The 72,089-nt window shown below is 32.4% G+C and overlaps 1 protein-coding gene across 4 annotated transcripts; it reads left to right on the top strand.

Moving 5' to 3' along the window:
- The first annotated feature begins 32,649 nt into the window (after window positions 1-32,649).
- LOC140448460 (laminin subunit alpha-2-like) lies at window positions 32,650-70,275 on the top strand. 4 transcript variants are annotated; one of them, XM_072541541.1, is made up of 5 exons: window positions 32,650-32,749; window positions 54,197-54,385; window positions 62,371-62,559; window positions 66,959-67,153; window positions 69,941-70,275. In XM_072541541.1, exons 1-5 carry the CDS (start codon window positions 32,686-32,688, stop codon window positions 70,138-70,140), a joined length of 837 nt encoding a protein of 278 aa, XP_072397642.1. In that variant the 5' UTR covers window positions 32,650-32,685; the 3' UTR covers window positions 70,141-70,275. The 4 variants fall into 4 exon arrangements, with proteins under 4 accessions (XP_072397642.1, XP_072397641.1, XP_072397639.1 ...); XM_072541540.1 differs by having other exon boundaries at window positions 66,956-67,153; XM_072541538.1 differs by having other exon boundaries at window positions 62,371-62,565.
- Window positions 70,276-72,089: the final 1,814 nt, after the last annotated feature.

The following is a 72,089-nucleotide window of genomic DNA, read 5'->3' as shown; positions in this document are numbered from 1 at the left end:
TGACTTTTCCACTTCCAAATGTTTTATTAATTTATTTATATAATATTATGTGCATTGAAATCACCCACAAGAAGATAAGGAGTGGGGAGTTGATGGATTAGATCATACAGTTCCTTTTCTGAAAGTTTGTAATTAGGTGGTACGTAAATGCTACATACTGTAATTTTGCTGGGGCACCAGATGGAGACTGCGATTGCTTCAATGCCAGTAGTGAGTATGTGATGTGTAGAAAACAGATCTCTGGAAACAAAAATTGAGGTGCCGCCACTGGCTCTCAGGAAGTCCTTTCGTAGACAATGGTAACCTTCGTAATTTTTAAGTTGTCCAACTTTGGTATCTTTAAAGTTTCTCTCTTGTAAAAATATAAAATTTGATTCTGTTTCTGCGATCAATTGTTGGATTCTTTCATATCTCGGATAGAATCCGTCACAATTCCATTGAATTAATTTAAAAAGTAACTAAGTAATTAAAAGGTAGATTTTTGGGACTTTTGTGATGTATCTGAGAGATAACAGTAGTCAGAAAGAAGGATATATCTTATACATATCGTCCAAGAGGACCTGTATATCTGTAGTAATTTGCAGAGCTTCGATTATTGGGTTGCCGTTAACTGCATCCTAAGTTAACCTAGGTCCTTTAACAAATTTTGGTTTATCAGTGCTGGAGGAGTGCTCAGGAGGGGGCATTACATCAACATCGGATGTCTGGTCTTCAAGAGAATTTGTGTCATTAGTTGATGAATGCAGTCGTTTGACACCTGGTGCTGGTAATAATGTAGTTGCTTGAAGATTCTCTGAAAGAATGCTGAAGAATTTGTATCAACTATTGTAGTTGTTGACAATGTTGATGATAAATTATTTGATTGCGGCAATGAGGTTGTTTGTGTATTTGTGTTAGGACATTTGTTGGCTGTATGTCCAGGCTGTTTACAAAGGAAACACTCCATACGATCTGTAGACAAGAATATTCTATGTGATATTCTCATGCTGTATTAAAAGTGACGTTTGAAGCTCGTAGTTCTCAGTAGCTGGAATAACGTAGACTTGACGTCTGAAACTCATAATATGCGAGTACTCATCTCCTGGGATACCTGCCTTTAATAATGATATAGGCGACACCGTTTGAAGTCCGAAATCTTTGAGTGCCTGTTCTATGACCTAATTAGGTATGGATGGACAGACATTTGATATTAATATTCTCTTAGCTGGAGAAATTAGTCTTCTTATACTCAGCTCAACGAAATTTACAGTTACACTGGAATGCTCTAATATAATGGTCTACAAGTTCGGTTCTTGATAAGTAGATACACACTCGGTTGTTTGATATTTTCGATGCAAAACAAACATTTTTGGGATTAACGATGTTTCCAACTGCTTTAACGTAGTCCAATAATACAAGATTGGGATGGTCTTGGTTTGGCTGCAGCAATGTATGAAGTTGTAGGTGTATTGTTTTCTCCGTCATTCGTTAACATTATTGATTTACACCAAATTTATCTTAAAGATGCAGTAGCAGTAAACAAACCAACACACGTTATCAACATTATGAATATTACGAGGAGCACTCCCAAATCACGATTTACAATGTATAAACGTACATAATATCCACCTCATAAACTATATAAATAGACATCGTATACGAAACTCAGCATACCATATCATTTAGTAGTCCTTGTACGCGGAAGAATTGCTATAACTTAATTGGACCACTGTTGTTCTAGTGATAATATTTTAGCCAGGGCGTGCGTCAGGGAATTACAGTGCTTGAATTTATTCATTTATATTTATAATAAATGTTATCATTTATATTTTATGATCAGAAGAATAACAAAGATAAAATTAAATTAATAAATGTTAGAATGAGGTTTTCCAACAACATAATATGCGAATTCGTTATTGTAATGCATTGAATTAATAAAATTAAATTAAATATGTAAAAATTGTTTTAAAATTAAATGTAATATCTAATGGCGGTTTCCCACCAAACGGACAAAATAAAAACAAAACAAAACACAAACTCGTATCCAATAAAACAAAATAGCAACTTTTCACAAACTTTACTAAAGACTGGCGTGTTTTGAAACAGTTCGTTTTGTTTTTCGAGTCCCGAGTTTTTGAAACTCGAGTCTGTTTAGTGGAAACGGTCAGTTGTGTTTATTAATGGACTACCTCACCTCTGACGTTACAATGGGCGGGGCTTCGAAAACCTTTCTAAACATTTCTACACTAAATACAAGATAGAGCTGCGGTAAGTATAAATAAACAGTCAACAGTATGATTGTTACGAGGGGCACTCCCACATCATGATTTTAACGATGTATAAACCTATATTTTCCTGTATTATGAAATACATATGAAAATATGAAGTAGACATCGTAGCATAAGTCGTTCACAGGAATAACAGAACTGAAAATAACTGAATAAACATGTTAGAATGAGGTTTTCCAACAACATAATAACGTGAATCCGTTATTGTAATGCACGGAATTAAAATACAATTACATTAAATGTGTAAAAATGTTTTTAACGTAATATTTAAGGTTGAAACGGAGTTGACACTCGTGAACTGAGCTCTTAATGGCACTCCATTCGTTGGTTTAAGGAAAACGAAATTTCAAAGAAAAAACCTATGCAAAGGTCAGAAAAATCTTGTCAAAAATAAAAACATTCAACATATCTGAGAAATAAATAAAACAAAAAACTCAAAGTGTAACTTAGGTAATATTTTACTCAGAATCTACCTCGAGTGCCTGTGAATACCTTCTTTTTTCTTTACCCATTTCATCTACAATATGCTAACAATAGTGTATTTTTTTATGTTTATTCACAATAGTCAAAAGCTCGACTTTTAGAACTGAATTGTCAAAACTTTTGATCGCAGCCACTTTTGAATATCCGCTTTCTTCAACTCGGTTGTCGATATTTATTAAACGGGGAGTATATAACGAATATATTAAGATAGAAAAAAACATGGCGACTACCAAAATGGCACTACACAGGATCTTGATTATATAGAACGTATAGTTATGTACGAGATATCATAAGGCACTATGAATGATAATAAATTTACTATAGACAAATTTTGATTTATTGACTTAAGGAAGGCCTCTGGCTAAGTTCAAAATAAACAACTGATCGAAACCTAACTTGCGACATAGCAAATGAAAAGGGACGATATAACGAATCTATTAAGATATGTAATTGATTTTCTATCTTAATATATTCGTTATATCCTTCCCTTTCATTTTCTATATGGCGTTATAGGATTTGATCAGTTGTTTATTTTGTACTCAGCCAGAAGCCTTCTTAGTCAATAAATCAAAATTTGGCATACGGTTTTGCTTTCGTATTAAATTATTAAATGTATACAGCATGTTCAGCAGAAAGTCGAACAAAAGATGTGGGATCTTGACAATATCATTGAGACTCAAGTTGAACCACTGATAATTAACGTAGTTAATGAGAGCAGCACGTCAGACTCTGATTATGAATAAAATATTAATTTACACTGTGAGTTTTTTGTTTTATTTATTAGTCAGATATGTAGAATGTTTTTATTTTTGACGAATGATTTTCTCGGACATTTGCATAGGTTTTTGTTTGAAACTTCGTTTTCCTTAAAAAACGAATGGGGTGCGATTAAGAGCTCAGTTCATGACTGGCAGCCCCGTTTAAACCGGAAGCTCTTAGATATTAATACTCATAATTTCAACGCAATTTAAGAAGTTTTTACTTCTGGCGACACTTCTCCAAGTGCACCTTATTTTTTTTTAATACAAAATTTTCGTTTATGAAAACATTTTAAGTTAAGGTATATCTGTATTCAAATTTACGAAATTTATATAAAATGAGATTTCAATTTCTGGTAACATTTGTAATCTGGATCACGTGAGTTTTATTGTTTTTCAAATAAAAACTGAAAACATAATAATAAGTTACTTCTTTTGAGGCGAACTAACACACAATTTACTTTAAAAAATAAGTGTATTTGATGTTTCGATTTCGATCGTTTAAGTGTCAAAACAACGTTGCAATTATTGCTTTATTATTTTTGTCAAACCATAAGTTTCTTTTTATTTTACAGTAGTGAAGCTAATTTTGAATTTCCTTGAAAATAATACTAACATTGTATATTTTATCTTCGTTGTTCATAGTAAACAAATCTTTAATTGTACATACTGTTTTATTAATTTGATAGGAAATATGAATGCAAAACCGCACGCCTATGGAGTCTTACGTAGCATAGCCTGGTTTTGTTTACTTTTACTGCACGTCGAATTTGAATGAGGTGTAGTTACGTTTGAAGTAGTTTGTTCAATTTTGTTGCCCTTGTAGTCAAAAGCAACAGGTTTAGGATTATCCATAATAGTTGTAATTATTGGCCAGTATCTAGATAACAACACACCATGTCGTATTACTGGTTGCCTATAAAATTGGCGTAAAGCGAAAGGCGATTTGAAATATATTAGTGTTTCACTAATGAGCAGAAAAAAGTTTAAAGATAAACAAAATAAACAGTTCAATGCAACAATTATAGTCAGATATTAAATAAAACCTTTACGCTTACTCGTAGGCGTAGTTTCCAATACACTACACCTTTATGTTTATATGTCCAAAATTTAGTAAATTTACAATCCAAATATTCACTTTAAAAACTTAAATAACGATTCTCAACTTAGTCGGTATGACGTAGACATTTTATTGTCAAGCGAGGCCGGCTAACTTGGAATGGAGTTTTTTTATTGGCAAAGGGGGAGACTTTAAGAAATGGTGGAAACTACGGCAGGTTTGGAGTGGAAGAAAGAAAAAGTACGGAGATGTCGATTACATGATTTTGAAGAGAAAGGATGTTTTGTGTTCCTTGATAAAATTATTAACTAAAATTAAATATTGATTTTCTGCGGGTTTTTTTGGATAAGTAGTGTAGTAGTGTAACAAGCCGTGGAGTGAGTGATTTTACAGCCAAGCAGTACAAAAGCAGAGAGCTTCCAAACTTTTGTAAGTTTATATTCAATCCTAGTTATCTGAGGTGAGGCTAGGGAGATCTTTTTGAGAGGCTAGCAGATGTTGGAATGATGGGAAGTAGAACCAGATTGCCAGAGTTTTTTTTTTATTTTTGTCCAATAAAAATACTTTCTTTGGGCAAAGTTCTAACCAGGAGGAGAGGTCACTCAACCAGGAGAAACCAGATTCTAGAAGACGATCTAATTTGCAATTTCAACTTGGATCTTACATTTTTTAAAAAGGACAATTATAGGGAAATAAGATTGTTTTTTACTAATAGTTATCGCCGTGATTAGAGACACAACTTTCTATAGTTCCTACAATTTGTCAAACATGCTAGGGATATGTGATTTGTATGTTTGGATTTTCTCATAATTTATATGTCATAATTTTGAAACCGTTAGAAAATTTTATCCATTTTATAGCAGGTATATAAATTTTTGTTGCTGATATATTGAAATTTTGTTGCGACATTTTCTATTGATTTTTTTTTATTTATACAATATATTTTGGATATTTATATGTTTTATTTTTTCTTATGATCCCGTTACTTGAAAATACAATAGCAGAGATACTGATCCACGAAAACAGAACCTGAGTAAGATTGAGTTAAGGTAAGCTATTTGAACCATTGTAGTACAATTCAAAATCTATAAATTTGCGTATCATAATATATATATATATATATATATATATATATATATATATATATATATATATATATATATATATATATATATATATATATATAACGTTTCCACATAAAATTTTGTCGTTTCTTATTTTAAACAATTATAAAAAACGCTGAGACACATTAACTTTTAAATATAAATTTTTTTTTTCCTTGGCTTGGACAATTGTCATTCAGCCAGTCACAATCAGCATGAGCTTTATTTTCGATAAATATTTAAAATAATAAATATTTAAACAATTAGTGAAAAATGATTAATATACTAATAATAATATAATTATTCCGTACTTAGCTAATGTACATACTATGTTAATAAATACTATATTACACCTTTATTATAATTCAGTTATTGACAGACGTGAAATACATAGTGTATACATCTTACAATATCTACCTACTATGTTAATAAATACAACTATACAACTATGGTAATATATATATTTTTTTTAATCACTACGTTAGGACATAAACCCGATTCAACACCTCGGAGGTTTAGATCCTCTTAGTGATTGTTTTACTATATTTTTATTTTTTTTTTTTATTTTTTTCTTTTTTTTTATTTTTTTTATAATCCTTTTTTTTATTTATTTTTTTTTTGATTAATTTTTTTTTAATTTATTTTTTTTAATCTATTTTTTTAAGTATTTTTTTATATTCCTTTTTTTTTAATCTTTTTTTTTTATTTTTTCCAAACATAGGTTACAAATCTAATTACAGGCATACTTTTCAGACAAAAAGTTTATCAAGCAGTCAAACATTTTCTTTTCATTAAGTGATAGTAGAAAGAGAATATTAACAGGAAGTGGGATGTTCTTGTCCATCATTCTTTTAATAAGGTTGTTGGTGTGTTGTTTATACTTTTGACATTCAAAAAATATGTGGTTTAAGTCACTTTTAATCTGACATTCTTGACAAATATCGGAATCTAATATATTTATTTTAAATAAATGTGCAGGATAACATGCATGACCAAATCTAAGTCTACTGATGGTAGTTATATATTTGCGAGGGAGGATGAAATTGTTATACCAAGGTTTTTTTGGAATATTTGGTTGTATCAAACTATATTGTGTTGTTGAAATACTACAGTACTTTTCCCAGTGTGCTTTCCAGTTGTTCATTTGTTCAGTTCTTGAACAAGCAAAAGCATCTATAATGCAAGGATGACAGTTGGTTAGTGTTCCATGAATGATGGAATTTTTAGCTAACTGGTCTACGTGTTCATTATATGTAAGTCCTGAATGTGCTTTGATCCACATCAATTGTATTTTTTTGGTGTATTTATTAATTTCAAATAAGCATTTTTTAATTAAAAAAATGTATGGATTAGAAGTACTACATGGTAGTTGCGGTTTTTGAATAGCTGTAAGTACAGATAATGAATCAGATAAAATTACTGCTGAACTATAGGATGCAAATTTAAAATAAATTAAAGCTTCATATATAGCCGCAGCCTCGGCACTAAAAATAGAGAAATTTGTGGGCAGCTTAAACATTTTTTCTATAAATTTATCTGGAATATAAAAGGCACAACCAGTACCCTTTGAACTTTTAGATGCGTCTGTATAAATACAAACCGATTTTGGCCAATTTGTTAGATAGTTGTTTAAAACAATACGACTTATTAAAGGGTTCTCATGATAAATAGGTTGTATTTTATGTACTTGATCCAGTAACTCAAAGAAATCTTTAAAATGCAACTGTAAGTTCAGTATCTTTATTTGCAGTATTTCGAAATGCTTCGCATAAGGGTGGAGAATTCTTGTGAGTCCAATATTTATTTGTTAAGTCGAAATAGTTTAAACTACTAATATCTTTATATAAACAAGTGTTGTAACCACGAACTTTAAGGAGAAATTTTTGACTGAGATATTCTCTTCTAAATTTACTGGGCGGTTCCATTGTCTCAACATAAACTGGTTCAATAGGGGTAGATCTCATAGCACCCATGCAACACCGCAAAACTGTGTTTATAAAAACATCTATACGGCCTAAAATATTGTTACTAGCGGATCCGTAAAGTACAGAGCCATAATCTATAATGGACCTGATATAAGAACGATAAAATAGAAGACATGTTTCAACATCAGCACCCCACCAAGTTTTTGTAATTGATTTGAGAAAGTTTAGTGCTTTATTACACCTATCAAGCATAAAATCAACATGCAGTTTCCAGGTCAGTTTTGTATCCAAAATCATACCCAAATATTTTATCGACTTACAGAGGGGAAAATAATTATCATTTAATATTATTTGTTCTCTTTGAGGCAAGTTATGTCTAGTGAATATACAAATGTTAGACTTGTTGTTTGCCAACTCAAAACCATTTTTTCTAAACCACCTACAGCAATGTTCATGAACACATTCCAATGTGTTTAAGCCGTCATTGTATTTTTTAGATTCAGTATAGATACAGAAGTCATCTGCATATTGTATTGTATTAAATGAAATTTTTTCGATACTAATATTATGAAAATCGGCTGTGTAAAGATTAAATAGAAGTGGACTTAAAACTGAGCCCTGTGGAAGACCCGAACTATTAAAACGTGGTCCAATGAGTTGATTGTTTTCCATCCTAATATATATTTTCCTGTTTAAGTAGAAATTGACAATATTTTGGGCAAGCAGGAAAGGTATTTGGAATTGTTGAATCATTTTTTCTTTTAGCATATCTAAATTAACACTGTCATATGCACCTTCAATATCCAAACATAATAGTGGAACATACGTATTGCGAGAATATGCATTTTGAATGTGAGTTACTACGGTAGCGAGTGCATCCAAAGTACCACATCCTTGTCTGTAACCGAACTGAGAATTTGGAAGTAGTTTTTTCTCACTTAACCACCATTCAAGCCTTACTTTTAGTATCCTTTCTAATACTTTCAGAACACAAGACATAAGTGAAATTGGTCTGTATGATTTTGCCAGATTCGGATCCTTCATTGGCTTTAAAATTGGGATTACAATAACTTCTTTAAATTCATCCGTACCTGCAGAAATAAATTCGTTATATTTCCAATAAAAGATCTTTAGCGATTGGAGGAAGCAGATCAAGCATAGGATACTTAATGTGGTCATAACCAGGACTTGTGATAGAACGATTATTTAAAACATAGCTTAGTTCTGTCTGTCTAATCGGTTGAAGTAAAAAGTGGTTTTTGTCGGTTACTATTTTCTCAGGTTTATTAGGCATAGATATCACTGTTGGAGGAGCAATTATATCAAAAAACTCTTCTATCCAAATATTTTCAAAAGATTTTTTTTTTGTTGGTGATTTTCTGTATAACTTTCTAGCTTGAGTCCAAAGTACTGATGATGGTATTGATTTATTAAGAGAAGAAACCCAATTGACCCAGCTTTGTTTCGCAATACTTTTTAGTTGTTTTTTTGTACTTGCCATGTTTGATTGGCATTTTATATAGTTCTCAAAATTACGTTCTTTTTTATAATTCATGAGTGAATATTGCCGGTTTTTAATAATAGTGTCACATTCAGAATTCCACCAAGGTGGCGGGTTTCGAGTTTTTGGCTTAAAAGGTTTATATTGTGGTATTGCAATGTGAGCAGCATAATTTATACTATTAATTAAATGTTCATATTTGCTTGATGTGTTATTTGAAATTTCAGTATTTTGGTTAAAAAAGTTTTGTACTAAAGAAGTATATAAAGGCCAATTAGCTTTTTTGATGTTCCATTTATTTTTTGGTAATATTTTTTCTGTTTCGGCTTTAATGCAAATTTCCATCTGTATAACACAATGATTTGATCCTAGCGTGTCTGAAGAGATAGACCATTCAGTCTTACTAACAAGATCCGGACTGCAGAAAGTTACATCAATCATTGAGTAATTCTGGTTAGGTTGAGTTAGTATTGTTGGTTGTCCATTATTTAAAACTGTAAATTCAAGATCATCTGCCATTTTAATCAGCTGTATTCCGATTCCATCATTTGTACTTGAACCCCAAATAGTATGATGGGCATTAAAATCACCTCCTATTATAATTGGTTTTTGTAACTGGGAAAATATATTAATCCAATCATTTATCGTGCATCTTATTTTCGGGGCTCTATATAGTGACATAAAACTAATTTGACTATTTCCATATTTAATTTTTATAGCACATAACTGTATTTCGTTATTGTAATTATTATTTTCAATTTTTAGTTCAGTAAAACAAATTGATTTATTTATCAGTATAGCAACTCCACCATAACCATCCAACCTATCATTACGAACAAGATTATACCCATTAAAATCATATAATACATTTTTTTTAAACCATGTTTCACTAATAAGAGCTATGTCTATTTTGTTAGTTACTAAATAATGCATCATACTATTTTTATTTGAGACAGCAGAACGAGCATTCCACTGCATTATTTTTAACTTAGGTTGACAAGACATTTTTTTATTTAGTATTAATCAGAGTACCCTCCAATACCTGTTCAATATTATTGACTATTAATTGTTTATCTATAGATCGTATATCATCAAAAGTTTGTATACTTTGTAAAAGCTGATATATAAAAGTAGAAAGACTTTCAGTTACATTTCTTTTAATTTCAACGTTTTCATAATTTGGTACAATTCGATTAACAGGTAAAGGTTTATCAGGTCCAAAAACAAAAGGAAACATTGGTTTCTCAGTAGACGACTGTGTAGTTGGTGAATTGACTTTTCTTTTTTTATTTGTTTGAGATTTCGTAATATTTAAATCAGTGTGAGTAAAAACAGAATTTGGCTTGTGTGAAACTTGTTTAGATACCGGAATAATTTTACTAGTTGTAGGCAAACTAGGAAAATCCCTTTCATATTCTGCTAAACATTCAAAGGAATTGTTACTTACAAAATTTGAAAAGGACTTTTCACAGTAATTACGTGCTTCTACAAAAGATATGTTATGTTCAGCCATTATATTTTTTATTTTTTTCTGTTTTTCATATTGTGGACATTTATTAGATATCGACAGATGGTTCCTACTTTTACAATGAATACAAAATACAACTTCTCTATTACAATTATGATCTTTTTCTTTAATTTCACTACATTGAATACACCGTACTTGTGTACTTTTACACTGTTTGGATACATGTCCAAATCTAAGACATTTATAACACTGAACGACTTTTCCAATATACTATTCAACAGGACAAAATACCTTATTAAAAGAAACATAATTTGGCAGAACGTTGCCTTCAAATGTGATAATTTTTGTCTTTTTATCTAGGAATTCAACTTTATTATCATTAACAACTTTACGTTTAGTTCTATATATATTAATAACTTTAGAAGATGACTCTATAGTATTTATTAAATAATCTACGTCATACTGAGTATCTACGTCCCGTACTAAACCCTTGATTTCCAACAAATGATTAGGTATGTACGCCTTAAGATTTTCCAATTTTAATGCTTGATTATTTACTAAATTATTTGCTTCCAGTAAAGACTTTAACAAAATCTTGATGCGATTTCTACCTATGCTTTTAATTTCTAAAATATTTGTAAGCTTTAATTTTTTGAATAATATGTGACCAACAGTCATCGGATGTAATCTACCTAAATTTTCAACATTTACTTTTTCAATATAAACCCAAATATTTTTAATATTATACTTATCTGAGCGTAAATTAAAGGTTTTCTTTTCCGGTTCCATGACAGCACCTACACTGTTGACATTTTTTATGGTCATGCTTTGATTATTAGTTATTTTTAAATGGTCCTCACTATTATCTACTAACATTTGCGTCAACGAGGACGTCCCTGCACTAGTGTCCCCCATTGGGGGAACAAAATATAAGTTTACAACCGTAAAACACTTGTCGTTTAACTATATGGTCAAAATTAAAATCCTAATTATACATAAAAAGTAAATCACAATACTAATTAGAAAACCGGCTCGTTTATTATGGTTTTTGCACTTAAATTTTAAATCAATACTGTTTAAAATTATTAAAAACTATAATTTTTATCGGAGAACTTTTAAATTCAAATTTTCACTTTGACAGTTATTTGACGTATGATGAAATATAAATATGGATCTTTAAAAATTTATTTTAAACACATATATTTGAATGTAAAAGGTGATTAACGCAAGTATAGTCCATAATCTTTATTTTTATTGAAAAACTCTGGTCTATTATGAACCCTAGTCTATTAATACAGGGTGAAATTTTAAAAGTATGTATAATGTCCGTCAAGACATTATATACATAAAATTTTATGTATATACATTATAAACATAAAATTTTAAAATTAATACCATATCACGCTTTAAATAATGGTATTTTTTAAATAGATTCAGATATGAATTTTTTAAACTAAGTATCAATATATTGTGATTTGTATTTATTTTTTTAACGAAAATTATTCATAATTTTAAAATTTCACCTTATTATTCATAATAGACCCTACATAATATAGGGGACTGAGATCAGGTTGTTAAGGAGCTTTTAAAAACATAAAAATGCTTGGACTATGCTAAACCTTCGTGAACCACCCTGAACATTTAAATGTATGGTTAAAAAGCGGATAGGATACAAACAATTTATTTTATTCCATAAATGGTTTTCACCCTGTATTATTAATAGTAGATCCTACATGATACTGTAGAGTTGAGAGTAAAGATACGTTAAGATCATGTTGTTAAGGAGCTTTTAAAAAGATAAAAATATACAATGTTTCATTAAAAATAAAGAATATGGAATATAGAATATAGAAGCTAGACTTGTGTGAATCATCCCTTGAAATCACTTTGGTGAAATTCATCTAAAAAATAATCCAAGTGGGCACATTATCATACAAAAACTCAATGGAAACTGGTAATGATAAAACTCAATTTTATATTGAAGAGGGAACAACCCCAAAAAACAAATCACACTAATTTTAGCAATCCGGATAGTCAACAGCTAAGAACTTAACAAGCAAATTGGTATCGAAGAACAAAAATATGTATTACTTTTTTTCTATAAAAAAATGGGAACCAAAAAATATCTAATAAAAAAGACAATGATTATCTCTTTCATTAGGATTTATGCATGGATTATAAAAAAATCTTCATATGAAGGACTTATTAATTTGTGATTAATATATTTATGAAATTAAAGTGGAAATTTATAAATTATTCCCGCATTTCTAAAACAACAATCGTGATTAAATTGGATACATCAGATACTTTTCGTAATGTTATGTACAGTTCCTTTCGTTTCGTACAAATTAAAGTTTGTATCTGCTCTCAAACACGCCTATTGTTATATTGTGTTATTTATATTTTTAAAGTGCACAAACGTCTTATTGGTTACTGTAAAGAGAAACAAAGCAATTACCCCGTCTAATCGAAATATATCAACGATTTAAAGCTGAATTTTGAAATTTAATTAGCGAAAATGTTTAAAAGCATGCCTCGCTACACTGTTGATTTAGTGCCTAGTCGCCGACAGAAAGTACTTATTGGGGACTATTTCCAAACAAAAAACTCATTAAACTTTATTTTAACACGGTCTGTTAGGAACTTTCCAAGCATATAAATTTTCAACAAGTTTTCATTAATAATACGCACTATGGTGCGTACCGACAAAGCGACTCGCCAGAAAAATTAAAAGTATCATTATTTAGTTTTTCTTCTGTGCATTACTATAATATAAACTTTGTTTCTATGTTGTAAATAACTTGCATAAAAATTTAAATTTTTGTAAAATAAAATAAGTAAGCTAGTACAAAGAGGCTCTGAAACTGATTTCTTGAGGCCTATTCAAGTTAAATATGTTTACATGAGATTAAGCCACTTTATCCCATATAAACATAATATTTAAGTTAGTACAGAAAACAATAATGTGAGGTTTTAAAACCATTTATAACGGTCTAAAAGTAAAAAAAGACATAAATACCTGTTCTTCGAACGAACAAAATTCTTAAAAACTAGGTAATCGTTTTTGTGTTGATTCATCATAAAATTTTTCAAACACAAATTAACCTAAGAGTTTACAATACATCAACTTAAGGGGAGGAAGAAAAACGGAAAGCGATAATTTTGTGGATTAATACAAACTGAGTTATACATTGAAGGTGACAATTTCGTATTTAACGAAAATTTTTAAAAACTTAAAGTACAATAAAAGGCAGTTTGTAGAATACTAGCATATTAGCAACGAATATGCGTCTATATTCGTTGGTAATAGAGAAATAAGAAAAAAAGTAGGAGATTTTGACCCGGCCAGGTATCTGACAAGATTTTTGAGTTTTATGGACCTCGATAGCCAGAACCTCTATGTTTCCTGTAATGGTTTTGGTGGGCTTTTTAAAATATTAACAATTTAAGGACAAAAAAGCATCGTTTTAACAATTTTCGTCTAACAGTAAAAAGTAAAACAGTAAAAAGTCAAAAGTAGTTTTGAACGGTTTTGGAGGTAACTCAATTTACTATTTTTGTTGGGTAAAAGCCACAATCTTACTTTAAAATTAAGTTTATTTGACTTTTCGATTTCCACTTCAATTTACCGAAAATGGAGAAGTTTTCCGAAAATAACAAATTTTCCCTGCTCCTGACAGAATGACATATACGGGAGGAACACGAACTGACACAGAGAAAACAAAAAGAATGTTGGAAACAGCAGAGATAAAAACTCTTAGAAAATTGATGGTAAGACACTATGAGACAGAGCTAGAAGTAGAGATATACAAAACAGATGCAAGGTGGAGAATATCAATAGAGTAGTAAAGTTACAACGAAAACTTACTGGAGGCACATTGCGCACAGAGTCATGTCTACATAAAAAAAAGAAGGAAAAGATAAAATATATACGTTATGTTACAACATTGTTAATTAATCCAGCAAATTACAGGTTTCTGTTCTTCAAGGCAAAGTATTCGGAAAGCGAGGAATTGGGAGAAGAAGAATATCATGGTTAAAAAACTTGAGGAAATGGTTCTCCACAACAACAACTAATCTATTTAAAGCATCAGTTAATAAAATAATTATAGCCAGAATGATCGTCAATATTCGAAACGAATAGGCACCAAAAGAAGAAGTTTTTCTTCGACTGTAATTTTATAAACTCGCGTTCGCATTTCTATTTTTATTATATATATAAAATATGGCAGTAAATATTAGAAGAATCATTAGAAATAGAAGACAACCAAGAACATCTTGAGTGCACTAGATATTTTTTGTAAAATGTGAATATCGACTTCAGATGTATCGAAATATGAATTATGCGTAGTAATAAAATATCCGTAGTTTTATAATCAGAATAAATCCACAATTTTTAAATTTTCTTATTGAAATTATTACTACTACAACTAGTATAAAAATTAATTAAACTAAAAATGAAATTATATCTAATTGGTTGCTACATACAGTGTGTCCGTAACGTATGGAGTAAGTTCGATATCTCCTAAATGAAAAGCCTTTTTAAAAAAATCTAAAACACACCGATTTTTAAGTTTAATGTTCTACATTTTACAATATAATTTCATTATACAAGGTGATACACATTAAGGTGATGACGTCACCGGCTCTTTTTCTAAATGTAACACTCTGTATTTTAGGACATTTTTAGATCGATAAAAATAAGCTGATTTCAAAAAGTATAATACTGGGGGTCTAACGGATATAATTATGAGGATAAAAGATATGCGCTTAGCAAATTAATTTTTATTAATTTCTAATATTCATAAATTATGATAAATAACTTGAAAGTAATCCAGTAATGAATACATGACTTTATCTTAAATGTTCGAATTGCAGCCTGATTCCTGTTCTAGCACTCGAACGAGTAAGACGTGTGCCAAGTACAATTAAAATCCAGTTTGCCTTATCGGTAGTAATTAGTGCTTAATTTAGATTTAATAGTGTAATTTCGAAAAGTGATTTCTGGACAAGTTTTGTACGTATTGCTTTTATTATATTATTAAATCATATAAATTATATTTAATTTATACAAAGTGCATACCAGAGACTGGTTTTTCCAGTCTGCTGGTTCTTGCTGGCCATCCAATTCAATGGATTTTAATACAAATTTGGATAGCAAAATTAGTTAAAGAAGAGAAATAAAACGAGGTTACTGTATTTACATGAACAGTACAAATATAAACAATACTCCTACAGTTTCTACCTTAACCATGGCCCTTCAAACTGCTACAAACAACATTCCAGCAACTACATCTCTTTCATACGTAACCGCTGCAAAATCTACACCGAAACCATCTTTTCCAAAAAAAGAACAGGCGATAGTTCTTCACGCAGAAGAAAACCTTAAACTTCTAGACTACGTTAAAGCCATTGGTGATATCATCGGACCAAAAAATATTTCCTTTGCATCCAGAATATCTAACAATAGAATCTGCATATATCTAGCGAACTCAAATCTCGTTGATCAACTTCTGAAATCCCATCCAACCGTTCAAATCGGAGGCCTTATTTTAAGTATTCGTAAACTTGTCTCCCCAACAAAAAGAATATTAATTTCGAACATCTCTCCTTACATTCCCCATGAACTGGCCGAAAATGCAGTAAAGAGTCTTGGTTTCCAAATAGCCTCCCCCGTGTCCTTTCTTAAAGCGGGCATTCCAGGTGATGAATACTCCCACATCCTTAGCTTCCGCCGTCAAGTATATATTTTTCCTCCCTCTGATAATTTTGAGCTTCACACCTCCTTGTTAATTCCTTTTGAAGGTAATGATAATAGAATTTTTCTGTCTACGGACAAGATGGAATGTTTCTTATGCAAACAATCAGGACATGTTGCTTCTAATTGTCCCAATACCTTATCTGACAACTTATCATCTGAACATCCTACTGTTTCCCATGACCTCTCAAGTTCCCCTACCGAATCAACGTCACAGCAACAGAAGACACAATTTCCATCTCATTCTGAACCGTCTCCCTCCCAAACAAATCTATTTTATTTGTCTTCCTCACCAGAGAATTGCGAAAATGATACAATATCTGAAAAGTCAGATAAACTATGTTTAAGTTCTCAACTTTCACAGAAAAGGCCACGTTCATCTGTATCATCTTTAAGCGATAAGAACTTTCAATCTGGGGAAAACCCCGCAACAGAACAAATTATGTTTCCTCCCAAACAAACAGTTCCTAGTTCCTCTAGCACCTCCAATACAAAAAAGAAACGAAAACGTAGTTCTTCTCTCGACCCCAGTCTATCCACTGAGTCCAAGCAAGCAATACACGAAGCCTACAAACAAAACCCAAAAGCTTTTGCAGTTCTTCCTGATAATATAATTGCCTTCATCGAGAACGCTTACGGCAGCTGTGACCCTGTCTCAGAAGCATTTAAATTCACAACAGATATTAAATCACTCATTCTAACTTTGCAATCAATAAACCCTAATTTTAAAGATACGTCTACAAAAATCAGAATTACACGCTTAATTAAAAAAATTAAAACCAAAATACATTCTGCGACAGATGATTCTGAAAGTATAAACAGTCTTGATAATTCCCAGGATGCTTGTGATAAAGAATACCTGTCAGATAGTTCACAAACTTCGCAAACATCCAAACACTCTACATATTAATTTCAGCCTTCACACTGATACAATGGAATTGTGACGGATTTTATCCTCGTCGTCCACGCCTTGAACAGCTCATATCTGAGTCTTCCCCTGACTTTCTATGCCTACAAGAAACAAATTTCACTGAGAAATATTCCGGACAACTTAAAAATTTTACAGGTTACCACTATATTCGAACTACCCAACTTCGTGCCAGTGGCGGAGCATAAATTTTTGTTTCCACTGATATTTTCCATAAAGAATTTCCGCTAAACACAAACCTCGAAGCTATAGCCGTTACAGCTTGGTGTCCGTACAAAATTACAATTTGTTGCATATACATCCCTCCAAACTACTGTTTAATAAGTTCCGATCTTGAAGATTTAACTTCTCAGCTTCCTACACCTTTTATCTTAGTAGGTGATTTTAATGCCCATAATACTATGTGGGGCTCCGAAAACACATTTGGAAGAGGTAAAACAATCGAAAATTTCCTAAATAACGTAAATATAAACTTACTAAATTCAGGAAGTAGTACATACTTTCACATCCAATCAGGTAGTTTCTCTTCCATAGATTTATCTTTCTGTAATCCCGGAATATTTCCTTTACTTTAGTAATCATTTTAATATTCTCATCTCTGACCAGTCAAAAATGCCCTCAAGAATTATAACGAAATGGAAAATCACTCAAGCAAACTGGGATCTTTTTAGAACCACTGTTAAGGGAAAAACCGATGAATTACTTTTTAACAATGATATAGATACAGATGTAAAACTATTAAATAACTGTTTAACTGAATCTGCTGAGGAATGTATTGGTAAATGCGCGATTGATTCTCCCAAGAAACCTGTTTCATGGTGGAATGAGTTGTGCAAAATAGCTGTCAAACAATGCAAAAAAGCATTAAATAAATTCCGGAAGACCCGTACCACCCCGGATTTAATAAATTTTAAAAAACTTAGGGCCAATTCTAGGCGTATTTTAAAAGAAAGTAAGAAAGCCTCATGGAATCAATACGTTAGTTCAATCACAAAAGATACTTCTCCCGCGCAAATGTGGTCACAGATAAGACGTATGAAAGGTCATAATACATCTAGTAAAATCGCCGCCACATCCCTGCAGGATCATACAGTTACCGATGATCAGCATATTGCAGATATCTTTGCCTCTCACTTTTCAGATAAGTCAAATATTCCGAATCTTCCCAATAACTCAGATACCAACATTTCCAGCCCCAAAATATTATTTTTCTTTCTGGATATTTATCATTAAATAAATTACACACTCCCATCAGAGTTAGCAATTTCTCTCCATACCCAATCATTATGAGTATTTCAATTCTTCTCTTTTATACTCGAATTCATTTCTACTTCAAATTAATTCTAAGCAATAATACAGCAATAACATTCACGAATTAATACAATTACTGTACTACTTAATTATTATTGAACGTTACTAAATATTACATTTCACTAAAAACTAGTTGTAGGCTACTTTTTTGCAATTGATAATAAATAATTTATTTTCTAAGAGCATGTCTTTCAAATTATATCCATTCGACTCCGAGTATTATACTGTTTTGGAATCAGCTCATTTTTATCGATCTAAAAATGTCATAAAATATAGGGAGTTACATTTAAAAAAGAGCCGATGACGTCATCACTCTAATGTGTATCACCTTTTATAATGAAATTTTGTTGTAGAATGTAGAACATTAAACTTAAAAATCGACGTGTTTTAGATTTTTTTAAAAAGGCTTTTCATTTAGGAAATATCGAATTTATTCCATATTTTACGGACACACTGTATAATTGAATGGAAAGACCAATTTATTTACTAATCTCTAAGAGGGATTTAATTATTGCTTGAAATATATTTTATATCAGTTTTAATTGTTGTATTATTGTTTCGTGTCTAATGTCACTTCAAGTAAGACTTTTAAGAAGATCACGTTAAGCAAACCGCAAAATAAAAGGTAATAGAATTAGTTTAATTAACTAAACGAGCAGGATCTGATCTCGCTGCCAACACGTATGACCGAATTCAAATTCTCCGTTGATTCGTAACTGCGTTTTGTTTGCCATGTATTGTAACTCTCTGTATTCCACACCTAATTCATCAAATCACATTGTACTCTACGTGATAATATATAAGTAGAAAGGGACAAACCACAATGCGGACAGGCGGTTACGTGACAAAATTGGCTCACAACTTATTAAGACAATCCACGTTGATCCATAGGGAAGATACACTATTCCTATGATAATTGGATTTTTTTGAAATAATATTAAATAAGGTGCTTTTACCAAGTTACACGTTACACAGAAATATTATTACACTTTTTTTTAGAACAAAAGGTACATATAAGAACAACGTGTCTGCGTAACTTGGAACAATATGGTAGACTTTTTTATTATTAACTTTACGAAAAAAAGTTCTTCTTAATAAAAACCCCGAATAATTCAAAAAAAGTTGTTTGGAATTAAATCATATATGTTTTAATATTCAATTACATCCTTCTAATTAAAAAAAATACAACCAAGCATAAGTGCTTTGAGCCAATATTAATTACAACGTAGGTACAAGTAAAAAATCTAAATGTTTACATTTAAAATTTATTAATATGCACTTCTATTATCCATCATTATTCTTCTTTTTTTTTCAGTTAAAGAATTTTGTAACAGGAAATTTATTTGTGATTAATAATGATCGCTAGGAAGTTATATGTTGTATGGTGCCGACAATGACTGTCAAAATACTACTACACTCAGGTAACAGATTACTTATATTTTGTGCTACATGTATCATAAAATAGCTTGCATATAAATATATTTATTGTTGCTGACTACATACTCTATAGTTTATAATATCAATAAAGTTGTCTATTTTGATAATATACTAATGGAATAAATTAAAAAGATATGACTATTTTTTTTTAATATTAATATAAAGCAAGTTGATTGGATAAAGGATAAAAATATAGAATGCTGTTTTAAGACCATAATACTGTAAGGAGTAGATATACTACACGATAAATCTTGTGATACTGTTTAAGTTTTTAAAGTAGTAGCAACTACTTCTTATATCTTTAAAAATTTATGAATTCAACTAAGCCCGAAAAGTTTCATATTTTATTACAATATGTTCTCCAGAGAAAAATTAAATTTCAAACTTTTATCAGATAGAAGAGAAAATAAAGTTACGTATTCCAGTTAGCAGTCGTTGTTCACTGAAGTTTTATTGCTTAGATTTTCCTTACAAGATTTTTAAAATATAATTTTGTTGAAAAACTAAATATCCATTTGTTGGAAATCCATGTTTATATATAAAACAAACAGATGTAAACATAATTTTGCAAAACTTCCGACGATTTATTTATACTAGCAGTGGTTAAAAAAATAGCGGAGAGAAAATGAAAAAACCGAAAAGATAGGTTTTTCAGGAACAGGTCTGGTAGTTGTTCGATGTAACTAAACACAAGGATAGACAGAGGAAACAAAGCTAGGTTTGTACATTCACAATATACATACCATCCTAAATTTTTCTTTTAGTCCTTTTTAAATAACCCCAAAAAATTTGGTTAAGCCTAATATTACGACGAGAGATATATAAAATAGAAGATTGACTCTGAGAAATAGGTATTAGTATCAGATTTTCCAAATAGATACTTCAAAGCAGCATCGTTATATATGCACCCGAACATTTAATGATTGATATCGTCAGTGTTACCATTACAATTTCAGAGTTCTATTTCACGTAAGTTATATCTACGAAGATAGGCTTTCACAATAGCATGATTAACGAGGCATCTAACAAACATTGAATATACTCTTCTATTGGGATGACTATGAGGCGCATTAAGTAAACAAAATGAATTTTTGTATAGAGGTTGTGATTTCTGTTACAGAAAGCATTACATTCAATTTCCCAGTTTTCTTTTAATTCTTGTTTACGCAGCGAGACTTAATTATTTCTATTGAGCCAACTAATTTCTAATCCTTTTGAAGCCAAATAATCTGCTTTGGTATTACCCGAGATACCATCATGTCCGTTTACCCAAATGAGAGAGAATGAATTATTTCTTAAGTAACTTTGGTTAATTTTTTAAAATTTTGACGATAATACTGTTTTTGTATATATGCTTATGCGAATTATCTAAAGCAGACAACGCAGATTTTGAATCCGACAGGATTACTATTTGTTGATCAGACATTTTCTTCTCAATAGTCCTTTTCAGAGCTTGATATACTGCAAACAGTTCTGCGGAATAAATGGAACATTGTCACATTAATTTAAACATAATGTGTTCTTGATTGTTTTGGATATATACCGCACAACTAACTCCTAAACTGGATTTTGACCCTTCTGTGAAAATCGTATATGACTTATCAAATTTGGCAAGTTGTTTCTGAAGTTGAATGGCGTTGTTATAATAAAAAGTAAATATAAGAATTTTGATATGCGACCATTTGTCAATTAAGTTAGATACAGATATGTCGGATATTTTTTACAATAGGTAGGTTTGGTTATTACTTGACATTTAAGGATAAACTTTTCAGCTAAACAAAGATGTCTTAAATGTAAGGGAGGTTCCATACATTCGGCTAATATATTTTCAGCATGTGTAGCTTTAAGTGCACCTCAAACTAAACGCAGAGCTTTGTACTGGATTCGATTAGGATTAGCGCCCCATTGGTGACGGTTAACTACCTTTAAAACATTTAGACTTTTTTCGCCTTTAATTAAACAGTTATTAATATGTTCTTCCCATGTTAATTTGGTATCAAGTGTGACGCCGAGATAAGTATAGTGTTTTTGGACAGGTATACTTAGATTATCAATTCTAATACTGGTTATATTCGGTAAGTGATGACGGATAAACTACATAATAGCGGCTTTATTTGAAGTAAGTTCCAACCCTCGATTAAGAAAGTATTCTCTTGCACTGTACATAATCCGTTTGATTGAATCAATACATTACTGATAAGAATTTTCAGAAGTGTAAAGACAGACATCATCGGCGTATTGTAAGATATTACAATTAATACTCATAGCATGTAGATCCATAGTTTATAGATTAAACAACAGAGGGCTAAGCGTAGATCCCTGCAGCAAACCTTGATAAATTAACTTTGGACCAATCAATTTATTATTGCACCGAATGAATACTTGTCTATTAACAAATAGATTAACCAATACCTGTGCACATCTAATTGGGACTCCTATATGTGTTACTTTCTCGAAAAGTAAGTTTAAAATAACGTTATCGTATGCACTTGAAATATTTAAAAATAGTGCTGCTAAATAATTATTATTTGAGTAGGACAATTGGATATCAGTAGTTAATTGTGACAGACAGTCGATGGTTCCTTTATTTCTCCAAAAGTCAAACTGAGCTACCAAACTGCCTTTGTTTTCACACCACCATTACAATCTAGTTTTCAGGATCAGTACTAGTGTTTTAGGAGACATGACATCAGAGAAATAGGTCTTAAAGAAGTACGATCGTTTATTTTAGGCATTGGAATGACCAGACCTTGCTTAAGAGAAACACAATTACCTTTTAGTAAAATGTTAAATATTTTGCATAGATAATCTACAGCAATTTCGGGAAGATTTGCTAACATGAGGTAGTTTATACCGTCCATACCGGGAGATGTATTTTTTGAAATTTTAATGTTTGCTGTAAGTCAGTGTGGTCCAACCTTTTAGACGTTGTGGGCCGTATTAAATTTGAAATTATTATGAAGGGCCAGAGAACTCGACTCGTTCAAAACAAGTTAATTTTAAAAAATAATAGACAAACGAAATATTATTTACAAGCATTTTATTATGGTTTGCAATTTACATGTTTAAAATTTAACTTAAAATAAAAAATCAATGGGATATTTGAGGCAAGGGTTTATCATCTACTAACTTTTGAACATCTAATCTATGCTAGTCGTAGTGAGTCTAATACACACTTCCAGAGAATCTTTTTCCATGCGATTACGTGTTTTAGATTTAATATGCTTCAAAGCAGAAAATATTCTTTCACATACCAAACATTGAATATAGTTTCAACGCAAAATTACGAAGTTTGGGAAAACGATCCTTGGAGACTAACTTCCAAAAGGTACTAATGTCTTCATTTTTCTTTGCTGTAGTTCGCACAGCTTTAATTGGTATTCTGCTGATTGGTTCTGGATGTTGATTCCCATTGGATTGTTAAAAAGCTCAAGGTCGGGTTTTAGTGCATCAAATTCCGAAAACCTTTCATCGAATTCTCTTTTTATTTCTGTAAGAACTTTTGCAAACCTCAAAAAATCGACCATGGTTTCTTCTTGATTTATTTCGAAACACGCAGGAAAATGTGTGAGGTAGTTTATTTTCATACAGTTCTCGAAAAGATCAAGTTTTTGCGAAATGTCTCAATTTGACCAACCAACTGTAATACTGTCTTATTTTTCCCTGGAGTAGGGTCCCTGGAGTAATGTCTGTTAGAAGTAATGCCAGTTCATGAATAAATGTTTTGTTCTAAGCTTTGTTATAAATATGTCCGTGTTAATAACAATTTCCGTTTCAAAAAACAGTAAGATCTCTTTTCTTAAAGAAAAAAAATTTCTAAGCCATTTACCTGCACTCAACCAACGTATCTCTGAATGTAGGGGACGTCCTTATATTCAGTCTTTAATTCCTTCAAGAAAGAGATGAATTTTCGGTGTCGCTGACCTCTGTTTCCTACTCTTAAGCTGTTTACTATCTACACTACAGTTTTCATAGTATCGTTGATTTTAATTATCTGTCCGGAGAGAGCCTCTTGATGGATAATGCAATGAAACATAACACAGTTAACACCATTCCCGTTATGCGTCCCGTCATTGCTTTTGCTTCGTTGGTGCAAATGCAAGAGCACTTTTGAAAACCGCCTATATTTTTCACAGCGTCACTAACTAATTCAAATATATTTATACCTTTGGTTCCGTCTTCCATATGGTGCAGTTTAGAAGTTCCTCAGTTACACAAAAATCTTCACTGATGCATCTGATGCACAACAAAAATTAATGGCTGATTTTTGTCAGTAATATCAACAGATTCGTCCAGGGCTAAGGAATAGTACAAACAATCACGAACTGTGTCGACCATTTTTTTAAATACATGAGTATTCAGCTCATCAACTTTTCTAGATACAGTTTGATGGGAAACTGAAACACATTCAAAATTTTTGGCCATCTTTTCATCTCTAAAGGATCGCGCCATTTTAACGGCACACCGCTTGATCATTTCTCCATCTCTAAATGCTTTTTTACCTTTGAAAAGCTCTAAACATACTTCATACGATGCTGCTAAGCTTGATGATTGAACAGCTGTCGGTTTTGTAAATAGAGATTTTTGTTTATTCAATTCAGCTTTTAAGTTCTTTTACAAGAGTATTGCGAGCTTCACCTTGATATTTGTCGTATTTTGTTTTGTGCTGGGTTTCATAATGCCTACTAATATTGTATTCTTTTGATACCGCGAGTACTTAATAACAAATGATGCACTGAGGTTTGCCTTTTAATTCGATGAAGAAATTTTGATTTCCCCATTTTCCTTGGAACGTACGATTCTCTTCGAAAATGTTGCGTTTTTTTGGCACTATTCATTCTAAATTTAAGATTTAATTTATTCGCCACTGTTAATTTAACACGACACGTGGACCTGACCGAAGCTAACTACTCATCGGGAGTGGGTATTCAAGGTTAACTACTTTCTTAAGATTACGGAAAGTAAGACAGGGTTGGAACAGGTAAAAGTTATCAATGGCAATATTTTTTAAATGTGTTTGCGGGGGCCGCAAGCGGCCCGCGTGCCTGGGGTTGGACCACACTGATCTAAGTAGTTAGGTATTATTGATATATATATATATATATATATATATATATATATATATATATATATATATATATATATATATATATATATATATTATATACTCTTCTTGGAAAGGGCTTTAGTGACTAGGTGAGTAATAATATATATATATATATATATATATATATATATATATATATATATATATATATATATATATATATATATATATATATATATATATATATGGATATTTTGGGTTTTGTAGTCAAATACTGGCCTTTAAGTAAAACTCTTTACCGTTTTGTTAAGCTTTCGAGTTTATTTAACTCTTTTTCAAAACATACTATAAATTAAAACATAAAACTACATTAGTCAATAAAGTTGTTGTATCTACAATAGGCTTACCCTTGTGAGGATTTTACTATAAAATTAACATCTCACAACACAGCTCAATAGATTTTAATTCATTTGTAACAATAATAACCTTCATATATGACTCCAACATACTGGTCTTCAATGAGGTGTATTACAAACAAATACATGGTACACCCACGGAAAACGAAATTTCACCAATCCTATGCCACTTTGTACTGGATGACTTAATTGAAAGCTGTATTAGGAAGTTACCATTTAATGTCCCATTTTTAAGGAGATACATGGACGATTTAATTCTTGCACTCCCAAAAGACAAAATAATGGACACACTACACATATTTAAAAGTCACTGTCCAGACTTGCAATTGACAGTAGAATTAGAAAACAACAACTGCATACAATTTCTAGATATGATTACAGGGTTACACAGTGATTCAAACAATGTTTTAAAAACAGAATGGTATAGAAAACCAATATGTAGCAACAGGTTTATTAATTACTTTTCAGCACATCCATCTACGATGAAGACCAAACTAGTATTAAATATGAAAAGTAGGGTTATAACTTTGTAATAATCCTGTCCTGTCCGGAATATAGAACAGCCGGTCTTAAAAAACTAAAAACGATCATGTTAGAGAATTCATTCCCAGCGAACCTTCTAAATAGACTTATTTTTGGTGTCTCACAAGTCATAACGACAGATCAAACAGAAGTTTTAACAAACAACCAAAATACATTGGTTCTTTACCATATATTCCAGGTTTAGCAAATAAGACTATTAAATACATTTAGAGAAGTACCTAATATCAAAATTGGAACCAGGAATATAAAAACAATATCGAAATTACACACCCTTAGATATTAAAGAAAGCTCCAATGTAGTGTACCCTCTACCCTGTAATAATTGCGATAGAATGTATATTGGAGAAACGTACAGAAATTTGTCAGGAAGATTAACATCGTACAAGAGTGACATTAATCTGAATAAAGTACAAGCCTGTACATTAAGTGAAGATTCTATCACGACGGGCCACACGCCTAACTATGATCAATCAGAAATATTGAGAAGGGAAAGAAAATACATTAAAATACTGTTTCTAGAAATGTTTTTAATTAAAACTACACAAAACACCTTAAACAAAAGAGAAGACATTGAAAATGTTAGTGCTATATACAGTAATCTTCTTTTAAAGAAAAGAACAACAACTATATAAAAGTTCTTTAAAAGTTACACAGATTAAAGGGATTATTCCAAGTTCAAATAAAATAAAAAAAATTTATTTGTGTCTAGTTTTTCCCTTCTTAATTACTTAGTTACTTAGGAATTGGGTTTACATATGGCCCTTGAAATTTTCGGTATCGCGTCGTTTACATAGTGTGCAATAAATCAGTGCTTTGTCCGTCTTCATTTGAGAAACATCTCTAAATGAAGCCCCATGTCCAATTTAAATCTTCGAATATGAACAATAATAATTGCACAGTTACTGTTTTTAGTTTGTTAAGTTAGTTTCAAATGTTGAATAAATTTTACAGTATATACAACATATATAATAAACTACATATTGAGCTGTAAGTTATGGACTATAAACATATGTATAGACTTTCTTATAAACTCTTTGTCATCTTTTATATTTTAGAGAACTGATGAAGCTTTAGAAATATAAAGCGGAACGTCTTCTATTAAACTATTGAAATAGCAGATTTCTTTTTTTTATTTGCTCACCTAAATGACCAATTAAATCTCTGCATTCACTAGTTGAATACTTTTGAAATATTAAGTGACAAATACAGGCAGTCTAGACACCGAAAAATATTGGGAAGAAATCAAAACAAAAGTAATTGACGCAGCAAGAAAGAACATAGACACAAAAAGGAAAAAAAAAACAAAATAAAATAGTTTAATGAAGAGTGTAAAGAAATCATACAGAAAAGAAATCACGCACATAAGAAACACATGAAAATGAGGACCAGAGAAAGAAAAGCATCTGCGAAGATGCAAGACGGAGGGAGGATAAAATAGGCCGACCAGAGAAAAGGAAATACGACAACGATAATATACAGAAAATGGAAGAGATTTTTCAAAACAATTATATAAGTGAAGCATATAAATATCTATGCAATTTAAGAAAAGGATACAAACCCTTAACAAATCTATGCAGAAATCAAGATAATCAGCGACCGAAGATAATTAAAAATTGTGTTAAAACCCAGTTCCCAAACTCTTTTAGGTACGCAAGAAATTAAAAAGCTTATGAAGATACAATAAATTGAGGGAGACACAGAAAAGACATACAATGGAAGATGTCAAACAAGCAATACGAGCACAAAGGAATAACATGGCTCCAGGTATTGACAACGTCCCCATTGAATTGTATAAAGTAGGTGGCAAATACCTAACGAGCTCAGAAATAAGATTTGGTCTGATTAAAAGATACCTAGCGACTGGAAAATCGGGATTATATGCTCAATCCATAAAAAAAGGAGTACGCGAAACCGGTTTTTTACCACGAAGACTTACACTTGACAAACTATTCACGGTGAAACAAACTCTAAACAGAATTAATAGACACAAGTTATATCAAACATTGTACAGCTTTAACTTCCCTCAAAACACATCCTGTGTATCCCAACAAATTAGCAAAACGATTATTTGAAGTTTCGCATCATGAAAGAGGAGTACAAAAATTCAAACTGGCAAACTTAATTAATAGGTTTAAGTAATTTAGTGTTTTATTCAGTAAGTGTAAGTTAGTGTAAGTGATATCGTCATAATTGGAAGAACCCAAAATGAAGCATTGGAGGCTTTCACACGTATCAAAAATGTCGCAGAAAACATCGGACTTCTGATTAACATCCAGAAAACTATGCCGGCCATATCAAGAATTCAACAAAATAACTTAGAGGTGCAACATGGGCAATGACGACCCGAGATGAAGAGTTACTGCGAGCCTTTGAAAGAAAAGTATTGAGGACCATATATGGCGGAGTAAACGCACAGGGTCTGTGGAGAAGACGATATAACTTTGAACTCTATAGACTTTTTGGTGATGCAGATATTGTGAAGACCATCAAAATAAACCGCCTAAGGTGGGTGGGCCACGTTATGCGGATGGATGAGAGTGATCCCACTAAAATAACTATGCTAAACAGGCCGGTCGGAAGAAGAAGAAGGGGGCGACCTAAACTCAGATATCTGGACGATGTACAGGAAGATCTGAGGGAGATTGGAGTGAGGGGCTGGAGAAGACAGACACTCGATAGGGAAGGATGGAAGAATGTTTTGAAGCAGGCCAAGGCTCACGAAGGGCTGTAGCGCCAACTGATGATGAATCACCAATCGTGCGAAATCACACAACAACCTTTGAAGGAAGACGACAGAGAACAAGAAAACAAAGAAAAGGCGAAGTGACCCCCCGAGAAAAACGGAACAGAAGAGATCATATTAATGGGTGGTTTATACTCCTGTCCAGGAGTGATAGTATGATGTATTTGTCCCATCTGATTTCTTATTATGCATTTTATATTAAGACCAGAACGTACCTACACCTAAGAAAGCTAGTCAAAGTTAGATATAGGATCATTTATTTCAATATTAGCGCCTAGTAGGCAATGAAAGAATAATGCTAAAGTATATGCGGCGAAGGATAAGTAGTAAAAAGTTTAAAATAATCAATTTGAGTAAAATACGCCACGTGGCAGACAAATTTGACTTTTTAAAGTGTTTACTTTTTTGTTTTAATTTTGCTTAATATTCAATTCATGTGTTATTTTACAATTATTTGCAATTTTCATGTCATCCATAAAACATAGCAAATATTAAAAAGTGAAAAACGTATTTTAATGAAGGGGATTCGTAATTTCTACTTTTATTTTTTCTCCTGTCCGATATCCCCAACCATAGTTAGATAGAGGTTTTCTTATACTACATATGCTCTTTCAGTAGTATTTTATTAAATAAATGTTCATCACGGCATAAATCCATTTACTAAAAATGTATGCAATATCTCAAATAATGCCGATTTTCAAATGTCAATACATACCTACTGTGTTCAGATTTTACGGTAACGGTAAATTTGTAATCAGATTAGCGTCCAATATTAGAAACAATCCCGAATAATTCAGCTTGACAAATATTTTTGTCATAAAACCTACTCTCTATGCCTACGAGCAGGGATTTGGCAAATAGCAGGGACGTGATGTTTCATTTGTGGAAGTTATCTTTAGTGTATACAGATATCTGTTTAAAATTCGCTACAGGTGAATCCGAATAAATTTCATGTATATTTCAGAAATCAATAGCAATGAAGAAGGTTTTTACCTCTATTACGAACAACTTAAATGATATCTTGATTCAGAATAATTAGACAAATCAACGAGGGAAAAATAGGTCCAACAGAATTAACAAAGGCGAACAATTCACACAATAAAATTAAAAAAAAAACTTAAATTAATAGAGAAAAGGGACAGAGAACAATTTACTCATATCAAAACATTGTATGATAGTCAAATTAAATTAGTTTTTTACTTGACACAACTGTATAGACGGGTTTGACAGTTGAAATGTGAAGTGCGGGGGTTGGCGCGAACATTTCTCCTAGTAGGATTTTGATTGACGGGTGGAGCGGACAGTATTTTCTTTATGAGAGGTCTCCAAGTCGAAGGTAACCGTATGCCGTCACCTCTTTTATTGAGACAATTTGCCCTTTTTTAAATTTCTATGGCTTCTCGGATAATTCTTGGTTTATAGAAGCGGATGGGGGGATATGGTTCTGAAGTTTTTAAAATCAATTTTGTGACCTGAAATTGAGTCTGAATTATGAACAGAAATGGAATGTTCAAAAATACTATTTTGGATTCTACGATTTGTTTCGCCTATATAGGATCGGGGACAGTCTGCACAAATAATTTCATAAACTCAGTGTTGTTTATTTGGAATGTTGTCTTTGATTGATCGGACACGAGTTAAAAGTTTTTGTTAGAGGGTAAATATTGTCTTTATTCCTATTGATTTTAGAATTTTGTCGATTTTATTAGTGGCACCTTTGATGAAAGCTTTTATATGATGAGGATCTGAGTCTTTGGGTTGAGATTGAGTGGGAGATTGATGTCTGTGGATGCTCCTATTGATGTGATTTTCGCGGTAACCGTTTTGGACGAAAGCTTGTTTTAAACTAGAGAGCTCAGCGTATCTACTTAATATTAATACCTACATTAATTTTTGAAGGGGGATGATAAGAGCTGGCGTGCAAGTAGTGATTGGTATAGGTGGGATTTCGATAAACATAGTGATAAAAATCTTGGGATTGGTTTTTCTTTATGATAACGTTGAGAAACGATAGGGATGAATCAGTTTCCACCTCCATCGTGAACTGGATACTAGGATGTACACCATTCAGATGGGTTTGAAAGACACCAAAGCATCCCTGCCGCCAAATGATGAATGTATCGTCAACATATCTTAACTAGCATGTGGGTTTGAGCATTGATGTGGATAGTGCTCGGGTCTCGAAGTCTCTTATAAAGATATTGGCAATTACTGAAAAAAGTAGGGAGCCCATTGGGGCACCATTTATTTGTCTGTATAATTGATTTTGGAAGATGAAATAAGTGTTACATTGTTTAATCACAGAAAAGTGGTCTGGATATTGTATTTAGTTTCCAGAATGTTTAATCGAAACTTACTAGAATGTCTGACGGTGAGATAGGAAAAGAAGTTCGATATATATATATATATATATATATATATATATATATATATATATATATATATATATATATATATAGAAACTTTTTTATTTTCTGGGTTTGTCGCATGTTTACACTCTTTAAAAGTTTAACTTCTTGTGTATCTTAAAACACAAGTGGTTCAGAGTCGTATCTTAAATATCTCCCATAGTGAATTTAAAAACAACTTAATTTATTAAATTATGATACATATTGGAAAAATCTTTGATGTCAGTATTATTGTTAATAGAATATGGATCTTTTTTATGTGAATCATCTCCAATATGCATCTTTTGTTGTAATTTTGTTCTTTTTCCAAAATCTGTACATTTTTAAAATCAAAGGAATGGCTATTTTCTAGAGAATGTTTGGCTAGGGCTGTTTTGTTTGATCTATTGGTTTGTACACTGTGGTTGTGCGCAACAACACGTCTATGCAGGTATTGGTGTATTTGCCCAATATACCTTGAATTGCAGTCTTTACAATTTATTTTATAAATTAGGCAAACACTCTAATTTATAATTTATAAATTTATACACACCATATTTTACAAACACACCATAAATTTATAAGCACACCAATTTATAATTTATAAATTTTATAATTGGGCATGATATAATGGTGCATATAATGCACCATCGCAGATATTTAAGATACGACCCTGAACCACTTGTGTTTTAAGATACCTGCCAGATGTCATCTGTCAATGTCAGATACCAATTTTTTAGTCCATGTGAAACTTCTAAAGAGTGTAAATATGAAAAATAATTGTATAATGTAATGTTTATAAAATAAAGTGTTTATTGAAAATCACAACAGACCGACAAACCCAGAAAACAAAAAAATTTCTATTTAAAAATTCACGGTCAGGAAATAACAATATATTAAGTAGCAATGGCCCAACCGACAATGAAAAGAGCATGAATTCAGCAGACATTATTATATTATTGATCTTGGTCATTTACAGCTGAACCTTCTTTAATTTGATATATAGTATTTTCAGATTTCTGCATTGCGAGTTTCGTATTAGTATTCCAATTAGGAAAATATACAGAATAGAAGCCTTCACTCTCCTTAAAAAGATGTAACTATGTAATACTATATTTCATGTTGTAAATAGCACTATTTACCAAGTGAAAAATTGTAAATTTGCAATAAAAGCAAATAAAAATAAACAATTTTCAGTTAAATTAAATGAAAGTGATACGAATGAAATGAACTAAGATTATACGAATTTCCAGGTAAAAATATACAATTTTATTTATATTCAACAACAATAAATTAATTAATTGGGGTTAAGTACTCAACATAAAGTTATTATTAGGCAGTATATTTAATTAGACTAGTTAGGTGCATAAGTAATAAAGCAAGTTACATTACTTTATGTTTAATTATAAAGTTCAACGTTCAACGAAGTAATATAAACACAAATAAGCTGTGAAATACAATTTTTTATTTATTTAAATCAACAGATAAACATTTATTTCGCCGTATAAATAGTAAAAAAAAAAGAAATATAGAAATAAAGAAAATTCAGAATGGAAAAAGTGTTGTTTGTGCTGATAGCATTGTTGTGTCAAGACAGTTTAGGCCAACTCTGTGGTAAGTTAAAAATCAAATACACTAGCTACGTATAACAAAATTAACAAAATGTAACAAATTTAACACATCATCGTATTATAGGGTATTTTTAAAATTTTGACTAACCAATCTGAATGAAAAAAAAAAACAGCTACCAAAATTACAGGAACCATTACATACGCCATACGTTATACGTGGTATATATACCGGGTGGTCCAATAAGCCGATCTCTCGGCTATATATTAGAAACTATTCATGTTATAACTTTAGGAGAAAAAAATCCTTAATAAAAGTGGCCAAGAGAAATAGCTGGAAATAACTTTCAAGTTTCTGGGTTAACCGCTAGGGGACGTAACCTGTAAAGAAAAATTTGAAAACCAGTTTTTTGTGAAATATGCCCAATTATACCAAGTGTTAAATAAGTAAACTAGAAAGAGGCCTAAATTCCGCAAAGTTGTTCAAGTACTTTTTTTTTATTTTTTCAAGTAAAGGGTGGGGGAGAGTGGAAAAATATTTGTGGATAAATACCTAACTATGGTTTGGATCAACCGATTTTAACGAAATTAGTGTCATTAGAAAGAGTGTGGATGATTTAATTTATATCTACTATAAAACAATTGCATTTAGTTTTAATTGTCATGGGTAGAGGGTACTTTCTAATAGAAAAAATTAAAATTTGTTTTTCTTCAAAATGTTTAATGGAAACACCTATTTATTGTAAATTATATGGAACTGGAATAAATTCGTAACAAGACGGCGCAAACTAGCATCATATCTCGAGTTCGACAAAAGCTATCAACATGCGGTTTGCGCCATTTTGTCACGAATTTAATCCAGTTTCATTATAATTTACAATAAATAGGTGTTTCCATTAAACATTTTGCAGTAAAACAAATTTTAATTTTTTCTATTCGAAAGTACCCTCTACCCATGACAATTAAAACTAAATGCAATTGTTTTATAGTAGATGTAAATTAATTTATTGACACTCTTTCTAATGACACTAATTTCGTTAAAATCGGTTGATCCAAACCAAAGTTATAGGTATTTATCCACAAATACTTTCCCACTCTCCGCCACCCTTAATTTGAAAAAATAAAAAAAAATGTACTTGAACAACTTTGTGCAGAATTTAGGCCTCTTTCTAGTTTACTTATTTAACACTTGATATAATTGGGCATATTTCCCAAAAACTGGTTTTCAAAGTTTTCTTCACAGCTTACGCCCCCTAGCGGTTAACCCAGAAATTTAAAAGTTATTTCCAGCGATTTCTCTTGGCCACTTTTACTAAGGAATTTTTTCTCCTAAAGTTATAACATGAATAGTTTCTGATATATAGCCGAGAGATCGGCTTATTGGACCACCCGGTATGCCATATATACGTGGTATATTGGTGGAACTTTGTAAACAAAATATAACTACTTATACAGTGTGTCTGAGTAGTTTGGAACCATATGGGAAACTTTTTTATTATTAATTTGACGAAAAAAGTTATTCTTCATAAAAAGCTCTGCATGATCTAAAATCTAACATGCAATTATCAGTAACTAAGTACCTTTATATTTCACAATATCTAAAATTGTTATTACAAAAAGTAGTTTGCAATTACAAACTATGTTTTAATATGCAATTACATCCTTCTAATTGAAAAAAGTTTGCAAATTTTTTCTCAAATTACCGATACCGAATACAATTTTTAGTTATTATAAATATGCTAACCCTTCAGTTCCAATGAACTCCATGGTTTTGTACAGAAGTGAAGGAAAAATGTAAAGAAAAGAAAAAAGCTCAACTGAAATACATGTCAACCAAAACAAAAGAGACATACCATAATTACAAGACAATAAGAAACGAAACACATGCACTTGTAAGAGAAATAAAGAATTATCACTGGGAACACTTTTCGAAAGAAATAGAACATGATTTTTATGGTCTGCAAAAGGAAATATGGCGGTTTATAAGAGGTCAAAGAGCGGAGGTAAAAGAAATAATACTCGTAGAACCAAACACATAGAAAAGGATACATGTATTGACTACCTAAAAAAGCTCTATGCAGAGGAAAAACAAACGATACTAGAACCGGAAACACCAGAAATTGCCACAAATGAAGAACTTAATATAAAAATGAAGTGAGTTCGTAAAATATTTGAAAAGCTGAAGAACAGAAAAGCGGCATGTAAAGACGGGATACCAAAAACGAATTACTGAAATATTGTGGAGCAGCAATGACAGAACAATTAACATCATTAATTATTAAAATTATAAAACACTATAAAATACCCACTGGAAGAATGGGGAATGAGCGAACTAATTCTATTATTCAAAAAAGGAGATAAAAACAACCAGAAACCTACAGAGGTATAAACTTAAGGTTGATCTGCACCCCCCAAAAGACAAACTACAAATTCAAAAAAATTGAGAAGGTATATGTATTTTGACAAATTTTGAGCAAACTTCATGTTTTTGTTTTCGAAAAAACTACTTTTTTTCAAGTATAAAGCGGGAAAACCAGACATACAATTTTGTTAATTTTCTTACAACATAAAGATTTAACCCTAAGAAATACTTAAGAATTTTTGAAACTTTTTGAATTTACAGTTTTGTCACAATGGGAAAAAATAATATGTTCCGGCTTTCAATAAAGCTACCGGTAAGAAACCGGAAAAAATTTTAATAACAACATATATAAAACTATAAAAGTGGAAAATATTTGAAATAAAACGTTGAATATTTTTTCCTAAACATATGAAAAATCTCGTTAAACAAGAATCATACCTTGAACTGCCGCCATCAAAAAATTTTATACTATAAAGAGAGATGGCTCCATCTCAAACGTTGGTAGTATTTATCATCGATAGATTGCATTACTTTCGGCCTTAAAACGCTTCAAGTGAATCGTCATACTAACAGGGTTGCCATATCAATTATTTTGTACAATACTTTGGCCGATTAAAATAAGAATGTTATCGGTTTGAATGAATTTTATCTGGCATGCTGAAACTTACAGAATAATAGATACTGTTTGTACTATTCCATCTATAAGTAATATATCTATAAAAAACGTATTTAGTTTTTAAAAACCTATTTAGGCGTTTTTAGTTCATTATTTTAGTATTTATAAACAATAGTGTTGCTTGCATAACGTATTAGTGGTAATTTTTATATTAGTATAAGCATTAGTTTTTTTAAAAAATTCACATTTGTCAACTTGTATTTTAAATCTTGTTTGTGTTTAAATTCTTAAGATTTACCATATGTTCCTAAAGAGAGGTTGAAAATGTCCATGTAGACTAGATATATTTCGCCTGCAAGTCTTTTTAGTACGTTCTCCATTACTCTCTGGAATGTTGAGGGTGCATTTTTGAGTCCGAATGGTATTCTCAGGTATTCGTAGTGGTCATTTCCAACGTTAAATCATCATCATCATCTTTGGCTCGACAATCCTCTGTGGATCTTGGCCTGCTCTAAGATTCGTCGCCATTCTGTTCGGTTTCTGGCAACTTGTTGCCATCTTCTGATTTTTAATATCCGTAAGTCGGTTTCAACTCCATCTAACCACCTAATTCGCGGTCGGCCTTTGCTTCTTCTTCCTACAGGTGTTCCTGTGGTTAGCTTTTTAACAATCGTATTTTTTGGCATTCGTATTATGTGTCCAGCCCATCTAAGTCGCTGTGTTTTAATGAACGTTATGACATCTGGCTCATCAAAGAGCTGATACAATTCAAAATTATATCTTCTGCGCCACTGCCCTTGGTCGTTTATAGCTCCAAATATTTTTCGGAGTATTTTACGCTCAAATATTCCCAAAAGTCTTTCATCTTTCTGCGTTAGAGTCCATGTTTCTGCTCCATATGTGAGGACCGGCCTCAGCAATGTTTTGTATATAATAATTTTAGTTCTTCTTTGAATGTTTCTTGAGTGGAAATGCTTTTGGAGTCCATAGTATGCCCTATTTGTAAGATTTATTCGTTTTTTGATTTCTTCGCTTGTTTTATTGGTAGCAGTCAATATCGACCCAAGGTATGTGAAGTTGTCAACACGTCCAAAGGTATGACTTCCAAAGACTGTTTCTCGTTCCTCATTTGCTATCGGATCCTTTGTAACCAACGTGTACTTGGTTTTGTCTTCGTTGATGACTAGACCGACCTGTTTCGCCGCTGTTTCCAATTCTAGGAGATATTGCTCAACATCTCGCTTGCTACTCCCTATTATGTCAATGTCATCAGCATATGCTAAGACTTGTATCGATCTATTGTAAATAGTACCGCCGTCCCTAATTCGTGTATCTCGGACTGCCTTTTCTAAGGCAATATTAAATAGGAGGCAAGCCAGAGCATCCCCTTGTCTGAGTCCATCCTTTATCTCAAAGGATCTAGAATTCTCTCCATGTATTCTAACAGTAGCTTCTAAGTTAGACATTGTCATTCTCGTTAGTCGGATAAGTTTCTCTGGTATACCAAACTCATGCATTGATTGGTATAGCACTGTTCTCTTGACACTGTCGTATGCGGCCTTGAAGTCGACGAATAGGTGATGGGTTTCAATATTGAATTCTAATGTTTTCTCGAGAATCTGTCTTATTGAATGAATCTGGTCAATTGTTGATTTTTCTGGAGTGAATCCAGCTTGATATTTACCAACTATGCCCACTGTGTAAACTTGCAGTCTTTCGTAGAGAATATTTGCTAGTATTTGTAAGTAGTTGTTAACAGGGTTATACCTCTATAGTTGTCACACTGGAGCTGGTCACCTTTTTTATGTAACGGGCATATCACGCCTTGAGACCATTCACAAGGCATGGTCTCATTATGCCAAACAAGAAGTAAAAGCTTATGCAGTGTCTGTAGTAGGGCATCGCCACCATTCTTGTAGAGCTCACTGCAAATTTGATCAATTCCTGGTGATTTATTATTTTAAAGGTTTTTAATGGCTTGGGCAACGTTTTCGATGGTAGGTGGTCTTTCGTTTGGGTTAAAAGGATTCCAATCATTTCGATTTGCTAGGGTGTTATCTGCTTCTTCGATATGATGGCCATTAAATTTTGCATCGAAAAATTCAACCCATCTGTTTAGGATTGAGGCCGTATCATTTAGGATGTTTCCTTCTACATCCTTACAGCTCCTTATTCTTGGCTTAAACTCTTTGCGCATTTTATTTAGATTTCTGTAGAACTTTCGAGTTTCATTTTGATTTCTTAGCCATTCTGTGATTTCCAACTGCTTTTGCTCCAACGTTAAATGCAGTCTTCTAAATATTTTCTTCATTAATTTCAATTTGATGGAATCCGCTGGCTACATCTGGGTGGAAAAATATTGGCAGCGTCCTAGTTTGTCCAGAATGTCTGTTATATTTGAAATTGGATATAGATCATGGATAGTTTTCTCGTTCACCTTCCTGTAGTCGACAACTATTCGCCATTTAATTTTTCTTGGGGCATCTGGTTTCTTTGGGGCAATTGATTAGGTTTGATGATTTCTTGATCGATCATCCTTATGGATGTGTGGATACCGATTTGACTTGGTGTAAACCGGAACTTCATCTCTTGTTCGTATATGGTGTTTTATTTGGTTAGTAAATGTTAACTGACTGTCTGAATGATGAAATATGCATAATGCAAACTTCCTGCACTGTCGTCTTCGGTGACATTTTCCTTTTGTATTAAAATGATCAGTTCTTAGGAAAGGATCGACATCTCTTAGATTTATTGGTTGACTTTTGATGGCATCAATTATTGCTACTTGAATATATTCATCGGTGTTATTGACTAGCTCGGTCCAGGCAAGTTGATTACATGCGACGGAGAGAGTTTCTCTTAGGATGGCACCTTCGACTTCTTGTCTTGGGATGACGACTTTACCTGATGTTTCTTTTACTGGCAATTTGACTTGTATAATTGTTTAGGGCTCTGGTGGACTCTATAGAATTGGGTTTCATTTGTGACATAGTAATTAATAGGAAGAATAGAATGCTCTGTAGTAAGAGCAGCTTGGGTAAAATCGAGATTTGCTTTCAGAAGCCTTAAGATTAAGACCATCAAATGTCTTGTGAACTTTGAAAAGATAAAATTTTAAGTTACGATCCGAGTTAAATTCGGGAAAAATTGGAATTTCTACACCATAATCTTCTGAATGATTCTGAAAAATGGATGTAGCAAGTGGTTCATATTTAATATTATTTTTGTAGAATTTATTGGCTATATCAGGATTAAGGAAAGATTTAGTGGCTCTTGTATCAATAAGTAGTTTAAGTGGGGGATTTTGAATTTTGATGTAAGAAAGCTCTTTTTTGCAAAAGCATTTGATTTGGCCTAAAGAATGGCTGTGGCCATTGGGGCTTGGGCACCTCAGGCTGCCATCGTGTAGTAGCGGGTGTGTGAGTTAAATTGTGTCGTTTGTGAAGTGGCAGATGGTTGGTTAGAAGATGATAAGGAATAATTATGAGATTTTTGGAGATATTTTAATATTATTTTTTTTTTAAATATATCGGATAGCAAGAGCAAGATTCGGTGGTCTCATGGATCGAATTGTTGATCCTAGGGGTTCTCTTAGATCCGCCAAAAATATAATTAGAGCTTGTTGGAAAAATTCTTTTTTTACTTCTTTTAACTTCCTCATGTTATGTGTGCAATTCAATGTGATTTGAAATAGTATTTAAAAGATTCATGACTTTTTCATGAATTTGTCGAGGATTTTTGTCTGGGGCTTGACGATGATTGACTAAATCTCTAGTTAATGAGTTTTCGTTACGTTGGTCTGCAAAATTTTAGAAAAAAACTGATTTCATTGACGGCCAGTATTTACAGCCGTATACAGAAATAATTTTTCTGTCTCTTCCTGTAATTTTGTTCATAATTCCTCGTGTAAGCATATGATTTTAAAAATTTTCGGGATTTGTATCATCCCAAAAATGGTTTAGAAGCATGGAAATAACATCAATAAAATTGTGATTCATTTGGATTGCCGTCGTACTCTGGTAAGATAGAAAAATCTTTATTAACATAAAAAATGGGTGCCATATTAGAATTATTTGAACTCGATGCTGGTGTAATAATTATAGAAGGTATTTCAAACGAACCTGTTTATATTCGTATTCATATTCAATGTCTAAATATTGCACAAGAAGAAGTTATAAGAACAACTAGGACAAAATCGAATTCACTAAGAATAGTCTGCAATAGTTGCTATACATTCGAAGATCAGTTCAATAAATTAGCTGATTTAATTTCTAAGTTATCAGATAGATTCGCATCGATTAAGGATTGTCTCGAGGCCTTGGAACAACCTTCTCAAACTAACTCAATTGAGTAACTCGAGGATTGTAACAAGAAGCAAATATTCGTTATCAGTTTCCACGTTTTTCCGTTTTTCGTATTGGTAGGTTAACAATAGTAATAAGCCTAGGGCCATTAACGGTTAAATTTGCAGATAATGATAGTCCATTATTTATGTTGCACAATAAGATGAGGTTGTTAAGAACCAAATTTTCTAGAATTCAATTTTGAAAGATGCCATAACTAAATATCAACTAAACTGTTTGAATAAATTGCGAGAGGAACTGGAAAAATATAAAGTACTTAACAAAGAACTAACAATAAAGTATATTAATAAAGTTTCAACTATTATTAATACTAACCAACAAAATGCCACAAAAAACGAATAAAGACAACCATAAATATTTTTTAGACCAATATTGCTTCTTTACATGCTAAGTTTTCTGACTTTTTGTCATTTAAATCTTCTCATGCCGATATTCATATTTCCGATATACATAATAGTATGTTTGAGATGGAGTTCCTCTGAGGTCGGTACGGGAAGTTAATGATTTTGGTGTTACTGTCAACCAAACATTAAGTTGGTCTACTCAAACGGCAAAAGTAGTTAGTAAAGCGAACTCTGCTTTATACTTTATATCAAAAGCTTTTCATAGAATGTCTCCGGACTTGTTTTTATAGTAGAAGCTACTAGTTTAAATAGTTTCAAAAACAAGTTTGATGAAAACGAACAGAATATTGTACCTAGTCTTATGTTAACTACATTGTTTGTATATTTTTTTTTCCTTTTATATCTTTCCTAACGCAGGGAACAACTTATTTAATTCCCGAAGATCAAAACAACACCCAAGATCCAACCAAGTACCGCCCAATTACTTGTCTTCCAACTCTGTATAAATTGGTCACATCCTGTGTAGCCCGGCATATCAACCAACACTGTGCTCTAAACAATATCATAGTGCCTTAACAGAAAGGATGCGCTAAGGGTTCCATGGACTGCAAAGAACAACTTATCATCAACTCAATTTCTAACCAAGCATATAGCAAAAAACGGAATCTCTTTACTGCTTTCATCGACTACAAGAAGACGTTTGATTCAGTGCCACATGAATGGCTTATAGATATATAAAAAATATATAAAGTCGATGATAACATAGTGACCTTTTTAAAACATATAATGTCAGATTGGAAGACAAAAATTCACCTCAAAATACCTGGTGAAAACAATATCGAAACTGAAAATATTGCAATCAACCGGGGCCTATTTCAAGGAGATTCGTTGAGCCCACTGTGGTTTTGTCTAGCGATTAACCCTCTATACCAGATATTGAACTAAACTGACACAGGTTTTAGCATCAAAAATAACACTACTGTTGTTGCAAAGCTTAATCATCTATTGTATATGGATGATTTAAAACTATTAGCTTCCACTCGAAGCCACCTGGATCAGATGCTAAAAACAGTAGAAAATTTCTCTAATGATATTAGTATGCACTTCGGTCTTGACACTGCCGTGTAGGTACTATAAAAGGAAAGTTTCAGCCCGGCGGATTCGATATGTAAAACGGCCAGAACATCGAGGCCATGGGTGAAAATGATATGTATAAATACCTAGGAATAAAGCAAGCGCGGAAGATTGACCATAAGCAAAAATGAAAACTGAGATAACTACTGAGTTTATACGAAGGGTAAAACAGCTGCTTCGTTCACACCTTAACAGTAAAAATGTGTTTAAGGCACTAAACACCTACGCATGTTCCGCGCTTAGCTCTTCATTTGGTATTGTTAAGTGGACAAAAACGGATATAGAAAATCTTCAGCGAAAAGTACGAACACACCTCACAAAGGCACAAAAACACCATCCTCGAAGTGCAGTAGAAATAACGACATTACCGCGGTATTTAGGAGGACGAGGACTTATGGATATAAGTGAGTAACTCGAAAAACAAATTACTAATTTAAGAACGTATTTTCAGGCTGCAGGCTGAGACATCTACTCTACATCGCGCGATTTGTGCAGTAGATCATACAACACCGATCAAATTGAGGGAACCAGAAATGCGCATAAACCATCTTACTTAGGACGAAAAAATGCGCACTTGGATGGGTAAACCTCTGCACGGGCGACATCCCAATGAGGTCAGTCAAGACCATATCGACAATATAGCGTCGAACTATTGGCTGACATCAGGAAAGATGTTCCCTGAAACAGAAGGTTCACTACTGGTCATTCAGGATCAGGTTATACCAACCAAAAATTACTTGAAATATGTCGTCAAAGAACCTCAGGTCCAGAATGACAAATACCGATATGCATGTTAAGCTCAGGAAACCATCCAACATCTTACCGGGGGCTGTCAGGCATTTGCTGCAACTGAATATAAGGAACGGCACGACTCAGTAGGAAAGATCATTCATCAAGATATAGCTATCAAACTGGGACTTCTTCAAACAAACCATCTTCCATATTATCAATACGTTCCTGAGAGTATACTTGACAATGACAACTACAAGCTATACTGGGACCGCGCTGTGCTCACAGACCAAACAGTGGCACATAATAGACCAGATCTCATACTAGTTAATAAACTAAAGAGACAAACAACATTAATTGATGTGGCGATACCCAACAACAATAATCTTCGTGTTAAACAGAACGAAAAAATCGCCAAATACAGGGATCTGGAAATTCAAATTCGAAGACAGTGAAGAATGGAAAGTACCCAGACAATACCTATTATTCTCTCTACTAGTGGAGTCATTCCAAAGAACTTCCTAGAAAACATAAAAAAGCTAGGTCTGAATGAACATCTCTACAAGACCATGCAGAAGGCTGTATTACTCTCAACGTCCAGATGTGTACGAAAATTTTTGGGAGATACTCCAACATACCAAGTCACCTAGGGCTCAATAACACGGAAAGAGTCCCACCAGAGCTCAATCCTTTTGATACCGTAGGTATCTGGGATGAGTGAATTTTCCTCTTAGAGGGAGTGTGAGCCGTATGGTTAAATCTGGGATAATAATACTCAAAAGCAAACTTAATTCCAAGCCCATAGTAAAAGCAATAAACACATACGCAATACCACTTTTCACATACTTATTTGGCTTTATAAAATGGTCGAATACGGAAACATGACACTACCACGCACACAAGGCGAGAGAAGAACATTGTGTTTTGGAAATATCACCCACTACTTAAAGATAAAAATAAAAAACAAAAAACAAAGACAAAGATATATAGAGCAGCTATTAGACCGGTGATAGCATACGGAGCGAAAAAGAGCATGTCTTACGAAAAAAAAAATATAAACAAATATAAAAAAAATATAAATAAAAAAGAAAATAAAAAGTAAAATATAAAGAAAAAGTAAGAATTATTAAAAGCAAAATTATTAAAAAATAAACAGCCCAATAAAGCCAGAACAAGGAGAATATAGAAGACTAATGAAGCGTGAAATAAGAAATAGAAATATAACAGAAGGGAAGACATAGTGAAATTTATTAATCCACAAAGACTGAGAGCCCATGCAGCAGTAGAGCCATCTCTAGGATCAGAAACAAATTAATTATGGGTGAAGATCAACCTTAAATACCATACTAAAACTTACAACTTAAATTTTACAAGAACTAGTGAATCAGAGTATAAGTTTAGCAGATGAACAACGGGGTTTTCGTAGTGGAAGATCGTGTACCGATACAAATTACTGAGAAGTCACTAGAGTAACAGACCAGCATTTCTCTGTCTGATTTACTCTGAGAAAGTATTTAACAGAGTAAGACTCAAAGATATAATCCATCTTTTGTATAATAGATAAATTCTCCTAAATATTATAAAAACTACTGAAAAAATCTACCAAAACAACAAAATGGAAGTCAGAATAGATAGACAACTTACAGAACCTATAGAAATATGCAGCATAATAAGACAGGAGACTTATTAACCCCTATGCTCTTTAATTTAATCATGGATGAAATCATTAAAATCGTTAACAAAGGGAGAGGATACAGAATGGGAAACAAAGAAGTAAAAATACTCTGTTACGCAGGCGACGCAATATTGATTGCGTCGTCTTGTGAAGTTTTGAAAATAAAGTTAATAAAGTGCTTATTGAAAATAGCAAATTTGCCGAAACGTTTAAGCAATAATTGAATAGTTTTATTTACAGACCGACAAACCCAGGAAATAAAAAAGTTATATATATATATATATATATATATATATATATATATATATATATATATATATATATATATATATATATATATATATATATATATATATATATATAAATATGTTGGAAATATCGGGTATGTGGTCTATATTAAATAAAAAATCTTTGTTTTTTCTAAAGCTCAATATTTCGCCATTTATTTGATGGCTTCATCGGGAGTAACTGTAAAAAACAAACATTTCAAAACACTGACGTACACTTAGATTTACAATACTTACAGAAATTAAAAGATTATACATATAAATAAAATTGAATACTAAAATAACATTATTGTTGATAAAACTGTACATTTAATAAAATGCATGTTAAAATTTAAAATATCTTTGAGCACGTTCGTTAACAATAAATAAGATGGAACAAGTAAAAATTATTTCAAAATGCAAAAAATAACAATGTAAGAAAACATTAGAGGAAAAGTATTTCTTTAATTAATCATTAAGGCTAGTTGGTATGATTAATCATTAAGGTGAGTGTAGTTTTAAATTTTGTTTGAAATATTGAGCTTTAGAAAAAACAAAGATTTTTTATTTAATATAGACCACATACCCGATATTTCCAACATATTTATAAATTGTTTTTTGGTCGAAATAATCACGTTAAATATATATATATATATATATATATATATATATATATATATATATATACAAATATATATATATATATATACAAATATATATATATATATATATATATATATATATATATATATATATATATATATATATATATATATATACAAACAACACAGTTTATTAGGGCTGCAGTCAGTAGTTTGGCCGGGATGTTATAGAAACACTCTTTTGACTTTTGGTCGAGCTTTCGGAAATCTTTTATTCCTTCTTCAAGACACTGTAATTAGAAGAAAGTGTAAATATTTACAACATATCTCAAATTGTCATTACAACTTACTAGTCGTTGAAATTATTTTTGTAAAGCTACGACACTCAACATTAAAAACACACATATAAAATATAACATTTAAAATAATGGCCAATATTATTATATTATATTATATTATTTTTACGTGTGCATTAATAGATCATGCAATTAATAATAATCATTAATTTAATTTCAATGAAACTAAGATATTAAGACGTAAAAACCAATTAAATAAAAGAGGATTCTTAGAAATGGTATGCATAACTAAACATTAATGCGTCAATAAAAAAAACTGATATTGTAAAACTAAGCAATATTTATAATTACATTCTGTCTTACGAAAACTGATACTATAATTCCCTAATATTAAATTTCCTGACTGCAAGTGCACATGCATTTATTTTTTTGGTTTTTATGTCACTACGATGTGAGATCACCCTACTGTGGAAATTACGAGTTGATTCTCCGATGTATACGTTGTTACAATTGGTACACGGTATATAATAAACAAAATTCGATGACTCCTGTATTGTAAAAGGATCTTTTGTTTTTGTCTATAACTTCGATACCGTTTTCACATTCTCAGTTGTAATTTTTAAGCCACTAACATTTTTGAAAATGTTTATTAGCTTAGGTGTCAGAACTGGAATGTAGGGTAGGCAACCATAAGTTATTTTAGATGGTATTACTGATGTGTTGTATGTCAATGTCAATTGTCGGACCTCATTATTATGAAAATTTTGGTTATCAGAAAATGGCGAAGGAAAAGGAGAACCGAAAATGGGTTAATTTAAAAGACCTAGGGAATAGGAGTTCTCTAGTAGTATAGATCTCAACTTTTTAGTCCCTTGTCCCTAAACTCGATGTGTGACAAGTTGATAATCCTAGTTTTTAAGGACAAAATCAAATTTGTTTTCATCTTATATGGATGTTGAGAATGAAAATTTATGAAACGGTTGTTTCTAAAAACAAGGTGAAACTAAAACAAGGTTTACGATACCACTCCGTCCTTAGCATGTCATCACTGCCACGATGGATAAGCATGTCTAAAAAAGGAATCATACTATCAGCCTCTCCCTCAACCGTAAACTTTAGGTGTTCACATTGGGCGTTAAAGGTCTTTAAAACATCAGTTAGTTCGTTTTCAGGGACCGACAAAATCAAATCATCTACATTTATATCGTTTAATAAAAGGTATGTGAAATGCTTTTCTTTACACGTTGTTATAGGTTCATCCAAAATAAAGTTACATAGTATGGGGGATATTTTGCTGCCCATTGTAGTGCCAAAGATTTGTTTAAAAAAATTACCATTGAACAAAAGGACGTTAGAGTCAAATATAAATGTTAAAATTCTTATGAAATCATCTAAACTGATCTTGGTATGCGGAGATATGCTGTTCCAGTTATTTTTGATGCTGTTAAGAATAGCATCTAGTGGTAAGTTTGGAAACAGTGACACAACATCTAAACTATTGTTAATAATCATAGTTTATTGAATGACACAAAAAGTCACATCAAACTTTAGAACAGTCCGTGAAACATTCCAAACGTGTTTACTTGGAAATCAGTTTCATAAAATCTAGTATGTCTTGCATAAATAAGAAGTCTGACATAGATAAACCGAGCAACATTTATTGTTATTTACTAGAAAAACATCAAAAATAAAATAAATATTTACCTCTACATATACATGTCATAATATACCTGTATGCATAACATGTTGCATACCATTAAGACAGGTTTAAAAATTAAAAAGTAAAATTGCCCATGATGGGCCTCTTGTTTCTTGAAAAGAAATACAATATTAAGAACACCTAATTACATTTTAATCTTATTGTTTTTTCTTTCTGTTCTGTATGTATCAGAGTTAAAACACATCATCAAAAGATGTCATAAACTAAGTTTTACTATCCTTACAAAAATTTTAGAATGTACTTAGTAAGTTGCACTGACGAATTGTGATATTTTGTAAATATTTACATATTCTTTTTATCTATATTACAGTGTCTTGAAAAAGGAATAAAACAATTCCGAAAGCTAGACAAAAATTCAAAAGGGTGTTTCTTTAACATCCCGGCCAAACTTCTGACTACAGACCTAATAAACTGTGTTGTTTATTTATATCGACACTCACTAATATCCAGTATTTCTTATATATATATATATATATATATATATATATATATATATATATATATTATATATAATATATATTATATATATTTATATACCGTAAACTGGGGTAACTTTGCTCCACTTTTAGGAGTTATTAAAGGAATTGCGAGGAAAAGTGTATAAAATTTCTACTAGTATTATGTTTTTTTTTATTAACTGATCAAGAAGGTATACAATGTAATTATTGTATCTCTCTCTTCTACGGCACTACAGCCCAAAATGAGCCTTGGCCTCCTTTATTTTTTGCCTCCACCCTTGTCTGTCTGTGGCTGCTCTTCTCCATACACGGACTCCTAAAAGTGTGCATAGTCCATGTTTCGTAGCTTTAGTCGTTTCCGAAAGTTCCCCTTGTTCCGAGGCAAATGTTTAGGTTTCATAACAGTGTGTTTTTCCGGGAGTGGGTTGTTAGCCCACTGCCCAACCTTCCTCCTTTACCCGGGCTTAGGACCGGCAATGGTGACTCCTGAGCTACTCAATCCACCCATTAGTCACCACAGGCGGAGTTGTAATTATTGTATGGTATTTTTTATTCTAAAAATAATTAATTACATATTTTTTTTTAATAAAAAGTGGAGCAAAGTTACCTATAGTGTGGGTAACTTTGCTCCACCTCATAAAAGAATGAAATTTTGTATAGTAACATATAGTTGGAGCAAAGCTAATGGGTTGCTTATATTAACCTTGCTCCAAAAATATTATTTGTGCAAAAAAAAACTAAAAAAGATGGCAGCGTTATTTATTTGAAAAGAATTAACAATAATAAGTGTTAATTATAACGTGAACTTAATTCAGGAATTGTAAAAGTTCCCCTTTTAGAAACTTGTTAGGAGTATTAATACAGCCTAGTACATCAGTCCATAGGTAAGTCAGTTCATCCTTTTCTGAAGGCCACTTCCACAGTTTGAGAGACTTTTCCACTGCGCTAATGGTTACCGTTTTATCATCAAGCCATAATGCTCCCGGGGTATAGGTGGCTCTCGTAAGAAAACACTACAAAACGTCCCACTTCTCGAACAACACTTTCAAAATTATTATGTTTGTTTTCTTTGTCTTTTAAAAAATTTACAAATTCATTTTCAACTTCTTTCTCCCTGGCAAGCTCTTCAAAAGTCTACATTGTCCAATGAATTATCATCAAATACCATCTCTTTAGCTCTAAAGCGAACAATATTTGGTTCCTCAGGAGTTATTCGTTGCTTATTGGTATTCATCCCAGAGGTTGTAGGTTCTTCCATCTCTGCATCGTTGACTGCATAAACACTTTTTCCAGCTGGAACAATAATTTTTTTTCTGCGGTGGTTAACAGTTTTTGTCAAATTGGATCTTTTTGCTTCGAGGGCTTTTAAAAACTCCGATTGCACAACAGATGGGTCGCATTTTCGTGGTATTCGGCTGAGTACTTCCTCAACATTCAGGGGAAATATTTCGCATTTTCGAAACCCTGCCTCTAAAGCAGATTTGATTTGTGGACCAAGCAAGTCCATCACCTTTGAAAGCAATGGAGGAACGTGTTGCTTTTGTATATTAGTGTTGCGGATGCCGTCTTCAGTACTTTTCCAATCTGACAAAATTTTTCGCCAGGCTATTTTTAGGGGCCGAAAGAAAGCCACGTCTAGAGGTTGCGTCAAATGTGTACTGTTTGTTAGCGTTGTAACGTCATCCTTTTGGCCCATTCTCAGCCCAAGTAGTCCATATTTTAACAGCCCGGTAAACAACATAGGGCGGTAAAAGTTCACCTTTGCCGTTTACACAGAACCTAATGGACACAGAGGTCATTGAAGCGTTTCTAATTAGTTCTGGATACTTGCAACCTCTCTTGACAATGACTTTATTTTTGCCGGGATCATCAGTGAGATTAGTTTCATCACAATTCCATTTATTTGTTGAAGGAACGCCGTCTAACTCGACTGCCAGATTTTCGAAAAAGCTTCTCAATATGTTTTCATCAACTCCTGCTCGTACACGTTTAATATTTTCTGCAAAACGTGGGGAAATTTCAGAATGTCTGACCATAAATTTTTTGATCCAATCCTCTCCAGGAAAGTTATCCTTGAAAATTTTGACATCTCTTTCACAACGGTTTAAATAATTTTTGATAATGTTTCTCAGTTTCCTTGCGTTAATAGGGAACCCATACTCTCCCATATAAATCAGGCAATTGACAAATTGGTTTTCTTCGCCGGGAGTAAATACGTTTTGCCTCCCTGGCGTTTTGGAATGTTTCCCTTTCAGTTTATTTAAAATGGTCCTTCTTGGAATCTTATATTTTTCTTCTGCCCTTCTGTGTGAGATTTCATCTCTTCATATTTCATTTAAACACTCTTGTAGGGTTTCTTGTGTATAGTCAGCATAGCGCCGTGATCCTAGTACTCTTTTAGGTGTTCTAGGCATATCTGTAACAAAAATGTATATTAAACAAAATATATATTTCGGGGTAACTTTGCGCCACTTTTTTGGAGCAAAGTTACCCCGAATTACCTGATAATTTGTAAAATTAGGTTAGAAAAAGAAAAGTTTATCATTTGTTCATTTATAAGTCACAATTGAGTAAAAAAGTTGATAAACAGTATACACTTAACGCATACACAAATACTTACTTGTGAGATAATAGCACAACTTTCTACACACACCAAATTTTATACGTAGTTTTTACCGAAGTTTTTACACCACTACCTTCTTGACTCGCTGTAGGCATGTAAATGGAAGAGCAAGTCTATGCTGCACGTGGGAAGACTTTGTCAATACGCAACCAGTAAAACGGCGACGCGCGTTTTGTGAAGACGGTTTTTAATTCATAGGTAAATTAAAATGAAACTTTTTTTAGTTATGGAGCAAAGTTACTCTGGCAGGGGCAAAGTTACCCCGGTTTACGGTATAATATATATATATATATATATATATATATATATATATATATATATATATATATATATATAAATATATATATATATATATATATATATATATATATATATATATATATATATATAATCAATGGGGAATATATTTTAAAAAGTGATTGTTCTGGTAAAATTATTTAATCCGTAATAAAACCGTAATTTAATCTAAATATTGGTGTAAAATTTAAATTGCTGCCTCCACAGTATAAAATGTGTGGCGCTTTAAGCCCTTAAATTATTAGCTTGCAATCTAACAGCTTGACCACTAATTATTTTTTCAACAGCTTTCTTTGAAAAAGTGTTCATTCTTGAACTTCTAATTGCCTTGATACTTTTTGTAATTGCAACTATGAAATGGTATTTTTTCATCATGTTACAGTTGTTAGAAACTGATTCCATGGTTTACTCACGATATCGTGTGATACATTGAAACGCCGAACGACTTTTAAGACAAACCTTTCAGTATCCAACGCACCACTTGATCCAGTTGCATGATGTATAGTCAACTGGGACATTTGTAAAGCAAAATAAGCGACCAGTTGGTAACAACCAGGAAATCCAAGTATTAAGACCATTTTTGTGTTACGAAAGTGATCGCACGTTATTACGGGCCGGCATATTTTTGTTTTGTAAGAGATAATACAAAAAATATTCAAGATAAGAAATTATTATTTATACTACCCAGGCATTATTTTAGAGCGTACCTTATAATAAAAGTATTACTAATAAGATATTCCTACTTAAAATGTTCCCGTTTAATGACAGGAAAAACGGAAGATCGATTTTATTGATTATTAATCATATAAACAACGTTGAATCAATCATAACTTATAACAACAATGAAGCAACACTGCATGTGTATTAAAAAGTAGTAAGCAATAATTAACACTACAAATATATGTTTGTTCCTTTGATTTAACAGACAATAATTGTGGCCCATCTGAAGTATATAAAGAGTGTGCGTCGCCTTGTGTTCCAGAGCGAACTTGCCAATATCAATTTCCAGTAGCACCAAATGTCTGTATCCTTTCTTGTGAAATGTAAAGGTAAGTTTTTTTATTATTGCAGTTTACTGAAATTTAATGTGTATTTTCCCGTATTATATAGTATTTTAACAAAAGCTTGTTAATAATTTAGAATACTTTTATTTAGTTGACAAATATATATATATATATATATATATATATATATATATATATATATATATGTATATATATATATATATATATATATATATATATATATATATATATATATATATATATATATTGTTATGATGTGTTGTTTGTTTGAATGATGAGCAATGAGTATTTTTAATAATATAATATATAGGGTTTTTATCGCGGTTCTCAAAGAATTAGCTTGTAAGTACTTTTTTAAATTATCTTTATTATAACTATTATGAAACACACATATATATCTAACCTAGCCAATGTAAATTTAAAATAAACTATCTTTAAATTGATATTCTTATAAAACTAATTAAATTCTATAGACAATGTAAAATTTAAACAAACTATCTTCAAAATTGAAATTGTTATGACACTAACTAAATTATATTAACAAAATTTTGTACCTTTCTTTCACTGAATGCCTAAATGAACTGTTTTCCACTATATATATTCTAATCACCACTGAATGTCTTCGTACTTCGGTTATCCTTGTTTTTGTGAAATTTCTTTTTCCAATTATCAGCTTCTACCAATTTAAGATATATTTTTCTTCACCAGCATTTATACACCACCAAGCAAACCAGCAAACAGCATTTATATTTATTCTTCTTTTCAATATACCAATATCCAATTATTATAAGTTGATTTATACTAATCTCCAACCATAATATAATTTAATTTCTTCCAATATACTTTTTTTAATCTTCAATAATTATTTGTGTATGATCATAAATGTGCATTAAATTATATGCATAATTTTTAATCTTCATTTAACTCACTATATTAAACTATTGGACTATTTGTACTTGATTCACTGACTCCAACTAACTTTCATATTTCTTACTAAACTTTTCTGACTGACTTCTTGAAAATTCTGAACAATTTACTTCACTAACTAAATGTGTCTACTAACTTTCATAATGAACTTGCCTGACTTCTGACTAAAAACTCCCTCTTGAATCCAAATCACGGGTATTTATATCTTTTTGGATATTCTAGAATCATCTGGTAAGAGATCATGTTCCAATTTCGTTCTATTTCTTCGATATGGATGTTCTCGAAAAAATATCTGTTCCATCCACCGACATAATCATTATTCCAGAATGTTCGACCGTAAACAATGGTCACACTCTGCAATCTGGAGAATTCGTTAATGTTCCATTGATAATTTTGTTGACATTTAGGCTTTTCAGATCAGAATAAACATTTAAATCCTTAAATATATATAAATTAAACATTTTAAACTAACATTATTATTATAACCCCACTTATATTCGTATTATGATTAATTTCTATCTGTCAATTTACTGTATAGTTGGTTGCCTATGCACATGGCTCACTTAAATATATTTACAACATTAAAATACAACTTTTTACACTTATTATATGCTAATTTATTAAAAATGCCCTCACATAAATATATTTTTATTAAATTCTCTAGTATATAACTTATTTAAAATAATCAAATACTTTTTTATATCTAATATTATGTAGTATATAACTTATAAATTAATTTTTTAAACAATATCATTTCAATATATATATATATATATATATATATATATATATATATATATATATATATATATATATATAATGTTTGTATAGTCAGAATATGTTAGAATTAATTACTCATGGAATACTTGCTTAAATGACTGAAGTAAATGTGTCGTATTTACTTTAGTATATTGTTGATTAAATTGAGTATTTTCTTATTCGAATTATCTATTACATTGCTCTGCATGACGATTCTCCCTGCCAAACTAATATCTCATTAGGATCATTTGTACCTACCAGAAAGAGATCTCTGGTTTTAAAAGAAAAAAAAAAGAGTAAAGATAATACGGTAAGTAAATACACAGCTTCTTGGATATATTTATTATATTTGCTTACAAATGGCAGCTTGTGACTTATACGTACAAACTGAGCTCATATTTGAATATTATTTTAATCCATATTACATTCTTACTATGCTTTTAGTAAATAAGGAATTACATTATTTATTTCAGTCTTTCTTGAATAAAGTTTTATCCTATTTCGTAGTACAATGCCATAACAAAACTGTACATTAATTACAATTTCTCCTTGTAGACAGATGCGGTCCAAAAACCAAGTCTATGGATGTAGACCGTGTTGCCCAGAAGCAACTTGTGGCAATCCCAAAGCTCCACCGTGTACCAGAATATGTCGGCTAAGATGTTTTCAAGAATGTTTGTGTAAAGAAGGATACGCCCGAAATACCATAAACGGGCAATGTGTATTACTGAAGCAGTGTCCAAAATCTTTGGAGTAATCTTAAAGTGAATACCACATAAAAACACAAATATATATTGGAGAAGCAAATAAAAAAATATAATTTCAATAAATAACTTTAAATCAATTTGAACTTGAAGTTTGTTTTTATGTTATCCGATATCCTGTATTATACTTAATCCATTTTAGGATATAAAAACATCACTAAAATGACTGTTGTTTTACATTTAGAGATATTAGTTTTGTTAAGTTTGCCTTGATTATCACCTGGATATTAACCTTCAATAGGTTGCGTGTGGGTTGATATCTTTTTAACAAAATATGCTGTAAATGTGAATCTACATGCACTCAAAACATTAAATAATTTAAAATGTTCTCATATGCTCTCATTTGGTTTTTGTAGAGAAAGAGTTTGTTCCTAACGAATATTGAGTATCTTCTATTTTGTTCTGAGGCTCTGGAATGTTAAGACTATTAATGTTAAATTACTGGTTTGTGAGTTTACTTTTCTAGCTATATTTCATAACCAATCACAATATTGTTTCTGTTTTTTTCTATACATTTTATTCGTCCTATTAGGTTGCCCACCTGGCGAAATTTGGAACGATTGTGCATCGTGTGATCCTGAGGCTACTTGTCAAAACAGAATACCTGAAGCTCCAGGTATCTGTCCAGCTGTTTGTCAACAGCGTTGTGAATGTGATTCTAAAAATGGGTTAATTCGTGATCAAATCTCTGGACAATGTGTGCTTATAGAAAAATGCCCAGGTAAGTAAAATAAACGATCAAGTTATTTAAACTACTGAGATAGACTCTGTTACATATTAAACCCGTGTTGTGTTGAACATTTTTATTGATTGTGTAAAAAATCAAGTAAATATATGAGAGTCGCTGGTCATTTTATTATGTCAAACATCAGACACATTCTTTAAAATGTCTATTTTGTCAAAAACTAAATCAGCATTTCTAACAAATAATATTCCTTAAAAAAATAGTTTTGATCCTACTTTCAACAGACTTTCAAGCTATCTGGTGCAGAATATGCAGCCGTATATATATATATATATATATATATATATATATATATATATATATATATATATATATATATATATATATATATATATATAATAAAAGCCATATGTTATGGCATTGCAGCACAAATTAGTCAAACTTTTCACCTCAGAATTGGAATCAATAGAACGATATAAAAGTTATTTCAGTATCTCTACTTCGTCAGCCATTCGAGCTGATCCCGATTCAAACCAAAATGTCTCCAAAATCTTCCAACTTTCAGTGGTTCGGGGACAGAGGTGCCATCTGCTTTGATTACAAAGAACTAAAGAATTAAATAAATTGTTTTCTGTCCTTTGGCCTGTCGAAAATTTTCAAATATTAGTTCCTTTCTGCAAATGTTTCAAAACTCTTCCCACTTTCAGTGGTTCGGACACAGAGGTGCCATCTGCTTTGGTGGCGGAGAACTAAACAATTAAATAAATTGTTTTCTGTCCTAAGACCTGTCGAAAATTTGCAAAACACACAATCAGGATCTACACTTCTGCTTGATACAGATGTATCTACAACGAATTAAAATTTAGAAATATTGGATGTAAAATAATGTATATGTCTAATGTGAGGAAAACGTTTAAATCGAATCGAATTATATTGAATTAAAAATTCTTACGACTTCGTGGTAGTTCTCCTAAATTTCAAAGGTGGGCCATTTTTAAAACCAGAACTTAACAAAATTTTAATGTAGTTAAACATAATATAAGAAATATTTGGTAATAGGATTTTGAAAATATTTTTATTTTTTGACAGTTTTTTGATAATCAGATAATAGGTTAAATAAATAAAGTACAATAAAATATGTAAACATGACAGAAACAACAGGGTAATTTTTACTATTTAATCAGGTAATAAACAAGCAAAAAATTATTATTGTTATAGTTTATTCGTCTTCCGGGTTTGGACCGTGTCATTTGTGAGTGACCCAAAAGTGGGTTCATCTCGACGTTTCGCTACAATTGTATGTAGCTTCTTCAGGAGAACAAAAAAAGAAAAAGAAACAAAAGACAGGAAGATGTTTTTTGTTCTCCTGAAGAAGCTACATACAATTGTAGCGAAACGTCGAGATGAACCCACTTTTGGGTCACTCACAAATGACACGGTCCAAACCCGGAAGACGAATAAACTATAATTCTGACTCTGGCCGTGGAAGCCTACGATTCCATTTGACCAACCTCTACGGGGAGGTTATATTCCGCAAAACCTCAGAGTTCTCCAATCTTCGCTCTAAAGTTTCATCTCTACTTTCTTCGCTCACCTTCCTCTCTAGATGTCGTGATAATAACTTGGTTCCCAATTTTCTTGTTCTAAAACATCACATTTCCTCTTCATTTTCTTCCCGAATTCTACATCGAGCCAGCCTATCTCTACTTCGTGAACGGATTCAACATATTCGAAAAACCCTTAATTTTCAATCACAAAAACTTTTTAAGCTGCATCTTGAACTCTCCAGTATTCTTAGTGTCGATGATTGGTCACTTTTAGACCGCATTTCCTATCATCAAGCCGATAAAATCCTTCTTCTAAGCAACGAAACTCACAAAAAAAAATTACAATCCCTTGTATCTAAGAAAAAATCACATTCCACCACTTCTACTTCTCATTCACCTCTTACTAACACCGTCGTTAATCTTTCCTCTCACCAATTAACAAGTGCAGAAAGCAGTCTTCTATCTAAAGGTCTTAATTTTGCTATCACTCCTTCCAGAATTCCCACCGAAGAAATAGTTTCAAATGTGGAAGCGGCACTCCGCACAATTCCCAAAATTTCAGCCGACCGTATCCGCTTTGACGTCGCTAAATGTCTTGATACAGCCAAAATCCCTACTTCCAATATATCTCGTGAGGAATTCATAGCTCTCAAAAATCTCCGTTCTCTTTCTGAGATAATAATCCTTCCTGCAGACAAAGGTAATGCCACAGTCATCCTGGATACTCCTTCCTACATAGAGAAAGTAAACGACTTACTTAGGGATACATCCTGTTAGAATACAATTTCTCGAGACCCCACTCCTAGAGTCGAACGCGAAATTTCCCATGCCATCAAACAATCCGATCTTTCCGATGATGTTAAGAAGTCCATAGTTCCGAAAAACTCCATCTGCCCCAGAATTTACGGTCTTCCCAAAATCCATAAAGACAACGTACCTCTTCGTCCCATTGTGACTACGATTAACTCTCCTACCTACAAACTCGCAAAGTACTGGTCGAATCAGTTTAAGACCTATACTGGTCGTACCTCTTCTTATGTCCGAAATTCCACACATTTCATCACCTTAATCTCCTCCCTCACGGTCGATCCCCAAGACATTCTCGTCAGTTTCGATGTATCATCCCTATTTACCAATATTCCCATACATGACTCTCTAAAGTATAATTTCACTATTTGAGAGAGTGAGTCATCGTTTAAAGACCCAGAAATGCGGACAGCCGTTTGGAAATCCAGTGACGTACACTTACTTTTATTTTAACGTTAATTATATTTTATTTTTCAAATATTAATGTTCGAAATAGGCCACAATATATTTATTTACAAGTTTTTACTGACGTTTCGATCTCTATATCCAAAGACCGCTTTCAAAGATATAAATGATAGTAATATTTTTTTTATTTGTTTATTATTATATATTTTTATAATTCTATATTGTTTATTTTCTTTTTTTTTCTATCTTTAAAAACGGAATAGAGATCGAAACGTCAATGTATTAAACATGTAAATAGATATATTGTGGCTTATGTCCAACCTTCTCCCTAAAAATACAGAATGCCACAAACAAGCAGCTATAGAAAAATAAATATATCTGTCATTTGTATGTTTGAAAACGGTCTCTTTATAGAGATCGAAACGTCCGTAAATTAAACATTTGAATAAATATATTGTGGCTTATTCCCAACATTATTTCTAAAAATACAGAACGACAAGCGAAAAGCCATAGAAAATAAATAGTACTATCATTTGTATAATTGAAAACGGTCTCTGGATATAGAGATCGAAACGTCAATAAATAAACATATGAATAAATATTTTGTGGCTCATTCCCTACATTCCCCTAAAAATACAGAATGCCACAAACAAAAAGCTATAAAAAAGAATTATTTTGCAGAATGTTTACTGATACCGCTAGTCGCGGAAGTTACGCTAAAACGTCTTTTGACGTGACCCGTCCTTAAAGAGTTACACTATGAAATTTTTTTAAAACAAATTTTAAGACAGTTTCCACGCCACCCCAGAGGTATGTCTTGTGGCGCGATACTTTTTTTAAATGGGTAATCGCCAAGAGCCATATTGTCTTATTAAATAAAATGAACAAAACACTTAAACAGTATAAAACAAAACAAAATAAAATCCTATAAAACAAAATAAAATTCTATAAAAACAAAATAAAAATAATGTTTGATGTGTTTAAACACAAACACTATACACACTTACTATGTTCTTCTCGTTTTTTTTTGTTTTTGGTTTTTTTATGCTGATGTTTTAATTAAACTATTAGAAAATATTATTCGCTGTCTAAACCTGAAGATGCAGTGCTGCTATCGCTGTCATTATCTTCACCACCTGGTGTAATTATAATTGGCTCTAGTAAAACTTTGATATGAGTGTCAAGTTCCCACATACGATGTTCTTCTTTAATTATGTGGCCTATACATTTAGCCCATTTCTCTGGAGTTACATGGAGGATTGCTTGAATCAAAAGTTTCTTAATTTTGTTTAATTTGAACGTTTTGTTATTGCGTGCTACTTCTCCTTTCACTTGCTCCCAGATAAGTTCAATGGGATTAAGTTTGCAATGATAAGGTGGTAGACGCAGAACTTTGACACCATAATCTTTTGCAGTTTCATCTACAGCATATTTACGATATTCAATTTTCCTTAACCGTGCAATGTCAAGTAGTTGAATTTTGAGCATTGATTCTTCGTGTGCAATCCCCTTTTCTGTAAGCCATTCTTGAATTCTCCCTTTCCGCCATGCCGTCGTCGGTAATTGTTCTAGTCTGCGGCTATGATATGGCGCATTGTACATAACAACCACAGACCCAGATTCCAATTTTGGTAAGATTCTCTTAAACCAGCGCTCAAATACTTCAGAAGTCATTTCTTCATGATAATCGCCTGTTTTTTTCGACTCAAATTAAAGCAAACCATCATCAAGGAACCCTGTATCACTTCCTATATGGGTGATGATTAAACGCCGTCCCTTTCCTGATGGAGCCTTTAATCCTGTAGACCAGCCTTCTATAAATGCTTCGCGTTTACTTTTTACATTTAAATCTTGCCAAACTTTTCCAACTGTATGACCTTCGTTAATCCAGGTTTCATCCAAATAATATATTTTGCATCCAGTGCTGCGAATTTTTCGTATTTCTTCTAAATATTTTCTTCTCCACAGAATAATTTCATTTTTTTCTAATAGCATACTTTTTCTGTTGCGTTTTACGTATCGAAAGTTCATTTCGTGCATGGTCCTGATTAAGACTCTACGAGATATCTTGGGTAAAGAGTCATCATTTTCGAGCTCTTGAGAAATTTTTTTCAGTGTTGGAATTTCACTCCGAAAATAAAATGAATGAATTTTTCGACGTATAATATTCCTTGTCTCGTCATCCAAAACAATGCTTTTCATACCTCTAGTTTTACCTTTTTCTTGCTTTTTATTTTTCGATGTCATTTTTAAGTACACGATAAATACAGCTAACGGATACTTTTGTTAAACTGCTACAAATGTCGACCGCTTGGCTAACGTTTAATGCCATTTTTCTGCCGACAATTCCTTCATAAACGTTTCGTATCATTACCTTCTCTTCGGACGTTAACATTTTCCGTCTCTTTTGCGGCTTTTCATTCTTGGAATCAACATCAGAATTTTGCTGTCTTCTCTTGGAACAACTCGGTTTTTCGTCCATTGTATTTCAATAATCTGGATATATACTTTATATATACATAAATTTCAAAGAATATAACTAAATATTTACTATAAAACGACAAAATATAACACTCTTATTATCTATAACACGTTTTATCAATACTACAATACAGTATTGATAAAACAGTATTGACAACAATAAGTTTACAAACTTATCACATAAAATATACTCACAAAAACACATGCACTATTTACCCATAGAAACGCCAATGTTTTCTTCGTTCATTTCTTGGGCAAAAAATAATAAAAACTAGTTTTACTGCATGTCTGGATCCGAATTGTAAAACCGAGTTCCCTCGCTAATTCCAACATTGCCAAACGATTGAAAAATAATGTTTTAAAATATCGATTTTTATTTTATAAATTTAAATACGTAACGAAACGGAACATATAAATAAAATTTATTTTATTACAATTTTGTGCTTAATTTTTACTATTGAAAATATCATGTTTTTTGGTATTTTTATGACGGTAATAATCGCTGCGTGGAAGAATACAGGTTTTGTATGACCATAATTACTACTTGTGAACAAGATTTGGCTACACTGTTCGACAACTTCTGGTCAAGTCTACTATAGAGAAGCACAAATAAATATACTACTTTATATATTCTGTAATTTCTTATGAGGAAACGCAAATTGCAATCGAGAAAACAGGCAGTTTTCGAGGGCCGCTGTGTACATTTAAATTTAAGGATATTCCGCGTTTAAACTATGATATCACTCTTCTGAATTGAGGGTTTCTACTATAGTTGTTCTGCGAGATCACTTGACCAATGATAACAAGTCTTTGGTTTTGGCAGATCTTGCGGAAAAATGCCTCCTTTCAACATATTTTTCTTTTAGAGGCAATTTCTACAAACAAATATCTGGAACACCAATGGGTTCTCCCCTTTCCCCTGTGATTGCTGACATTTTCATGGAAGCCTTTGAGTCTTTAGCCCTAGAATCTTACCCCTTAAAACCTAAAGTCTGGTTCCGCTACGTTGATGATACATTTATCATCTGGCCCCATGGTCAACATACCCTTTCTCCCTTCCTAGATCATCTTAACTCACAACATCCGAGTATAAAATTCACAATGGAAGTAGAAAATAATCGGTCCCTTCCCTTTCTCGATGTGTTAGTCACCTCCAAGCCCAATGGCGGATTGGGTCACTCTGTTTATAGAAAAAAGACTCACACGAATCGTTACCTACATGCTTCATCACACCACCATCCTGCCCAAAAGAATTCTGTGATCAACTCTCTCATCCATCGGGCCATTTCGATTTCTGAACCTGACAACCTTAGAGAAGAACTTGGCCATCTGCAAAAAACCCTTGTCGCCAACGGTTACTCCAAGTCCACAATTCAAAATATTACACACCGACATCTACATCCCCCTTTACACCCTAGGACGACAAATTCAGAATCTTCGGGTAATACTCCTGTGGCTTTTCTTCCGTATATTCGAAGTGTCACTGATAGGATTGGCAAAATTCTTCGCAAAGAAGGTATCAGGACTACTTTTCGACCACCCAAGAAAATCTCACAATATCTACCCTCTCCTAAGGACCCATTACCGCCCCTATCTTCCTGTGGTGTCTATTCTATTCCTTGTTCATGTGGACAAGTGTATATTGGCGAAACTGGTCGCTCCGTCAAAACTCGGATTCAAGAGCATCAAAGATGCATTCGATCAGGTCTTTTCTCCCATTCTGCAGTTGCAGAACACTGTCAAGAAACCGGTCATTCCATATTGTTCGAAAAAACCCATATTATTTCTAAGAGCCCCTTCTTTTATTCTAGGAAAATCCGCGAATCTCTAGAGATCCGAAAAAATCCACATAATATCAATCGAGAGGAAGGATACTACTTGTCTCCCATCTGGAATCTCAGTCTAGAGCCGCCGTCCGGTCCCGCTACCACGATGCAGCCACATGATTGGCCAGCGCGCGCTTCTTGACGTTCGCGCCACGGAGTGTGCCGATACGTCCCGACACGACAGGTCACCGCAACTATAAATAGAGCGGTAGCGGAGTAATCGTCGGATTCACTCCCTGCCTCTCGACGCGTTAGTGTTCTGAGCTGTTGGACGTGAATCCCTGTCCTGGCATTTGGTTTTCACCTCTGGCTGCGTTGAGTAGTTGAGTTACTGTGACCAAATGCCCATCTTGGTAGTTAGTAGTAGCCTCTGGTCGCGTTGAGTAACTGAGTTACCGTTGCTAACTACCCATCTTCCTGTCTTTTGTTTCTTTTTCTTTTTTTGTTCTCCTGAAGAAGCTACATACAATTGTAGCGAAACGTCGAGATGAACCCACTTTTGGGTCACTCACAAATGACACGGTCCAAACCCCGAAGACGAATAAACTATAATTCTGACTCTGGCCGTGGAAGCCTACGATTCCATTTAATTATTATTGTTATATTTTTTTTTGGAATCAGATTTTGATAACTTTCAAATAAAGTGCCACATGACCTTGCTATTAAAAAAAGAAATAAGGATGTGGCTGTCATCTGATGGGGTTCATCGAAATACCGAAACTCTGATACCATTAGATATTAGAACAAGGTTAAAAATAAATATTATAAATTATATCAATATCTCTGTACCATTTACTTTGGATTATCTTAACTTTTACTGTAATTATACAAGCTTTCAACATGATTTTTTGCTTTTTTTGATTTTTGTTTACAAAATATTGTCCGATTTCTCATTTACGATTGAGTCTAACTTAATAATTCTTAACAAATAAAAGTGAAAACTTCTTCTTTACAGGTTGTTCACCGGGAGAAATATGGAATGAATGTGCCTCCTGTAATCCTGACCCTACCTGCCAAAACAGTACAGTCCAAATCCCAAAAATTTGTGCAGATATATGTTATCCACGATGCGAGTGCGATGTTAAAGCTGGATTTATAAGAGATGAAATTTCTGGACAATGTATTCCAAGGGAAAAGTGTTCCGGTATGTGTGAGTATAACGTTGCTTAAATTGTACATACTATGTAGGTATTTCTTTCTTGATTTTATTTAAAGTCATCTAATTTAAAAAGCATAATATATATATATATATATATATATATATATATATATATATATATATATATATATATTTGGAAGAATTTTGTTTTTAACAAAAACAATTTGTTTAATTTTGAGAAAGATTTTCGAAGCGGAAATCAAAACATCAAAATAAACATATTTTAAATTACTATTGTAGTTTGTATCCAGTAAAAAGAGTAAATTCATGGCTAAATAAAGTAAAATACTTGACGTTTCAATAACATAACCTTTAAAAATTGCGAATGGGCGCTCTTTTGTAAGGTAATTCTAAAAAGGATCGTGTAATACATAATATTTCATTTCAGGTGTAAAAAAATTTAAAGAGAATCAGATTTCAGGTAAAGGGTATTATAGGGACCAGAGAGGCATCCTTAAGAGTAGTGGGGGACTACAGAGGTAGGAAGCTCCTTGAAGTCAGCTTTAGAGGTATGGACCTCCACCTCGTACTGGAGGAGTATGAACGAGAAGAAAGGAGGACGGGGACGCTGAAGGTGATCGTGAAGGGAGGCGGAAAATCTTACGCCGAGATACTGAAACAAATAGAGCGTAGCGTAGATTCAGGCTAAAATTTCAGGAATCTGAAATTTATGGTTATTATTATTTATTAATAACCGTCCTATCGGTTTGCTTTCATACATATATAAACTTTTCAGAAAAGTTATCCAAAAAGGACTGGACGCTAAATTTGACTTCTATCAGCCTAGAGAACAAGCTGGATTTAGATCGGGATACAGCACTAACGACCACTTACTAGTGATAAAGAACCTGATAGAGAAGTCTGCAGAATACAACAAACCATTGGCACTGATATTTGTCGACTACGAGAAAGCATTCGATACCATAAGCCATCAGAAAATGTTAAAAGCATTAACAGAATGCCGAATAGACCATCGCTACACTAACATAATCAAACATATCTACCAAAATGCCACAGCTAGCGTAAGCGTAAGACTATCTGAACAATAAACAAATAAATTCTGTATACAATGAGGAGTACGGCAAGAAGATACAGTCTCTCCAAAGCTATTCACGACATAAATGGTATCAACATGGTATCAACACACAGCATGGTATCAACATAAATGGAGAGAAGCTCAGTCATTTAAGATTTGCAGATGACATCGTCCTTATAGCCGATCGTATGGATGATGCAATAATAATGTGAAGAATTATATAGCGCTTACTTGTATGTCGGACTAAAGACTAATGTGAACAAAACGCAAATAATGACTAATCTGGTGCTAAATCGAAATATTACTCTTGATGGAAGGGATATTGTGCAGACTACATCGTATAAATACTTAAGTACCTAAGTATAGGACATGAAATTTGGTTGGGCAGAGATAAGCAGACATGTGAGCTCCCACGTCGCATAGGATAAGCCTGGGTAGCGTTTGGTTAATTAAACTATGTATTTAAATCGGATCTACCCATATGCCTCAAAAGGAAAATCTTTGACCAATGTATGTTACCTGTACTCACTTATGGAGCGGAAACATTATCATTCACAAAAAAGGTAGTTATTAAGATTCGCGTGACTCAGATGGCTATGGAGCGCCAAATGTTGGGTGTCTCTCTGAGAGACCATATCCCAAACGAAGAAATACGTTGTAGGACAAAAATAACAGACGCTATCGAAAAAATCGCGACGTTAAAATGAAATTGGGCAGGACACGTCGCTGGATTATCAGACAACCGATGGACAAAACGTATTTTAGAGTGGAGACCAAGGCAAGAAACAATACGGAGCAGAGGACGCCCACCAACTAGATGGACTGACGACCTGAAGCGTGTTAGCAACAAACGGATGCAAGCCGCACAAGACAGAGACAGATCGAAAGAGCTGAGAGCTCTTTGATGTCCAGCAATGGACGCATACAGGTTGATGATGATGATGATGATTATTTATTAGTTTATGGTCTAACGGAAATATTTTCTGATTTACGCCCATAGGTATGGTTATTTGTAAGTTTTTAGTTTTTTCATTTTAGTTGTTCATTAAATGGCAAGACCACCTCTCTGGAACGGTGGTTAAGGTTTTAACCGGAACACGGTTAATCCAGCACTACCCTGGGGTCTTCTGGCCTGGTATCCTACTCTGCCGAAAGATGCCAGGGTGTCTTGTTCCGTGGTGTTAGGTGTCTAAAAAAGATTTCCTCCACCGTTGCCTGCCAGAATTCAATGGATACCTTCTTAGGCTCTTACTGGAATCTGGCAATACGGCAAGCAAAAAAAAAGCATGCTCAGGCAGAACACCTTAAACCGGCACTGCATGTAAGTTGGGTATACATACATGTAGTGCCCGTCTACTCTTATATCTCGAAGCTGTGCCCTACTGGATTCCGTTTACTCTGTCACCTACAGTCAATAACTTTGGTATACGACTTACGTCCGTTCTATGAATATATTGTGTTAACTAAGTTGTATGGCTCCTAGATGGCACTCAATTTCGTTTACCGCCGTTATTTCACAGAATCCATTTCTATGACTTCTACTAATCTGACACTTTTATATTATAAGCCATAGTTCATTGTGTACACGACTGTATTTCCTCACTTTTCTCTTTATTTGTCTACTATCTTTGTCTATTTTACCATTATTTCCCATATTTCCAAGGCCAAGACAGCCCCATACGCCAAGAGTCCCGATACTTATATTTATTGATTTTTATTGTTCCTGATCATATTCTAATATCATTCTTGGTGTTGCAAATTGGTACTTTCTTTTATATTAAATGTCCTTTTCTTAGCTTGTATTCCTATTCGGTCTCGGCTTCACCAATTATATTTTGCACACTTCCAGCTGTCTCCTACCGTGTCTTTTTATGTTCAGTTCCTGATGCTTCCAGAAACTTGACAGTCAGCGTTTCTTCGTATTGAGTGAATATTACTTTAAAACTGAACGTGCCTTAATCATACGAATCTCTATTTTTATCTCTATTATTTTGGGATTAATCGGATCACATCCAGACTTCCTCTAACAGTTTTTTTGAATTTTATTGTTTTTAGTCAACTCCAATTATTCATCTAAGCATTCTAATTTCAGAACGTGCAATCGTTGTTCTTTCATGTTGTCTGCGTAATATTTAATGCTTTTCATTATAGATAATCTACAGAGGTGTTATACAATTTACCTTTTAGTTCCATTGTAAGGCCTTTCTATAACTCAACAAGCTACCGGCATTCCTCCATTTTTGCCACACTGCATTAATTATATTACGTACATTTTTATCTATTCCCGAAATCATTTAAACTATTGCTCTTTAAACTAACTCGAAGACATACAACACAAAAATTCCTACCACAGCGTATTATTCTTCTACTAAAAGTGCATATCTTCTATCTTATTCTATCCACAGTAGCTTGAAATAGATCAGTTAACGTTAGACAAGTCCATTTTCTAAGATTGGCCAACCAGGATATACGTCAGCATCCAGGGCCTCTCCTACTCTCAGTCTTGCGTTGTAGAATCATTCTAAAATGTAGAATTCTTAACTCTTTATAGAAGGTGTATGGCTTATTAAAATATGGGCGTTTATGTTGGTATTCTTACTAATGATCATTATTTTGGTCTTGTTACAATTTAGTTTTAGGCCGTATTTATAACATGTTTTTACAACACTATCCAAGGTCTCTCTAAAGATATTATCAGAGTATATTATGTGAAATAGTGCTGGTGACATTGTACAATCCTGTCGAACTTCTTTTCTAACTGTGAAGATCTCAGACAGTGCATTTTCCAATCGCACTGTTGGTTTTTTTTGGAGATATAAGTTGGAGACTAGACTATGATAATAATGCCTATGATCAAGTGTGATGAGTGAAAAAAAAATTATTAAATTTACTTCAGAGATAGAACTTGTTTTAGTGAAAGTGAAAGTGTCAGTGAAAGTTTTAGAGCTGTTTATAAAAAGGTATATATTTATGCATTGTTGCAGTTTGTGCTCTATTTTCTTATTAACAAGTTACCAATTAAAACAATATCGTATTATATACTTTTTCCTGTTTTTTTTATTATATTCAATTGTATTCAATTTTATTTATTTTATAATTTGTTTATTCTATATCTTATAATAAAGTTTGTTGAAATACAGCCTAGGCCGCGTGAATTTCTCTCAGCAGTAATTCTTATCGGAAATGCCCACTTTTCTATTCTATGCAAATAAAAATCAGTACGAAATACGAAACGTCATAAAAAACATCCGGCGAATATTATTTATTTATTATTTACTCTTAATCTATTTCACATTGTGTTCTGTAATCATTAATTTCTATTTTATATCAATTATCTTAATTTAGCAGGTTGGTGTGGTCCACTAGAAGTTTTTAATGAATGTGCATCACCGTGTATTCCCGAGCGAACTTGCCAACATCAATTTCCCGTTGGGCCAGATAGGTGTATACTTCCTTGCGAACAAAGATGCGAATGTGATAAAAATAAAGGATTAATACGAGATGAAGAATCCGGCAACTGTATTGATATCGGAAAATGTGAAGGTAACATTAACTTTCCATAGATTACGAACAATTCTTCTAACATAAATTTGTATTTAAAAGTCACAAAGTAAGTTATTATCATTACGGTATATTAAGTTTCGTGTAAAAAATTGAAGTTAAGTATATATGAAAGAAATTATGGGTGGCAGATAACAGAAAAAAAAGATACTGTTTGCCAGACTATATTTAACTTAGATGCCCAAAAGTAAAAGGAATAATGTACAAAAAGTAGAAAGGAGTAAAATATGAACACTACTTAAAAACGACTAGTTTTTAAATATTATGTTTATATGGGATTGAGCCAAAATTGATTGTAATAAAAATTACTTTTTTATCTAATTTGACGTTTAGATTTCCACGGAAACCATTTTCAAAAAAGATTATTTAAGAATTGTGTGAAAAGGGTATAAGCAAGAAGTTGTTGAGCGGGTTGTTTTTCAAAATTAATGGTTGACTTACTTACTATCAAAGTTCCTCCTAGACATAAGCACCTATACAGCCTTTAGCAGATAACACAACAACATACATTAAAAACCCACAACATCATCATCATCATTTTGGCTTTACAACCCTGTGTGGGTCCTAGCCTCCCCAAGAATTTTTCTCCAGTCGTCCCTATCCATCGCCTTCCTCCGCCAAGCACGTATTTCCATATTTCTCATGTCTTCATCGATGTTATCTAGGAATCTTGTTCTGGGTCTTCCTCTTCTTCTTTGACCAATAGGTCTATCAAGGAGCGTTTTTCTAGCTGGGTCGGTTTGCTCCATCCGCATTACATGGCCTACCCACCTCAGACGTCCTATCTTTATGTGTTTTACGATATCTGGTTCCTGGTATATCCTATAGAGTTCGAAGTTGTATCGTCTTCTCCAGACACCGTTTTCATTTACCGCTCCATAGATGCGCCTTAGTATTTTTCTTTCGAAACATCCTAACATGCTTTCATTGCTTTTTGTTAAAGTCCAGGTTTCTGAACCATATGTTAGGACTGGGCGTATTATTGTTTTGTAGAGTTTTACTTTTGTATTTCTTGATATAACTGTAGATTTAAAAAGGAGATTAAGCCCAAAATAGCATCTATTAGCCGTGCAAATTCTGCGGTTTATCTCTGCGGTAGTGTCATTTTCAGTATTGACGAGCGTTCCCAGGTATACAAATTCGTTAACTAATTAACGATTAAACCCACAACAATTATTGCAAAAACTAGCTGAAATAGATTACAATTCCAACAATATGCTAGTCAGTTTCGATATCACCGGCCTTTTCACCAATGTCTCATTGGAGAAAAGTTTAACAATAACATTGTGACATGATGTCACAATGGCACACAGTGATGATACATTGACAACAAAATCCAAACTGAATATATTAGCTATCGTTTAGCTACTAACACTTTGCATATCTAATACTTATTTTCAACTAGATAATTATTTCTGTAAGCCAAATTTTGGTGTAGCCGTGTGCTCATCCTTATCTCCATTATAAGCGGATATACCTATTAATGGAGGATTTCGAACAAAACATTGTATACAAACAAGGAAAACAACCCAGAGTAAGGTGGAGATTGAATTGAATAAATTATTGATGTGACAATTATATATTATAACAATTTTACAGCTAAAAGCATGGCTGTTACCTACAAGTAAGTCAACCGTCAATTTTGAAGAAACATAACCCGCTCAACAACTTCTTTTTTCTACTCTTTTCACTCAATTCCTAAATATTCTTTTTTTGAAAACGATTTCCGGGATGGAAATCGAAACGTCAAATATTAATATTAATTGTGGCTTAATCCCATATAAACACAATATTTAACTTAGATATGCCGCAAGAAAACAGTTTCAAAACCTTATCAAATAATTCTTATACTACAATACTTTTGTTGTTAAAAGTATGAAATATGTTATTAATGTCGTAAAAAATAGCTGTTTTGAAAGAAGCTAACAACAATATTTTAGTTTATAATAAAAAAAGACGCGAAGGCTTTAAACAAAATTCCCAGGTAGCTGTAATGAATAAATAAGTAATGAAACAATCCCATCCAACAAAATATATTTTGAAAGGAAACATGAAAAAAATGTGGAATATACGATATAAAAGTTAAAGATAAGGAATATAGGGATATTACTTCGATAGAATATCTAAGGTATCAGAAACATGCAGAACATCGAACCTTTATATTATACTATACAGCTGTCGAAAAAAAAACTAATATTGAATGGTTCGGGCAATTAAAATATTGTATTTCTGAATTTTAACCACTCGTATACAATAGCATATGTATCTTCTTCTTCTAGTGCCATGGCCTTTCGATCGTTGAATATCATGTTAGCTATCAATTCACTATCGTAACTTTATTGACAGCAGCTCTAAATAATGATGTAGTCGATTTTCCGTATCAAAGTTATTGCTTACAACTTTTTAAATAAAATTTGAAACTATATTCATAATTATGAAGATAAATATCACGCACTAATATTTTTGGTTTACGAAATGGTTCAATTTGATGGTCATTTACGAAATTACAATTTGTTCGACTTTTATTACAATTTTTCTTTATGTCTTGGTACCAAAGAGCTGGCGTATATGTCTGAGATCACAATTATCATCACAATATTAGAAACTAAGTGATCCAAAAATTAACGTGAAGTCCTTCTAAATTATAAACCATGAAGGACAGTTTTTCGCTTCTTCTTTTGTGTAGAATATTTTTGTCGGGTTATGTTGTGTCTTCTCTTATATCAGATATAAATGCGTTTGAAAACTAAATTAAACTTTTATTTACAGACAGATGCGGTCGAAATCAATTCTTTGGATGTAGACCATGTTGCCCAGAATCTACATGTGACAATCCTAAACCTATTTCGTGTATCCGACCATGTCCGCTGCTATGTATTAACGAATGTTTGTGTAAAGAAGGATACGTCAGAAATACCAGTAACGGGCAATGTGTACTACCCAGGGAGTGTCCAAGATGTTTGCAATAACCTCAAAATATTAGAAAATGAAAAAAATATAAATATTTATAATCACCAAATAATAAACGTCTCCACTATTAACAATAAATAAAATAAAGAATTCTGCTATTTTTTATAAAGCTTCGTAGTTAACCAATAAATTTTAGCCTGGTAAATTCGTTTTTTATTTTATTTTTATAGTTTATTTTTATGAACGAGAGAGTAATTAGCATAATTTTAACTGGTAGCTCCGACCACTCCATGGGCGTGCTCAAGATTAATTGAAAAATTACTTTGAATAATTGTAAAAAATAAATGAATTATTTCAGTGTTATAAAGTGTTATGTGTATGTAAACAAAAGTGACCTCTTTTATCACACACTATATTAGAACTGACTGGCCTACATTAAAAAGGGTTTTAAAAAATTCACATTTTTTTTAATTTTTAAAAATTACAAAAGAGAAAAAGAGTTTTTAAAACCGTCTAAGGTATGTTAAATAGATGAATAAAAATATTAATATAAAACTTACAGCTACTTGTTACAAATCCAAATCAGATTCAGAAGATGAACTTTCAGAACCAAGATTTATAATAACTGGCTCGATCATTTTATCAGTAATATTGTCCAGCTTCCACATTTTTTCCTCTTCTTTAATAGTGTGATTTACTGCCTTTTCCCAGTTTTCAGGTTTTGCATTATTTACGGCCTCCAAAAACAACTGTTTAACATCATGAATTTTAAAAGTGGTATTTTTTCTTGAAACTTCACTCTTTATCTGTGCCCATACCAGTTCAATCGGGTTTAATTCACAATGATATGGTGGGGATCTAAGTACTGTCATTCCACGATTTTTGGCAATTTCATCAATTTCGTATTTTTTAAATTTTTCTTTATGAAGGGCACACAACGAATAAAGTTTCTTTCTTATAGATCCGGGATGGTACGTAATATTTTTTGAACTCAGCCAATTCTGCAAGTCTTTTTTTAACCACTTGGTTGTGGGCAGTCCTTCTATAAGTCTGGAGTGATAACTTGCATTATCCATTACTATTACACAGTTCTTAGGAAGAAGATCTATCATTTGTTCGAACCATTCTTGAAAGACATCAGCGTTCATGTCTTCATGGTAGTCACCGGTACGAGTTGATTCAAAAGTTAATAAACCACCTTCAACAAAACCGTCTGAACTGCCAATGTGTACTATTATCAGCCTGCGTCCCTTTCCTGATGGTGGGTTTAAACCAGTAGATAAGTTATTTACAAAAGCGTGCTTTTGACTTATAACAGTTTCATCCTGCCAAAATTTATTTGGTGTATGACCCTCGTTGATCCTGCTGTTTCTGTTGGGGCATGGATATTAATAATTGTAATGTTATGAAATGTACCTCTTAGGTATATTTTACATATTCTTTCATTAACTGTAGTGAAATCCAATGCCGACCTGCATCATTAATGGTTTACCTCCAAAGTCTCGTTTTCTTTCTGCTCCATTGTAGTATAAACTGTAGTATTTTTCATTTATGCATCCATGCCCTTTAAATCTGATTTCTTGGACAGAGGCAATGTCTGCTTCGTATTTCTGCAGTTCTTGGACAATACTTTACCTGTCTGCAGCATGGTTTGAATATTCCAGGTTCCCAATCGCAATTCCATCATTAAGTCCTTATTCCGTAGCTTTGGTCGTTGTCCGGTTTGTATTTTATTTTTTATTTTTAGACGTACTTTACGATGGAACTAGTTGTAAATTAAAATATTCAAATTTGAAAATTTATTTATAAAAAAATTGTTTATAAAAATTGGTACCAGTTTTTGAGATGGGTGGTCTACATAATTGTATATATCGAAAAATTTTACATAAGATAGAATAGTTTTCAACTATCCACCCTTCCATGCATATTTACAGAAAGTTACTCTGCTGATGGACTAATGATAATTTTAGTGTTACTGCTATTTCAACATATAGACAAGTAGATATAT

The sequence above is a fragment of the Diabrotica undecimpunctata genome, chromosome 8 (genome assembly GCF_040954645.1).
Source record: "Diabrotica undecimpunctata isolate CICGRU chromosome 8, icDiaUnde3, whole genome shotgun sequence".
Classification (NCBI taxonomy): Eukaryota; Metazoa; Arthropoda; class Insecta; order Coleoptera; family Chrysomelidae; genus Diabrotica; species Diabrotica undecimpunctata.
The sequence above is the reverse complement of the archived record's forward strand: the minus strand, read 5'-3'. Positions and strand labels throughout refer to the sequence as shown.

Bases quoted from the DNA above. Each gene is read 5' to 3' on its own strand.
- LOC140448460 (XM_072541537.1), top strand. From the start codon at position 32,686: ATGGAAAAAGTGTTGTTTGTGCTGATAGCATTGTTGTGTCAAGACAGT. The intron at 32,750-54,196 runs GTAAGTTAAAAA...TCGTCCTATTAG, and splicing joins CAGTTTAGGCCAACTCTGTG to GTTGCCCACCTGGCGAAATT. The intron at 54,386-62,370 runs GTAAGTAAAATA...TCTTCTTTACAG, and splicing joins GCTTATAGAAAAATGCCCAG to GTTGTTCACCGGGAGAAATA.